This window comes from Lepus europaeus, chromosome 10 (genome assembly GCF_033115175.1).
Source record: "Lepus europaeus isolate LE1 chromosome 10, mLepTim1.pri, whole genome shotgun sequence".
Classification (NCBI taxonomy): domain Eukaryota; kingdom Metazoa; phylum Chordata; class Mammalia; order Lagomorpha; family Leporidae; genus Lepus; species Lepus europaeus.
This window is the reverse complement of record NC_084836.1, coordinates 60,285-121,232: the sequence shown is the minus strand read 5'-3', so window position 1 is coordinate 121,232 and position 60,948 is coordinate 60,285. Positions and strand designations below refer to the sequence as shown.

At 58.6% G+C, this 60,948-nt stretch overlaps 1 protein-coding gene across 1 annotated transcript; it reads left to right on the top strand.

The window, feature by feature from the left end:
- Nucleotides 1–276: 276 nt before the first annotated feature.
- On the top strand, nt 277–56,463 carry SHANK3 (SH3 and multiple ankyrin repeat domains 3). The gene is made up of 22 exons (XM_062202598.1): nt 277–579; nt 876–1,079; nt 1,582–1,653; nt 3,059–3,167; nt 3,243–3,394; nt 3,481–3,648; nt 3,797–3,913; nt 4,310–4,387; nt 5,088–5,154; nt 23,205–23,478; nt 25,692–25,885; nt 26,574–26,687; nt 31,317–31,392; nt 31,616–31,698; nt 32,052–32,176; nt 32,262–32,394; nt 33,278–33,358; nt 38,068–38,091; nt 42,154–42,284; nt 43,051–43,135; nt 46,682–48,941; nt 55,872–56,463. Exons 1-22 carry the CDS (start codon nt 277–279, stop codon nt 56,461–56,463), a joined length of 5,442 nt encoding a protein of 1,813 aa, XP_062058582.1.
- Nucleotides 56,464–60,948: the final 4,485 nt, after the last annotated feature.

Genomic DNA, 60,948 nt, shown 5'->3' with positions numbered 1-60,948 from the left:
TGGCCGCCCGCAGCGGAAGGCGGCGTGGCCCTCGCCGCTCAGCCACTCCCCCCACCCCCCGAACAGCCCCCCGCGGCCCCCGCCCCGGGCCTCGCCCTCCGCCCACGTCCCCCCCGGGACCCCGCAGTGCACCCCCCCGCCCGCCCGGCCCCGAGTCCTCCGGCCCCCGCCTCCGGTGCAGCCCCCTCCCCGCCCCCGCTTCCCTCCCGGCTCAGGCCCCCTCCCCCCGCCGCCCCCGCCCCCGGGGAAGGCAGGCGCCGCGCCGAGCCGGGGCCGATGCAGCTGAGCCGCGCCGCCGCCGCCGCCGCCGCCGCCGCTCCCGCGGAGCCCCCGGAGCCGCTGTCCCCCGCGCCGGCCCCGGCCCCGGCCCCCCCCGGCCCCCTCCCGCGCAGTGCGGTCGGCGGGGCTCCGGCGGGGGGCCAGGGGGGGCCGGGGCGCCGCGCGGAGTCCCCGTGCGCTCCGCTCCCGGCCGCTGCCGGCCCTGGCCCCGGCCCGGGCCCCGGCCCCGGCGCGGGCATGGACGGCCCCGGGGCCAGCGCCGTGGTCGTGCGCATCGGCATCCCGGACCTGCAGCAGACGGTGAGCACCCGCGCAGCCCGCAGCGCCCCAGCACCCAGCCGGGCGCCCCCGGCCCCCCGCTAGGCGCGCCGGACCCCCGGCCCGCGGCTACTCACCCCTCCCCCGCCGCCTCCGCCGGGACCCTCCCCAGCGCCGGGGCGGGGCCCGGGGAAGCCCAGCCCCCGGGGCGGGGCCGCGAAGCGCGGAGCGCGGAGGCGCGGGCTCCGGAGCCCGGCGCTCCCGCGGGGGCCCTGGGGCGCGGGGCCGTGCGGGGCCGTGCGGGGCCGGGCAGCGCTCACGAGTCCGTTGCGCCGCAGAAGTGCCTGCGCCTGGACCCGGCCGCGCCCGTGTGGGCTGCCAAGCAGCGCGTGCTGTGCGCGCTCAACCACAGCCTCCAGGACGCGCTCAACTACGGGCTCTTCCAGCCGCCCTCCCGCGGCCGCGCGGGCAAGTTCCTGGACGAAGAGCGGCTCCTGCGGGATTACCCGCCCAACCTGGACACGCCCCTGCCCTACCTGGAGGTGAGCCGCGGACTCGGGGCCGGGGCAGCGCGCGGGGTGCGACACCCGAGCTCCGTGGCGGGAGCGGGAAGGGCCAGGCGGTGAGCGAGGCGCACGGGAGGGTTAGGGTTGTGGCGGGGCGGGAGCGCCATGTGCGGTGTGCCTGGGCGATGCGTGCAGTGGACAGCGTGCGGAGAGCCGTGGTGCAGTGAGCAGCGTGCAGTGGGTGGTGCTGGCACGTGCACTGAGCAGTGAGCAGTGTGCACCATGCTTCTGGGAGGGGGGCAGCAGTGAGTGGCTGAGGTGTGTGTGGCCTGGGTGACCGTACCTGTGGGCACGTTTGGCCCCTCTGGCGGCTCCCACGACCTGCGCACTGCAGCTGAGCGTGGTGGGTGCAGCCTCTGTGACTGTCCTGTCTACCGTGTGGTCAGCGTGTCTGGGACCATGTGGTCTGCGGCGAGGCTGGGTGAGCGGTGTCTCTGTTGGCTGATGGCCTTCCCTCCGCCGTGTCTCTCCCGAGCAGTTTCGGTACAAGCGGCGAGTTTATGCCCAGAACCTCATTGACGATAAGCAGTTTGCAAAGCTTCACACGAAGGTAAAGAGACGTCGCGGGGGGTGGGGGGGGCTGCAGAGTGGCCACTGCCTCCACCTCCACGTGGGGCTGACCGCAGCCCTAAGCACTGGCTCAGCCTGTCTCCTCTCCTGTCAGGCCCCGTGGGGGGGTAGTGGGGGGTGTCTCACGAGACCGTGGCTGACAGCTGCGGCGAGCCCCTGGGTGAGTGGCAGGAGGAAGGCGGGTGGACACCGGCTATGCGGCAGTTAGGGAGAGGGAGCCCAGCAGGCGGGCACCCTGGCGGAGCGCTCCTGATTGGGTTCTCATTACTTCTCTTTCTGGGGGAGAGAGGGACTGGTTCCCCATTTCACAGGTGAGGAGACTACCTGAGGAGTGAAGTCCTTCTCTCACGACTGCTGTTTGACCCCGGGCACACCTGCAAGGGGCCTTTTCTGCTTGGTGTTCTTTGGGGGCCCCTAGTGTCTCCTCTGAGTGTTGGGGGTTCAGGGTGCATGCTGCAGCCCCTCCTTGTGGACACACAGGGTCTCTGAGACCCCACTAGGCCGTGAGGGCCAGTGGCCATTTGCCTGATGGATACTTCTTTGACGAGGTCCAGAGCCTTGGAGAGAGGACCCCTGTGCCCTATGACCCCATCTGACCCTGGAGCCTTGTGTGTCAGACTTTGCTGCTCCCCTGGGCAGGTGCGGTCAGGGGCCGTGGCTCTGTGGCTGGGGAGAAGCCGTTGCAGAAGCTGGCCCTGGTCATCCTGAGAACCCCCTACCAGATGTCTCCTCAGGGACCAGCTGGGCGTGGTGGTGCTTGCTCTTCAAAGCTCCTTACCACAGCCCTGACTGCCTTGGTGGTGGTGGGGTGTCGCCTCCCACGGCAGTGGTCCCTGTGGCCTCCTCTCCAAGTGTTTCCAGAAGGCCTGGGGCCTTTGGCAGGGACACCTTGTCTTGCGCAGCAGCTGGGTCAAGTGAGCCCATGCTGGGTGGACCTACGCACAGTCTGAGGCATGTTTCGGGGAGCAGGTATCTCAGGTGGGGAGGGGCTCCTGAGGGTGTCCATCTGCTCTGGGGAGAGCTGGCAAGGACGATGGACCCAAGAAAGAGCAGGTGCCGTGGGAGTGAACAGGGTCGGGGCTTTCTAGGTGAGGCAGGTTGAAGCGCTAGGGCAGGGGGCACAGAGCCTGACTGAAGTTGGGGGGAAGCCTCCTGGGCACACAGCTGGAGCTCCGTGCCTGTGGTGAGGGGCCAGCTGGAGTCAGGCTGAGAGGTGTGGGGAATTGGCTTCCAGTGGTGCCTGGGCTGAGGGTGGCACAGGCTGGCCGACGGGTCAGACTGACGGGGTGGGGCAGTGTACACCTTACTGTAGGCTTGCTGGAGGAAGGTGGGTGATGACCAGGTGACTGGCCGTGGTGCGGCTGACTGGGACCCTGGTGTTCTAGGCGAATCTGAAGAAGTTCATGGACTATGTCCAGCTGCACAGTACAGACAAGGTGGCCCGCCTGCTGGACAAGGGGCTGGACCCCAATTTCCATGACCCTGACTCAGGAGGTGAGGAGCTGAGCTGGGAGGGTGGTAGCCTTCTGGTGATGGGGACCCTGATCTCGACCTGCTCTCTGGACCCAGAGTGCCCCCTGAGCCTGGCAGCCCAGCTGGACAACTCCACGGACTTGCTGAAGGTGCTGCGAAATGGCGGTGCCCACCTCGACTTCCGCACCCGCGACGGGCTGACCGCCGTGCACTGTGCCACGCGCCAGCGGAATGCAGGGGCGTTGACGGTCAGTGGGGCAGGGCCCTGCTCTGGGGTGCATGTGGCCTTGGGGGGGGTGGACTTGACACAGATGCTGAGGCGTGTTGCCCGCAGACCCTGCTGGACCTGGGGGCTTCGCCTGACTACAAGGACAGCCGTGGCCTGACTCCCCTGTACCACAGTGCCCTGGGGGGCGGGGATGCTCTCTGCTGTGAGCTGCTTCTCCATGACCACGCTCAGCTGGGGACCACTGATGAGAATGGCTGGCAGGAGATCCACCAGGTAGGCATGGGGTGCGAGTCCCAGGCTCTGTCGGGGTAGGTGTCCTGCTTTCTGTGTGACAGTGGAGGGGGTCCTGGGCTTCATGTGCGGTTGTGGGGTAGGGTGTTCCTGGTCTGTCTGGGGACCTGCAGTACCACCCCTTCCCCAGGCCTGCCGCTTTGGGCACGTACAGCATCTGGAGCACCTGCTGTTCTATGGCGCCAACATGGGAGCCCAGAATGCCTCAGGGAACACAGCCTTGCACATCTGTGCCCTCTACAACCAGGTACGACCTTGCAGGTTGCACCTGCCATATCTGTGCCCACTGTGTGCATCTAGGATGTGGGCACGCTGGCCTGAGGTGTGTGTGTGCCTGTGTACCGGTGTACATCCCAGCCTGGGTGCTGCTCCTCTGTGCGTGCCGTGGGTTGTGGTTGTAGCATGGCCTCGTGGGCCTGGGTGTGCACACACACCCCATGCACACCTGAGTTCAAAACAGCCAGGTGGGAGCTGCCTGTATGCACCTACCTGCCACTCGAGTATTCTGAGCACACAGGTGTGAGTGTGCACGTGTGAGTCCTGTGCCACACACACCCACGTGTGTGTCCCATGAGCATGAGTGCTGCCTCCTGCTGACCCCATCTCTGCAGCCCCCAGCTGTGACCTCCACTGTCCCCAACAGGAGAGCTGTGCTCGTGTCCTCCTTTTCCGGGGCGCTGACAAGGACGTCCGCAATTACAACAGCCAGACAGCCTTCCAGGTGCCCGGGGCATGGGCGGGCGTGGCACTGTGTGGCTCCGCTTTTCTGGACCTTGGTTCTTCCCATGCCCAGGCTTGCCTGGGGAGGAGGTCGGGGTGGTTGCCGGTGCAGTGCCTAGCACGTGGGGAGGTTCCTCTTCACCCTTCCAGGGAGAGAGCCCTGTTAAAGGGGCCTGGATGGGGGTGGGGAGGTGAGAAGACTGGAGAACAGGTGTGGGCCTGACCCCACAGAGGCCTAGTGCAGGTGGTGTTGGTACTGGATGCCCAGGTGGCCTGGAACTTGTGGGGGAGCCGGGAACACTTGTGTAGCAAGGGAGCACCAAGGACTCTGTGTGGGTAGGAGCAGAGGCCTCCCCAGGCCTGTGGCTGCCGTGGCTGTGCGGCTGGGGAGGTGAGAGCCCCAAGGGTCTGGAGCAGGCCGAGAAGTAGCCACTCAGGGCCTGTGGCTGCCGTGGCTGTGCGGCTGGGGAGGTGAGAGCCCCAAGGGTCTGGAGCAGGTCGAGAAGTAGCCACACAGCCAGACTCAGGGATAGGGGGCGGGGGTAGGGCAGGAGTGGTGACCAGTGTCTATCAGTAGTCTGATGTCTGGGAAGCCCCCGGACCCAGAAGACTGGGGCTCGTCCTGGTCGTAGACAGGAAAACGCGTTGAGGAAAGGGGTGCCCTGGCGTGGCTCAGCACCCCCTGCCCGCTGACCCCTCAGGTGGCCATCATCGCGGGGAACTTTGAGCTTGCGGAGGTCATCAAGACGCACAAAGACTCTGACGTTGGTGAGTGTTGCCCACGGGCACCCCTCTGAGTGTGGGTTTGCGTGGGTCCCAGGGTCCGGCAGCCACGTGCCCATGTGGCTAATCTCTTCCTTCAGCTCTCCCGTGTGTCACCGGGGTCAGTTAGTGGCCCCTGCAGGGGTGGAGGTTGTATGCAGGGAAGACCTATGTGGAGTGGACGAAGGTTTTGGGTAGCACTGGGCTTAGGGGTCAGCTGAGGCTGAGTGGGGCTGAAGTTGGGGTCAGGGCCTGTGTTTCCCACTCAGTGCTAGGAATGACCAGCATGGCGCGTGGGGGCAGTGGGTTCTGCTCCGGCTGGGGATGCAGAGAGGCTGTAGGGCCCCTTGCTCCCCAACCTGCTCGTAAAGAACGGTGACTGGGACCGAATGAGGCTGGGAATACGGTGGCAGTGTCCTGAGGACAAGGGGCCTTGAGCTCCTAGTGGCCTGGCCCATGTGACTGGGCAGGTGGAAGGGAGGTACCTCAGCCCCTCCTGGGCCTCTGAGGGGTGTGGTGTCCGTGTTGCCAGGCCGGGCCATCCTGTGTGGGGCGCAGGCTGCAGCAGACACTGCCCCCTCCCACCAGCTGGGCTCCAGGAGTGCTCTCAGTCCCTCCTGTCACCTTGGTGCAGACTCTCCTGGAATGTGGCTTCCCGTTGGGCATGAGGGTTACTTGGCATTGTCCCCATGTTAGGCTTTGGAGATTTTAAGATTTGAAGTGACTGCAGGCAGCAGTGGGCTGGGGTTGGCTTTGGGGTTAGAATCTCGCTTCGTCTCAACACGAGATTGTGGTGAGGACTGGAGCTGAATTTTGGGACTGGAGTTGAGATTAAGGTCAGGTTTGTGTCTAAGGACTCTGGAGAGCTCCCCTGAACAGCCGCTGCCTTGGCCTGGCTGTGAGCCCCTCCCCCCGTGACGCCCTCGTGCCAACAGACTGGCTGAGCAGGTGGATTGGCACAGGGCGGGTCAGAGCTCGGGCGAGAGAGCAGCGGGGAAGTTTGGGGTTTGCATTAGGGCACAGAGGTCGTCTGGGAGATGCCGTAAGCGTCTGGAGCTGGCCGCTGGCCTGGCCGGACCCTGGATGTGGATGTGATCTCTCCTGTCCGTGGGCTGTGGTGCCTCAGTTTCCCCTAGTGAACTGAAGTCCTTCATGACTGTGGCCCCATCTCGCCTCGTCTCCTGTGGCGTTCGATCCCAAGGTAGCCTGGGTGCAGCTGATTACAGGCCGAGCCGGCTGGTGATGAGGCTGAGAGGCAGGAAGACCTGTGCTGTGTGCAGAAATACCGGGGCTCCTGGATTGTCACCCGGCTTCCTGCCCATCCGAGCTCCGGTGTGCTTGCTTGGTGCCTGGGCAGGGGCTGTGAGCTCTGCTGGCCCCACATGCTCAGGCGGCACAGCCAGATTAGGGCGGTACACTCCTGGGATCTGCTATGAACCCCTCATCTCCATGACCCCCCAGTGAATGAGGCTGCCGAGGCCCCAGGAGTCAGAGGCAGAGTTGTCTTTGGGCCTGGGCGAGTCAGGTCTGTGTCCCCTCACTTCTGCTGCACACGGTCATTCCCAGATCTGGCTGAGTCATAGCCCGGGCCTCAGGCCCCTGGATGGGACCTGCACCGCCAGTGGAGCTGGACAGGGGCTCCCTCCTGCTTCAGGGAACCTGCCTGCCTGGCGGGGTCTATTGGTTGGGACTTGTGCTTCTCTTTGGGGACAGGGCTGGGACTTGCCTCTGTGGCCTTGGGCAGCCTGGTGGGTCCACATTCTGTCTTGGGCGCACACCCACGTTCTGCTGGACTCACTGCCCTGTAGTGGGTTTGACAGATGTTCTGGAAATGCCACCCAGAGGCCTGGTCAGTGCAGATTCCGACTCTGCACCGGGTCTGGGTGGGGCCTGGGGCTCTGCATTCTGATGGGCTCCAGGGCAGGTCCTTGGGCCCCACTGCCCACAGGAGGAGTCCACAGCGGGGCTTCGGCCTGCAGCCAGGCCGAGCCTACAGCCTGTTTAGTTTTCTAGTCGAGGTGAGTCATGTAGAACGAGAAATTAATCGTGCTAGTAAATAATTCAGTGACACTTCTTACATTCACTGTGTTGTGCAGCCGACGTGAGGAGTGTTGTTCTCTTAGCCCCTCCCCACACCCTGTTAGCTGCCGGCTTTCTGGCCCCGTGGATTTACCTGCTGCTGACAGTTTTGTTAACAGCGTTGTGTGGTGTGTGCCGTCTCCCCTCCTGTGTCGACCTGTGTGTGTGTGTGCACTTGTTTGCAGCTCTGGGGTAGGTGCCGGGGAGTGGCACTGCAGGGTAACGTGAGAGTTCTGTGTGACTTTGTGAGGAACTTGCGCTCTGACCAGCTATGTATGAGGTTTCATTTTGTTTACATTCTTCCCAATACTTGTTTCCTGTTTATTAATTACAGCCATCCTGGGAGGTGTGAAGGGGCATTTTACTGTATTTTTAAAAAAAGATTTTCTTGGAGATATATATAGCATCCCTCTGCTGGTTCATTCCCCAGATGGCTTCAATAGCCGGGTTTGGGCCAGGCTGAAACCAGGAGCCAGGAACTCTGTCCAGGTCTCCCATGTGGGTGCAGGGGCCCAAGCGTGTAGCCCATCTTCTGCTGGCTCCCCAGGGGCACTAGCAGGAAGCTGGCTTGGAAGCAGAGCAGCTGAGACCCAGACGGGCACTCTGATGTGACTGTGCTGCTGTGCCACAGTGGGCTCCTTACGGTGGGGTTGTACTTTTCTGATGCCTAATGATATTGAGCACGTTCCATGTGCTTGCTTTTATTTATATGTCTTCTTTGGAGAAATGCCAGTCCTTTGCCCATGTACTTTGAAAAGTGTACATATGTTTATTTTAATTTACTGGAGAAGTCTAATCTACTGGAGAGGCATCAAGGGGAAGAGATCTTCCATCCTCCGGTTCCTTCCTCAAATGGCCACATCTAGGGTCGGGCCAGGCTAAAGCCCAGCCAGGTACCTGGAACTCCATCGGGGTCTCCCACTTGGGTGACAGGAGCCCAAGCCCTTGGGCCCTCATCTACTGTATCCCAGGAGGTGTTAGCAGGAAACTGGATCAGAAGTGGAGGTGCTGAGACTCGAACAAACCCTTAATATAGGATGGAGGCGGAGCTGGTGCTGTGGCGTAGCGGGTAAAGCTGCCGTCTGCAGTGCCAGCATCCCATACGGGTGCCAGTTCTTGTCCTGGCTGCTCCACTTCTGATCCAGCTCTCTGCTGTGGCCTGGGAAAGCAGTGGAAGATGGCCCAAGTCCTTGGGCCCCTGCCCCATGTGGGAGACCAGGAAGAAGCTCCTGGCTCCTGGCTTTGGATCGGCATACCTCCGTCCGTTGCAGCCATCTGGGGAGTGAACCAGTGGATGGAAAACCTCTCTCTCTCCGCCTCTCCTTCTCTCTCTCTCTAACTCTTTCAAATAAATAAATAAACCTGAAAGAAAAAAAGAGGATGTGGGCATCTCCAGCAGTGGTCGCACCGCACCTCTCACCCGTATTTTCTGTGTAATCATTTTCTTTGTTTGAGAGGCAGGGGGGAGATAGACAGAAAGGGAGAGGCGGGAGAGAGAGACAGAGTGAGCCCTCATATCCTGGGCCACTCCCCACCTGCCTGCAGTGGCCAGGGCCTGGACCATGCGAGACTGAAGTTGGATCTGCATTGGCAGGAAGCTGGAGTCAAGAGCAGAGCCAGGACTTGAGCCCAGGCGTCCTGGTACGGAACATGGGTATCTTAACCAGGGTCTTAAATTGCCAGGCCCGATGATCTGTACCCTCTTCACCATTTTTTAAAAAAAGATATATTTATTTATTTGAAAGGGGGAGAGAGAGAGAGAGAGAGAGAGAGAGAGAGAGAATCTCGAGATCTTCCATCCACTGGTTCACTCCCCCAAATGGCTGTAATGGCTGGGTCTGGGCCAGGTGGAGCCAGAAGCCTGGAACTGCGTCTCTCCCGCTGCTTTCCCCAGGTGCATTAGCAAGGAGCTGGATCAGAAGTGGAGTAGCCGAGCCTTGAACTGGTGCCTATATGGGATACTGGCATTATAGGTGGCAGCCCCCTCTTTGCCCATATATATTTTTTAAATATTTATTTATTTGAGAGGCAGAGTTACCGAGAGGCAGAGGCAGAGAGAGAGGTCTTCCATTCACTGGTTCACTCCCCAAATGGCTGCAATGGCCAGAGCTGGGCTGATCCAAAGCCAGGAGCCAGGAGCTTCCTGTGTCTCCCATGTGGGTGCAGGGGCCCAAACACCCAGGCCATCCTCTACTGCCTTCCCAGGCCATCAGCAGGGAGCTGGATCGGAAGTATAACAACTGGGACTGGCACCCATATGGGATGCTGGTGCCACAGGTGGAGGCTTAACCTTCTATGCCACAGTGTTGGCCCCCAATTTAAAATTGAGTCGCTTACACTGTTTGTTGTATGTTGTGAGGATTCTTTATATGCTCTGCATGCTAAACAAATCATTAATGATTGTAAATACTCGCGTATTTGCTCAGGTAACTTTTTGCTTTCTGTTCTTTGATGTACAAAAGTTTTTAATTTTTTAAAAATAATTTTTTTTGAAAGGCAGAGCGATTTGGGGGGGGGGCAGAGAGAGAGAGAGAGAGAGATCTATCTTCCATCTGCTAGTTCACTCCCCAAGTGACTGCCACAGGAGCCAGGAGCTCCATCCTAGTCTCCCATGTAGGTGCTGGATTTAAGCACCTGGGCCATCTTTTGCCTTCCCAGGCACATTAGCAGGACGCTGGATTGGAAGGGGAGGAGCTGGAACTGAAGCCGTCGCTCTGATATGGGAGGCCAGCATTGTAAGCAGCGGCCCAAGTGCATTCATTTTGTTGCTTATGCTTTTGACATCTAAGAATTCATTGCCAAATCTAAAGTTATGATAAAAGAATAACTTAATCCTATTTAAATTTTGTTTAAAATTCATTTGAAGGGCAGAGAGAGAGAGAGAAAGTGCTCCCATGTGCTGGTTCACTCCCTAGATGCCCACAGTGGGTCAGACTGGGCCAGGCCAAAGCCAGGAGCCCAGAATGCAACCAGGGTGGCAGGAAGCCTGCTGCGTGAGCCATCGCTGCCGCCTCCTGGGGCCTGCACTGGCCAGGCACTGGAGTCAGGAGTGAGGCTGAGACCCAAATCCTGGCACTCTGGGATGTGAGTGTCCCCAGTAGTGTCCTAATCCGTCGGCCAAACACTTGCCCCCGTAAGTGTAAAACTTGTCTGATCATTCACCCATTCATGAGCTGGATAATGCAAGGCCCCAAAGGGCTCCCAGGCACCCTCTGCTGGGAGGTGCGAGAGAGGGGCTCTGAAGACAAGGGAAACAGTTGTGATTGGCTGGAAGTTAGGTGGTGGCTTCTGATTGGTGCTGTGCTGTCTACGTTGGGCTCTGGTTTGTTCCTATAGGAATTTAAAGTGCCAGAGCCAGTCCAGTCTAATGACCTCCCAAAAGGAATTCTTTTTCTAGCAATTCCCCGCTTTGGGTCTGCCCTTCTTTATGAGATCAACCAGACGCGGGCGTCAGCGGCACCACCGTGGCTGGATTTTCTTGTGGAACTCCTGAGTCCCGGCATCCGGCTTGTGGAAGAAAGATTCCTCTTGTTGTTCATCTCATTTTTGTTGCTCTAATCACAGCGAGACCATCTGGCTCGTCGCTGATGGCTGTGAACACACATTCAAGATCCTTGAGAGAGTGCAGAACAGAGCGGTGCTCCTGCGCTGTCGGGAAGTTGGGCATCAGAGGCAGACACACAGCTGAGCCCCGAGTCCGGAGGGCAGTGCGTCCAGGTGTCTGGACCTGAGCGGGAAGTGTGTTTTTCTGGTCTGCAGCTGTGCTGTGGGCCAGTTGTGGCACACGCCAGGCGTGGAGGCTGTGCGCTGACCATCAGTCCATGCGTCTCCAGTGTGGGTTCAGAGTGGTTCCAGGCCGGACACGGGGGAGAAACCGGAAGCTGGAATTCACGCTGCAGTCCAGTCTACGGTGGACTTGGAAATGGTGTGCAAGGCTGCAGAGTAGTAACAGGTGTACTACCGCTTCCTTCTGAAGCATGACTTTTCTCTCCAGGGCTGTCCCAGTGTCTACCAAAGATAATCCATCATTTCGATTGCCTGGTGAAGTCTCATCAGATCTGCCTGGGACTGATCAGCCACAGAGGCTCTTTCTAAGTTGGTTTTGCTGGAACCTTTTTTTTTTTTTTTTTTTTTTTTGTTAAGATTGATTTACATTTTGAGAGTCAGAATTAGAGAGAGGGAGGGAGAGACAGAGAGAGAGGTGGATCAGTCTTCCTTCCGCTGGTTCACTCCCCAAATGGCTGCAGCAGCCAGGAGTGGACCAGTCCAAAGCCAGGGGCCAGGAGCATCTTCTGGGTCTCCCACGTGGGTGCAGGGGCCCAAGGACTTGGCCATCTTCTGTTTTCCCAGGCGCATTAGCAGAAAGCTCGATTGGAAGTGGAGCAGCTGGACTTGAACCCGTGTCCATATGGGATGCTGGTGCTTCAGACTGAAGCTTAACTCACTGTGCCACAGCATCAGCCCCAGATTTTTAAGATTTATTTTGGGGCCGGCATTGTGGTGTAGCCCATGAGTCGCAGTCAGGAGTGGAGGAGGGGCCTGAAGCTCGGCGCTGCGATGTGGGGTGTGGACATCCCAGTCCACGTCTTAACTGACAGGCCAAGTGCCTGCCCTAGATTCTTTTTTTAAGTGTATTTTCACTTTCAGTTGATACACAGTAATTGTGTATATTTATGGGTTCTGCTGACGTTTCAATACATGTATACAATGTGTAACCATCAGATCAGGGAAGAGAACAGATTCTTATTGAACTTATGCAAATAACTATATTGTCATAAAATAAAAATATCCACAAGTAGCTTTCCAAATTCTACAAGATTAGGCAGAGAGAAAAAGCCAACATTTCAATTTTTATTCAGAAAAGTATATTTTACCAAATTGCTACAAGCTATAGATAGCATAAGAGAAAACGAAAAAAAAAAAAAAAGATTCTTAAGTCTGGAAACTAAAACATTAAAATAAAGAACAAGCAGAATTTCAAGTGAGAAGTTACGGTGTGTGTTGTGGCACAGCAGGTGGAGCTGCCGCTGTCAATGGTGGCGTCCTCTGTCGTAGCGCCCGTGAGAGTGGCTGCTCCGCTCCTGGTCCAGCTTCCTGCTGAGGTGCCTGGTGGCAGTGGGTGAGGGCCGCCCTTCGGTGGGAGTGACCTGGTTGGCTCTCCTGGCTCGCTCTCTGCTCCCTCCATCTGCAGCCATGGCTGTTGCAGCCATTTGGAGGATGGACCAGCAGGTGGATGGTCTCTCCCCACCTCTGTTCCTCCTCTCTCTCTGTCACTCTTTCACACAAACAACAGACAAATGACCCTCGTCTGAGGCTGTCACAGCCAAGCCGTGGGAACAGTCCCCACTGCAGCTGCAGCCTCTTCATCAGGGCTCTGGGGTTCCTCAGGAGCCTGTGTGGCTCCTTGGAGAAGAGAAAAGTTCACACCGTAGTTGATTGCAGGACCAAAGATGGCGATGGTGAAGTTCTGATGAGGGCTCATTCTAATAATTATCCCGCTGACAAGGAAACTTGGTTATTTTTTGTGACATGCAGAATTTTAACATCATAACCAAAATTATGGCTGCTAGCACTGTGCCAGATTTCTAGGAATTTCATATTGCTCTGGAATATCCACAAATGTAACTTAAAGTTTTATATCATTTATTAGTTGACAGTGTTCCCCACGTAATTTAACATATCAAAAAGCCTAGCCAGTTTAATCTTTCTCTTCTGGAGGTTTCAGGGGTCCTTCTGGAATGTCCTAGAGTTAGTTTGGGGTCAGAGAAGCCTGACTCAGAGTTTGGTTTGGGAAGCCTGTGGACGACGTCGAGGGTGTGAGCCCTTGCCCCGGAGCCAGCGCAGTGCCTGGTCACCGGCCTGCTGAGTGAGGACTGCAGAGAGCCACGCGGCTAGGAAGCCTCGGCTCTCAGTGGCGAGGACTCCACTTTCTTAAGGATTAAACCACTGATAACTTACAAACCCTAGGGGCTGGCTCTGTGGCACAGCGGGTTAAAGCCCTGACCTGCAGCTCTGGCTTCCCAAATGGGTGTCAGTTCGTGTCCTGGCTGCGCCTCTTCCAATCCAGCTCCCTGCTAGTGCACTTAGGAAAGCAGTGGAAGATGGTCCAAGCCCTTGAGCCCCTGCACCCACATGGGAGACCAGATGAAGCTCCTGGCTCCTGGCTTCAGATCGGCTCTGCTCTAGCTATTGCAGCCATTTGGGGTTTGAACCAGCAGATGGAAGACCTCTCCCTCTCTCTGTCTCTACCTCTCTCTCTAACTCTGTCTTTCAAATAAATAAAATAAATCTCAAAAAAAAAAAAAAAAAGATACAAGCCTTAGTCTGCTAGGCTGACTGCCTAGAAGGTAAGGGGAATCCTCTTAGAGAGGAAACCAGCTTCTGGCTTCATACCAGGGCAGTTTTGATATTAAGCCCCATTTTATTTTATTTTATGTTTTAGAACAGAATGTGAAGAGGCCAAGACTTCCCTGTGAGGTTCTGCTACTTTTTAAAAAAGGATTTATTTATTTATTTGAAAGAGTTATACGGAAAGAGGAGGAGAGGCAGAGAGAGAGGTCTTCCATCCGATGGTTCACTCCTCAATTGGCTACAACGGCTGGAGCTGTGCTGCTCTGAAGCCAGGAGCCAGGAGCCTCCTCCAAGTCTCCCACATGGGTGCAGGGGCCCAAGGACTTGGGCCATCTTCCAGTGCTTTCCCAGGCCACAGCAGAGAGCTGGATTGGAAGAGGAGCAGCCTGGACTTGAACCAGTGCCTATATGGGATGCTGGCACTGCAGGAGGCGGCTTTACATGCTACGCCACAGCGCCGGCCCTTGGAGTTTTCTTAGAACCTCTTAGTTTGTCCTGTACTCTTCCTCTTTCCCACTGTGAAACAGTCGTTCTGCCAGAGGACAGAAGTTAGGCTTTATTCCCTTAAACTCACCCTCATGGCTTCCTGTATGAGAGATGTCTGGGCTTGGGCGTTCAGCCTACTGGCTAAGATGCCGGTTAGGAGCCCCATGTTGGGGCTGGCATTGTGGTGCAGTGGGTTGGCCTGTGACCTGTAATGCTGGCATCCCATGTGAGCGCTGGTTTCAGTGCTGGCTGCTCCACTTCCAGTCCAGTTCCCTGCTAATGTGCCTGGGAAGCCAGCAAGAGATGAGTGCTCAGGCCCCTGCCATCCACATGGGAGAACTTGGATGGAATTCCTGGCTCTTGGCCATTTGAGGAGTGAACCACTGGATAGAAGATATTCTCTCTCTCTCTCTCTCTCTCTCTCTCTCTCTCTCTCTCTCTCTCTCTTCCTCTCTGTAACTCTAACTTTCAAATAAATAAAATACATCTTTTTTAAAAAGATTGATGCCCACGTCCAATATGAGAGTCCTAGCTCAGGCTCCCGACTGCAGCTTCCTGCTCATGGAGCTCTTGGGGGCCACTGGTGGTGACTCAGGAGGTGGGGCTCCTGCCGTCACCCAGGAGATCTTGGTTGGGTTCTTGGCTCCCAGCCTGGGCTTGGCTCAGCCCAGCCCCAACTGTTGCAGGCACTTGGGGAGTGAACTAGCAGGTGGGAGAGCACACTCTCTCTGTCTCTCAAATAAAGCATGCCTTCCCTCACATACAGAATTACTTAGCCTTATTTCTAGAGGTTTAATTACACACATTAATTAGAATTTTTAGCTCTTATTTACTTTGTAGATAAAACTAATAAGTATTATGAACTGTCTTGTGTCAGTGTTTTGTAGGTAAGTAGCATCTTATAGTGCAGTTTTTTGTGTTTTTCATTAACATACCTAAATATAATCACCTCAGTGCTGTGTAGAACAAGATGCCAAGGTGTATGTAGACTTTAAACTTGGATTCAGCAGTTAATGTTTTAGTGTTTATTTAGAAATGATGCAGATGTTTAATGAGTATCTTTATTTAACGTAGCTTTGAGATTCCAGGGACTGAAAAATCTTTTTGAAGCCATTTTTAAGCAGACCAGCGTGGTAAGACCTCCTGTTTTGAAGCATTAGTTTGTAAATGTTTGGTTCACTCACATTTACTCAGTTTACTTTTTCTTGATAATTATTCTTGGGTCCTTCGTGGAAACAGTCTCTCAGGACCCTAAGCGAGCGGTGGGCGCCTGAGAAGCCGAGGGAGCCGGCAGGGGGCAGACGGGCCCCCCCCCCCCACCCTCGTCTCACCTCAAGTTCTTTCATTTCTGTTGACGAATCTGTCAAGGTTCAGGATGTCACGGAAGCTGAGGAATCGGGAAGTCCTGGGTCATCCGCGGAGCCCCTGTTTCAGGCAGCTCCCGGGTCAGGGTCCTGGAGCAGCAGTGGCCAAGGAGAAACAGGCCCGTGGTAGTCAATACCCGGTTTCAAAAGCCAGCTTTGCTTACATGAGCTTGTGTGAACTTAGGGAAAATGTATTTGTGTCAGTTTCTGTATTTCTGAGATTTTTAGGTATAATTTACATGAATACTCCTTTATCCCCGAGCCAATTTGAATAGGATTTCGTTAAAGGCTTTTTGAATTTTACTTTTTAAATAATTTTAAATGATTTTTTATTTATGTATTTGAGAGACAGAGTCACAGACAGAGAGAGGGAGAGTCAGAGAGAAAGTTCTTCCATCCACTGGTTCATTCCCCAGATGGCCTCAACGGCCGGACCCAGGAGCTCCATCCAGGTCTCCCTTGCAGGTGCAGGGGCCCAAGCACTTAGGCCATCCTCTGCTGCTTTCCCAGGCCATAGCAGAGAGCTGGATTGGAAGAGGAGCGGCCGGGACTAGAAATGGCGCCCATATGCGGTGCCGGCACTGCAGGTGGAGGCTTTACTTGCTATGCCACAGCGCCGGCCTCCCCTTCTTGTTTTTTTAAAATTATAAATAGAAACTTTTATTTATTTTCATTTTTATCTGAGAGAGAGGTCTTCCATCCACTGTTTCATTTACCTACATTACTGCAACAGCCAGGGTTGAGCCAGGCGAAGCTGGAAACCTGGAGCTCCATCCAGGTCTCCCACATGGGTGGCGGGGACCCAAGTGCGTGAGCCGTCTTCCCAGGGTGTGCATCAGCCGGAATTGGAAGGGAAGCTGGTACTCAAACCAGGCATGCCAGCATGGGATGGGGGTGTCCTGTGTGGTATCCTTTTTTTTTGGTATTTGAAACGCAGAGTCATACACACATACACACACATAGAGAGAGCGAGCGAGCACTTCCATTTGCTGGTTTATACCCACAATGGCCACAACAACCCAGGCTGGGCTAGGCTGAAACCAGGAACCTGGAACGCCATTGAGGTCTTCCGTACTGGGGCAGGGGCCCCACTGGGCCGTCGTCTGCTGCCTTTCCAGGTGCAGCAGCAGGGAGCTGGATCAGACACTGAGCAGCTGGGGCTCAAACCGGTACTCATGGGATGTCTGTCTGGCGGTGGCTTAATCTGTGGCACCACAGTGCTGGCCCTCGCCTGTGCCCTGTCTCCTTAAAGAGTTCTGGAAGTTGGGTTAGTAGCACCACCGTGATAGCACATACCTGTAGCACTCCTACAGATGGACATACAGACCCAAGCTGACACACTGTGAGGGAAGAGAGCTGTGGGTGGCTGCAATTGCAAGGCCGTTAATCTGGAAGCTTTTTGTTCTGGGATCAGAATGTTGGAGCCTACGATTTACCTAGCCTGTAGCTGCCCTCTGATCTTTTTTTAATCTGCTAATCCAGATTTTGGCTGAGACTAAGGGTGGTAACTTTTTTTTTTTTTTTTAAGATTTATTTAAGGGCATGCACTGTGGTGCAGTGGGTTAAAGAACCAACCTGCAGTGCTGGCATCCCATATGGGTGCTCGTTCGAGTACCGGGTTCTCCACTTCTGGGTCAGCTCTCTGCTAATGTGCCTGGGAAAGCAGTGGCATTTGGCCCAAGTGCTTGGGCTCTGTACCCACCTGGGAGGCCCAGAAACAACTCCTGAGTCCTTGCTTTGGATTGGTCCACCCATGACTGCTGTGGCCGTCAGGGGAGGGAATCAGCTGATGGAAGATTTCTCTCTCTCTCTGTCTCTCCCTCTCTCTTAACTCTGTCAAAGATTTATTTATTTATTTGAAAGGCAGCGTTAGAAGCAGAGGCAGAGAGAAAGCGAAAGAGAGTCTTCCATTGGCTGGTTCACTCCCCAAATGGCTGCAACAACTGGAGCTGGGCTGGTCTGGAGCCAGGAGCCAGGAGCTTCTTCGAGTTTCCCATGTAGTCCAAGGACTTGGGCCATCTTCCACTGCTTTCCCAGGCCATCAGCAGAGAGCTGGATCAGAAGCAGAGCAGCTAGGATACGAACTGGCGCCTGTATGGAATGCTGGCACCATGGGCGGAGGCTTAGCCTAGCATGGCACAGCACTGGCCCCTTTCTCTGTTTTTTAAAAAATTTATTTATTTGGAAAGAGTTACAGAGAGGGAGAGGTGCACACACACATTTGCGTGTGCACACACACAGATTGATCTTCCATTCATCTGCTGGTTCACTCCCCAGATGACTACAATGCCAAGAGCTGGGCCAGGCAGAAGCCAGGAGCTTCATCTGGGTCTCCCACATGGGAAGTAGGGGTGCAAGCACTTGGGCCATTTTCTACTGCTTTTCCCAGACCATTAACAGGGAGGGGGATCGGAAGTGGAGAGGTGGGACATGAACTGGCACCCATATGGGCTGCTGGCATTGCAGGTGGTAGCTTTCCCTGCTGTGCTACACTGTTAGCCCCTACTTCTCTGTTATGAAAAGATGTTTGCTTATTTATGTGAAAGGCAGAGATTGATTCCACTCACTGGTTTACTCCCCAAGAGCCCACAACAGCCAGGCGTGGGCCAAGCCAAAGCCAGGAGCTAAGAACTCTGGGTCTCTCGCGTGTCACATGGCTCTTGGGCCACCATCTGTCGCCTCTCTGGATGCGCCAGCGGGATGCTGGGCTGCGGGATTTGGTTCAGGCCCTGGTGTAGGATGTGGGGCCTGCTGTGCCACAGACCTCCCCATCCTTTCAGGCCCCTCCCAATCCCACGTGGCTTTGAGGATTGCTTTTCTATCTCTGCTAAGGGACGCTGGAATCTGGGTAGTGATGGGGTTGAATCTGTTGTCACTCTGGGCAGTGTTAGCATGTCAGCATACTGCTTCCCAATTCATGAACATGGGACGTTCTTTTTTAGATCTTTTAGCAGTTTAAAAAAATTTGAGTATACAAATCTTTTTTTTTTTTTTTTTTTTTTTTTGACAGGCAGAGTTAGTGAGAGAGACAGAGAGGAAGGTCTTCCTTTCCGTTGGTTCACCCTCCAAATGGCCACCAAGGCCGGTGTACTGGGGCCGGCAAGCTGTGCCAATCTGAATCCAGGAGCCAGGTGTTTCCTCCTGGTCTCCTATGTGGGTGCAGGGCCCAAGCATTTGGGCCATCCTCCACGGCCTCCTGGGCCACAGCAGAGAGCTGGACTAGAAGAGGAGCAACCGGGACAGAATCCGGCTCCCCAACCGGGACTAGAACCCGGTGTGCTGGTGCCGCAGGCGGAGCATTAGCCAAGTGAGCCGCAGCGCCGGCTGGGTATACAAAACTTACTTCCTCCGTTGAATTCAGTCTTAGATATTTTATTCTTTTGGCTGCTGTTATAAGTGGGATTCTCTTCTTAATTTCCTTTTTGTTTGTTCATTTCTGGCTTATAGAACACAAGTAATTTTTGGGTGTTGCTCTTGAACCCAGCAACTTTATTCCATTTATTTATTGGCTCTGGTAGGTTTTTTGGCGGATTCTTGGGGATTTTCTGTGTCTGGGTCCTTCGCTCTGCAGCTGTAGGGGCAGCTTCACTTCTTCCTTCTCGGTTCGGATGCCTTTTCCTTACGTTCCTTGTCTAATTGCTTGGCTGCAGCTTCCAGCCCAGCGTTGCATCACTGCACTGAACATGGCATGCTTGCCTTGTCCCTGATCTGAGCGGAAGCTGCCCATCTTTTGCCTGTGATGATGGTGTTAGCTGTGGGGTTTTGAAACTGTCTGTTACTCAGCTCCATGTACTACAGGGAACACCTGAGACAGGTTACATAGGAAGTAGAGGCTTCCCAAGCTTGAAGAGTGGGAGGCTCCCGGGCGTGGTGCTGCCATCACGCCATGGCTGAGAGCAGTGGTGGGTGTGTGCTCGTGGGAGCGAGCCATTGCATCTCAAACCAGGAGCAATTCCACCACCTCGAGAACCAAGCCTTTACTCACAGTTGGGGCTTTGGGGACACAAACTATCTTCAGACATAGCAATGGCCTTGTGATGTTGAGGCACTGCCCTTCCAATAATAGTTTTCTGAGTGTTTTTGTCATGAAGCAGTGCTGGATTGTGGCAAATGCTTTCTCTGCGTCAGTAAAAATGCTCATGTAGCATTTCTTCTTTTTTATTTTTAATTTATTTATTTGAGAGGCAGAGTTACAGAGGGAGAGACAGAGAAGGGTCTTCCATCTGCTGGTTCACCGCATAAATGCCACCATGGCCGGAGCTGGGCTGATCAGAAGCCAGGAACCAGGAGCTTCTTCCAGGTCCCCCACATGGGTGCATGGGCCCAAGCACTTGGGCCGTCTTCCACTGCTTTTCCAGCCATAGCAGAGAGCTGCACTGGAAGAGGAGCAGCCGGGACAGGAGCTGGTGCCCATAGTGATGCTGGCGCTGCCGGCGAGGATCACGTGGTTCTCTTCTTTTCTGTTAATGTGATGACACTGGGCTGTGTGTTTCTATGTAACGTCTTTGGCCTTGGTATCAGGGTGATATGGGCATCACAGAAGGAATTCAGAAGTGTGCCTTCCTGTTCTGTTTTTGGAAGGACTTGAGAAGATTTTGTGTTCTTTCAGTGCTTAGGATTCACCGGTGAGGCCACCCTGTGGTTGGCTCTGTTGGGAGTTCTGTGATGACTGATGGATCTGTTTAGATTTTCTGTTTCTTCTGGAGTCAGTTTGGTAATCTGATGGTCTGGTGGAATCCATCCACCTCATGTAGCTCACCTAACGTGTTGACATACGGTTATCCGTGGATTACCTTAGAGCTCTTTTTACTTCTGCAAGACCAGTAGTAATGCCCCAAATGCAGTTTTTAAAAGCGATTTATTTACATGAAAGGCAGAGTTATTGGGGGGGGGAAGGAGAGAGAGAGAGAGGTCTTCCATCTGCTGGTGCACTCCCCAAGTGGCTGCAACAGCTGGGGCTGGGCCTGGCCAAAGCTAAGAGCTGGGAGCTGCTTCTGAGTCTCTTACTTGGGTGCAGGGGCCCAAGCACTTGGGCCACCTTCTGCTGCTTTCCCAGGCGCATTAGCAGGGAGCTGGATCAGAAGTGGAGCATGGGAGACCAGGAGAAGCACCTGGCTCCTGGCTTCGGATCAGCACAGTGCGCCGGCCTCAGTGCGCCGGCCGCAGCGGCCATGGGGGGTGTGAGCCAACGGAAAAGGAAGACCTCTCTCACTGTCCACTCTGCCTGTCAAAAAAAAAAAAAAAAAAAAGTGGAGCAGCTGGGAGGCCAACCAGCCAGCCCTGTGGGATCAGGCACTGCAGCCAGTGGCTTTACCTGAGCCACATGCTGGCTCCCCTCTCTCTCTTTTTAAAAATTACTGAATCTGTCATTTCCTTCCTTCTGCTTGCTTTCATTCTTTTTGGTAATTTGATTAGCTCTTCTTTTTTCTAGTTCCTTAAGATGTATAATTAGGTTATTGATTTGAGAACTTTCCCTATTTTTTAAAAAAATTTGAGATGGAGAGAGATATTCCATCAACTGGTTCACTCCTCAAATGTCCAGAAGCTGGGCGGCAGGGGGCCAACTACGTGGGCCGTCATCCTCTGCTTCCCCAGGTGCATTAGTGATGAGCTGGATTGAAAGTGGAGCGGCTGGGACTCCAGCTGGTGCTCCAGTGTGGGATGCTGGTGTTGCAGGCTGGACCACAATGCCAGCCCTCCAAGTGGCATTTTAACCACACCACCACCTGTCCAATCTGATTTCTCCTTTTTAAAGTAGGGGTTTAAAGCGATATATTTCCTCTAAGTACTGCTTTTGCTGCATCCCATAACGTTCGTTATGCTGTGTTTTTGTTTTCATTTGTCTCAGAGTTCTGCAGTTTTCCTTATGATCTCTTTTTTGACAAATTGGCTGTTTCAAGGTGTGGTGTTTAATTTCTACATATTTGTGAATTTCCCAAATTTCTTTCTTTCTCTTTTCAAGATTTATTTATTTGAAAGAGTTACAAAGAAAGAGAAGGAGAGACAGAGAAATCTTCCATCCACTGGTTCACTTCCCAAATGGCTGCAACAGCCAAAGCCAGGAGCCAGGAGCTCCATCCAAGTCTCCCACGTGGGTGCAGGGGCCCAAGGACTTGGGCCATTTCCACTGCTTCCCCAGGTGCATCAGCGCCCACATGGGGGCCGGCGCTGCAGGCCGTGCTTTAACCCGCTGTGCCACAACACCGGCCCCCCGGGTTCTTGGTGTTACTTTTAGTTTTATTCCATTGGAGAAGACTGGGGAAGATATTTTGTATGTCTTCAGTCTTTTTAAAATTTACTGAAGCTTGTTTTGTGGATGAACATATGGTCTATGCTGGAGAATGTTCCATGTGCACTTGAAAAGAATTCGTAAGTGTATTTTCTGTGGTTGAGCTGAGTGTCTCTGGGGCCCAGTGGTTGATCCCTCTAGAGGTTCTACCCATTACTGAAGGAGGCACACCGACATCTCCACTGCTGCTGGAGACCCACCTGCTTCTCCCCTTAATTGTGCCAGTCCTCTCTTGCTTGGTACGCATGTGAATATGGATGTGTGTAAATATGCACATATGTGTTAATAGCTGTTAATCTTCTAGATGACTTGATCCTTTTATCAATATAGGGAGTATAATGATCTTCTCTATCTTGTTACAGTTTCTATTTTTTTAAAAAAAGATTTATTTATTTGAAAGAGTTACACAGAGAAGAGATGGAGAGACAGAGAGGTCTTCCATCCACTGGTTCACTTCCCAACTGGCCGCAATGGCTGGAGCTGCACCAATCCGAAGCCAGGAGCCAAGCGCTTTCTCCAGGTCTCTCACGTGGGTGCAGGGGCCTAAGTAGAGAGCTGGATGGGAAGTGGAGCAGCTGGGACTCGAACCAGTGCCCATATAGGATGCCGGCACTGCAGATGGCAGCTTTATCCACTACGCCACAGCGCCAGCCCCACAGTTTCTATGTTAAAGTTCGTTTTGTCTGACATTAATATATCCATCTTTCTTTTAGTTATTTGAGATATCTTTTATCTTTCCAGTTTTAATTTATATGTATCTGAATAGAAAGTGATTGTCTTGTAAATAGTATATAGTTGGATCATATTCCTTAACTTACCTTTTTTTTTTTTATAAGATTTATTTATTTGAAAGTCAGAGTTACAGAGAGAAAGGGAGAAACAGAGAGAGATCTTCTATCCTATTGTTGACTCCCCAACTGGCCATAACATCCAGGGCTGGGCTGATCTGAAGCCAGGAGCCAGGAGTTCCATCCAGGTCTCCCATGTGGGTGCAGGGGCCCAAGCACTCGGGCCATCCTCCACTGCTTTCCCAGGGGCATTAGCAGGGAGCTGGGTTGGAAGTGGAGCAGCTGGGACTTGAACTGCCACTCCTGGGATGCAGGCATTTAGGCCATGGCTTAACCCACTGTGCCACGACGCTGGTGCCTGCAGCCTAGAGTACCTCTCATGGCTTCTCTGGCTACAGTTAGCCTCAGTGGTCTGTAGCAGACGGAGCTTGTGGGCAGGCAGCTCTGAGAGCACATCTGGGCATCTTCAAGGCCTCACCTGGCTGAGGGCAGGAGCAGGCTCCTCCCTTGAAGCCAGAGTAGAGGCGGCCCGGCTGCTGCGTGACCCCTCAGTGGTAGGTCCTGTCTGAGGGCAGCCAACCTGTGGCTGAAGCAGTGCCTGGAACACAGGATTTGAGTTTCAAAACCCAGGAGAATTGGGTAGCGGGGAAAAGCGGGTCACCCAACTGGTCGCTCACCGTCCCACCTGTGCCCCTCCAGTGCCGTTCAGGGAGACGCCCAGCTATGCCAAGCGGCGGCGACTGGCCGGCCCCAGTGGCTTGGCGTCCCCTCGGCCACTGCAGCGCTCGGCCAGCGACATCAACCTGAAGGGCGAGGTGCAGCCGGCCGCTTCTCCCGGACCCTCTCTGCGAAGCCTTCCCCACCAGTTGCTGCTCCAGCGGCTGCAGGAGGAGAAAGATCGTGACCGGGATGGTGACCAGGAGAACGACGCCAGCGGCCCCTCGGCAGGCAGGGGCAGCCAGAGCAAGATCAGGTACCAGGGGGCTGGTGGCCCTGGAAAGTGCCAGGACCTGAGCCAGGAGTGGCTGGCCCTGGGAGGCCGGGAGATAAGGCATCTGTGGTGCTTGGCGCTATGCTGTGATGTGCTGTAGCTGGGGGAGAGGAGCTCCCAGGCCTCCCTGTGGGCCTCCACAGTGGGAAAGGAGGAGGTAGGCTGCCCTGTGATCTGCCTTGAGGGCTAGGAGGCTCATTGGGGTGTCCTGGGGGGCTGGTGGCCTGGGGTAAATTGATTGGGGATGGATGGAGGCCCCTCTCTATGAGGTCTCCCAGCCTACAGTGACCCCCAGTCCTGCCTCAATGGACAGCGCTGGCCTCTCCCACCCCCAAAGTTCAGTGATTTGTTTTACTGTTCACCCTGAGTCCCAGAACCCCGAGAACCCTGGGATCCTGAGCGACTCGGTATCCCCAGAACTAGCATAGGTGGTGTGAGCTGTGCAGTGAGGCTGGGGGACCCTGGCTCTTGGGCAGTCTGTGCCTGGGTTCCTCATCAGTGAGGTGCGGCTGCCTGGGCAGGTGATGATCCCCCTCTGGGACCCCGTGGTGTGCAGTACAGGCTGCTAGCTGAGGTGCCCTGTGTCTTGAGGGTATGAGCTGGCATTCTTGCGCCTGGTTGCCCCAGAGCAGACACAGAGGAGGCATTTGGGAGATACGGCAAACAGCACTGGCGGGCTTTCACAGCCCCATCACCCGGTGCCCGCCATTGAGCTGAGCGGCCTGAGCATGTTGTCTCGTGAAACCTGGACAACGCAGGAGGCTGTGCTCAGAGGAGGGGCCTGATGCCTGGGTCAGCTAAGGGGCTTGTCTGGAGTCCCAGAGCTGGGAGTGGGCTTCCCTGGGCGCAGGTGCTCACTGCAGCGGGTGCAGCCCACAGCCCAGTCCTGGTGGTCTTTCTGAGGCCCTGAGGCTGAAAGACCACATTCTGGAAGTTTCTGTCTCAGGCTGCACCTGTCCCTCCTTGCATTCGTTCCCGTGTGTGCAATTGTTGGTCTTTGCAGTGGACGAAAATTAAGATTTGCCCTGTGAGGACAGCAGAATCCTTTATTCTTCTTCCCCAAGAGCGTGTGTGGGTGCCAGGCGTGGTGGGGCTGACATTTGGGGTCCTGAGAACATGGACAGCTGGGGCTGGGTAGGTGGGCTGTGGTCCAGGTGAGGGGGTGTTCTGGTAAGGGGTGCAAGTCTAGCCTTTGGGAAGGTTGGGGCACCAAGGAGAGAAAAGCCGCAGGGCAGGGGTCACCGTGGTCCAGGGTGAGAAGACAGCCTTTGAGCGTGGTGGTCGGGGGCCCCCTGTTGGCGGAGCCCCTGCCCCACTGCTGTCCCTGGTGTGTGCGGCTGACAGTAACTGAATCCCTGGCAGAATGGGCAGCATCAGAGTAGTTCAGTGCTGGCGGCCGCGTGATGAGCGGCCCAGAAGGAAGGCAAGGACCCACCCCTGTGGCTGGGGTGTCCCAGAGGGCCTGGCCTCTCCAGTACTAGGGAGCCTGTGCAGGCTCCGAGCAGAATTGAAGTGGAGGACGCAGACCTTGGGCTGTACCCAGTGGTCTGGGAAAGGTGGTCAGTGGGTGTGGGCGCCAGGGGCAGGTGTCCGGGACCGGAGGACGCAGGCCTGGCAGGGGCTTGGGGTGCCCAGCCCATGGACGTGAGGAGGCCGAGGCCCCAGCCGGGAGGGCTGGGGCCCCGCTCCCGCCGCGCCCCTCCCTGCTCCCTGGCGCCCCAACCCCTACCACCCCTTCGCTGGCCGCCGGCGGCCGCCACCCTCGACCCCTGCGCTGCAGCCCGTGGGGTCCGCGGCGAGGGGCGCGGGTGGCGAGCGAGGGAGCAGGGCCGGCCGCCGCCGCCCGCAGAGGGAGGAGCCGGGCCGCGGAGGAGGCGGGGCGCGCGGAGCGGCCGCGGCATGGAGCGAGCCCGGCGCGCCCGGGAGCGCAGCCCCGCGGCCCCGGAGCCCTGAGCGGGCGCGGCTCGTGCGCTGGCGGGAGCGGGCCGGGCGCGGCGGCGCGGCCCATGGAGCGGCCCCGGGCCGGGCCCCCGGCGGGCGGGCGGGCGGCGGGCGGCGGGCGGCGGGCGCTGCGGCGGCGGCTGCGGTGAGGCCGGCGGCGGGGCCGGGCCGAGCGCCATGGAGGCCCCGGGCGCCGGCTTCGCGTGCCCGCTGCCCCCCGGCATCGCGTCCGTCACCTACGTGTTCGTCTACAGCCCGAGCGGGCCCGGCGGCCCCGGCCCCGCGCCCGGCCCTGGCCCGGCGCCCCCCGCGCCCCCCGCGCCGCCGCCGCGGGGCCCGAAGCGGAAACTTTACAGCGCCGTCCCCGGCCGCAAGTTCATCGCCGTGAAGGCGCACAGCCCGCAGGGCGAGGGCGAGATCCCGCTGCACCGCGGCGAGGCCGTGAAGGGTGAGGGGCGCGGGGGGCGGGGCCGCGCGGGGAGGGGCCGGGGCGGCCGGCCGGGGCGCTCTCTCCTCGGGGGCGACTCGGGGCTGTGCGGAGTGCACCTGCCGCGGGGGACTCCTTGCGTCCCCATGAAGGGCTCCGGCCCGAGCGGCGTCCACCTTGCTGGGGTTCCTCCTCACCTCTGCCCTCTCCCGAGTCACTTCCAGGGCTGCTGGGTTGGAATCCCTGGGCCGGGGGGAGGGGGGAGCCCTGGCCCCTAAGGGAAGAGGGTCTGTGTGCTCTGCGGGTTTCTGTCACTAAGGCTTCCAGGGTCGTGGGACCCTGTGACGTGAGGGTCTCTGTCATCCGTGGGGTGCTCGGCTCCCAGACACCTCTACAGCACCCTGGCCCTGGGCTCCTGGCAGTGGCCCTTGGTTGGCCAGGGAGGTGGGAGCAGGGTGATCAGCTGGTGAGGGCCAGGATGGTGGCCCCTGCCTTCTGCCCCCCCGGAGTGTGTCCATCCGCCTGTCTGTCCCCCACATGCCCATCCCGAGCTCAGCCCATCTGTTCCTTTTTCTCTTCTGTGTGGATCCCAAAATCTTCCCAGGGAGGCAGCCAGGAGGATGTGGGAAGGGAAGGGCAGGGCGGGGGTGGGGGGGCGGGGCGGGGGCCCTGCGCTCCCCTAACTCCTGTCTGGCTTCTGCCCCTCCAGTGCTCAGCATTGGGGAGGGCGGTTTCTGGGAGGGGACCGTGAAGGGCCGCACAGGCTGGTTCCCTGCTGACTGCGTGGAGGAGGTGCAGATGAGACAGTATGATGCCAGGCACGGTGAGTGACCCCACCATGCCCCCAGCAGCCCCCGAAGCGCATGCCCCTGCCAGCTTCCCTCTGGTCTCTCTCTCGGCGCTAAATCCACATGAATATTCACGGAGAAGGAACTAGATGTCAAGTCAAACACACTAAAGTAGACGCAAACTTGCGTGTACCACACAGACACACCATGCACGAACTCATGAACATGTGTGCCTGTGTGCACACTGCCAGACGCCGCCTACGCAGTGGGCATCCATAGGACATACCCACAAGTCACATGCGTGTGGCCACGCCTCTGCCCATGAGACTCCACATGTGACTCCGGCACCGTCCTCACAGAAACACCAGGTGCTTGGAGCGCGAGTCATGCGTAGCTGGCAGACAAGGAAGGAGGTCAGTGTGAGAAAAGAGGCGTTTTTCCAAAATGGACAGATTGTCCAAGTGGGCAGAGCAGGGAGGCCAGGCTCGGCCAAGAGGAAATGAGGCCAGTCGGGCCCCGAGGGGCTGTCGTGGGTGCTCGTGGCCCGGACGGTCTGAGGGCAGCAGGTGAGGGGTGGGCCCTGAGCCAGCAGGGGGACGTGAAGGTGAAGGCCACAGCTCCTGGGGTTGGGGCACAGCTTCCGTGCAGCCCTGCCGACTACCTGGGTTTCCAGGAAGCATACTCCTGTGTCCTGGGATCTGAGGGGCCCACTGTTGGAAACCCCCAGGCCAGAGCTGACCATGTGTGTGTCTTGGCAACAGCCTTCTGGGGCCCTGGGAGGCCCTTTGATCCGTGGTGTAACCTGAGGCCTGGAGAGCCAGTGGGGCAAGGGGTGCTCCTGGACTGAGGGTGGACGGGTCCCGCCCTCTGCACGCCAGGGGCTCAGGCCTGGGGTTGCTGCATCCCCTCCCTGGTTGGAGAATTTGCCAAGGGAGCCCACCAAGTGGCCCCTTGGTGGAGGCCTAGGGAGACAGTTGAGCTGCTGACTCGCTCTTGGATGGTTGGCCCTGCCTGCCCGCGGGGCTCCCCTGGCAGTATGGGACTGGAAGGGATTGGGCCCCTTTCTGGGCTGCGGAGGCAGATGGGGCGAGGTCCAGGGGGGAGAGGATTTTGGTCCCCACTGGACCCGCTGAGGGGGGGCCTGTCACGGTGATGAGAGTTCTGCTCGTGAACTGTGTGCATCCAGGAGCGTTTGGACCTGTCTGATGCTGAGGAGGGAGGGAATCAGGTTTGGGCTGGGGTCAGAATTTGGGAGGAACAAGTGTTAGGTGTTTGCTGTTGGCCAAGCGCAGCTCACAGCCTGCTAGCAGGGACTCAGAGGGCTTCAGAGGGTAGGGGTCCCTGTGCCGCGTCCCCTAGGTGGTCACCTGACTGGGGTGGGAGGAGTATGGCATTCTCGGGCTGCAGGTGCCAGCACCATGTGTTGGAGCAGCCCTGGGCGCTTGCACGGTTTTGCCACTTTTTTGGCTAAGAAGCCATTGACTTGTCCTGGTTGTTGTTAGTACATTTCTAGGGCACCACTTGGCCCTGAGGGGCCGACTCCTTTTGCAATACAGTAGGCAGTTAGCTGTGTGAGGGGTGGCAAGGCTGGAAGGGGAGTCTGAGGCCACTCAGGTGGCCTTGGGGGTCAAGGAGAGGGATGGCACTGCTGCAGGAAGAGACCAGGCAGGCACTGCCTTGCTTTGTAGGTGGTATGGGGTCGGGATCAAGGCCTGGGCAGGCTACAGAGGTTACAGAGAAGGGAGGGTTCAGATGAGCAGGTTGGGGTGACGGAGTGGAAACCTCCAGGCAGTTGCAGAGTTCCTAGACTGGGACAGCAGCTGTGGCCATGTGATTCTGGGGGAGTGAACAGCAGAGCCACCTGGGTGGACAGGAGAATTTCATGGAGGGACTCAGGTGGAGAGGGAGCAGCGTGGCCCCCCGAGACCTCTGTCGCAAGCCTGGTTGGCTGTTCTGAGCAGAAACTCCCATCTGGGGCCCAGAGACCAGGCTCTGCCAGAGGGCAGCCCGGGAGCAGGACCCTGCTTCCAACAGGCCTGGATCCAAAGGAAAAACAATCTGTTCCTGGGACTGGAGTGAGAACAGAGAAGGACTTGAAGACCAAGGCGGGACCACTGTAGCCACAGGTGCAGGGCTGGATCAGGACCTGTGGCCTGATTCCTCACTGAGCAGAGGTGTGGAGCAAGCAGAGAGCTGAGCTGTGAGGGCAGGGGGTGCTGCGTCCTGCGGCCAGCTTATGTAGGGCCCTTGAGGCCCAGCATGACAGGCATGGGACTGCCTCTCCTCCCATCCACCCTTTCTTTACAGGGGGGTACTGCCTGCGGGACTTGTGCTGGGCCGTGTCACTCCAGCTGGCTTCATGTGACGGGCTAGGAAGGCCAGGAAATGCATTTGTATTATATAAGAACAGTTTGGCCAACAGAAAGCATGACGAGAGGCAGGTGAACTGCAAGCTTGCCGGGGTGGGGACCCTTCTGTGGGCAGAGACTGTGAGCATTCCTGGGCTGGCTAGACCTGGAGAGGGCCTGGGGTGTGAGGTCCTTGGGCAGTGGCGAGGCCTGGCCGTGCTGGTCTAGAGAGTGCCAGGGCTGTGGGTGTCGGTGTGTTAGGACCTTAGCGACAGGGGCCCTGGTGTGGGAAGAGAGAAGAGAGTTGCTTGGGAGAATGCCGACTGGTGAAATGACAGGCCTCAGGGCCTGAGGGATCCTCTAAGGGAATTCCCTGCTGTATAAGGAGAGGCCCAGTGGGGGCTGTGAACTCCCGAGGGTCACTCAGGTTAGTGGCAGAGACCTGAAGCTTGGACCTGTGTTGGACATGGACAAGAGCTTCCTTCTGTGCAGCCTGTGTTCCATCTGTACCTGTCTCCTGTCCTTGAGTCCCCACACGTCCCACCCCCGCTTACTCACCCACCAACCCACCAGCCAACCCAGGCCACCCAGGCCCTCCCTAATCCAGGGGTGGGGAACCTTTCTTCTGCCAAGGGCCACTTGGATTCGTATCACATCATTCGTGGGCCATACACGTTGTCAGGTTAAAAATCAGCCTGCTGTAGACTTACTGAATTGCAGGTCGCACCTGCAGTTGGCCTTTACTAGGGTCAGACTGAGTGATTCTGTGGGCCTTCGCGGCCAGCGGGCTGGACGTTCCCCACCCCTACAAATCTGTCGGCCGCCCACCATCTGCTCCTTGACTGCTGCCCTCTCACCCCCCTCTTCCCCTCCTTTCTTTCACCTGCCAGTTGGCCCCTTGTCCTCTGTCTGTGCCTTGCAGTGTGCATCCTCCTGTTGTCCATCACAGATCCTCCTGCCCTGCCAGCCAGCACGCAGAGGGCCTTTCTGCTCCAGGTGCTGTCCCGGGTGCTAAGACTGCAGACAGGGGCCCGTGAGCCTGCGATGAGTGGGAGACAGGCCCCTTCCTGCCCTCACTTCCTGCCCTCACTTCCTGCCCTCTCTTGAGCTCCTTGTGCTGCAGCCCCCAAACTGGCTCTCAGTGCACTCTTGGTGTGGGCCTGGCCCTGACTGTCCCTCTCCGGGGAATGTTTGCCCATAGAGCTGTAGGCTGCTCTCTCCCATCCTGGACCTCTGCGGAGCTGTGGCTTGCCGGGGAGGCCTTCAGACCATCACCCTAGAGCTGTGGACTTTTCCCTGTGTGCTTTTCTCTAAAGCGCTGGCTGTGCTGGACGTGTGTGTTTCAGCTGCCTGTCCCCACTCTCCCTGAATAGATGACAGGGACCTTGCTGTGTCATCAGATCCCAAAGCACACGGCACCCGGTGTACAGTGAGGGCTCTGAAAGTACTTGTTGAAGGAAAAATGGATTTCAGAAACTCCAGCAGGAAAGGAAGGTGGTGCTTAGGGGTGATGGCGCCACCTGGGGGGCCTTTGAGGTCCTGCGAGTGGAGCCTGTGCACCAGGAAGTGGACTCAGACCTGCAGGCTGCTGGGGGAGGGATGCAGGAGGCCAGGGAGACCGAGGACCCGGCAGCAGACTGCAGCTGGCCAGCTCCACAGTGGCCGCGAGGGACTCGGATCAAGGAGACAGATGGGGACAGAACTCTGGGTTGCACTGAGGGCAGGGAAGAGGACACCCAGCTCCCCACTCGGGAACCCTCTGCCCAACTCGGAGGTGAGGTCTGGAGCAAGGGACCCCGTGAGGCTGTTGTGAGGAGGTCACCTGAAGACACCGCCGGTTCCATGCCGGTGCAGGTGAGCACAGCGCAGGTCACTCCGCACAGATGCACACACCTGTGAGTCATGCACACAGACACACGCATGAACACGGGCCTTGCACATGCCTGCGGGCTCACACACACACGCATGAACACGGGCCTTACACATGACGGTGAGCTCGCGACACTTGCTTCCCTTCTTGGCCCTCAGTTTTGGGGCCCACTGATCCTGTGAATGGCTCTGGCTGTGCCTGTCCCCTGTGTCCAGCTGCGTGCACTCCGGAGAGAACTCAGGGTGCTGCGCCCTCCGGCACCCACCCCCTGCATGTTTCCCACAGCATCCCTCTGCACCCAGGACCCCATGGTTTGGGATCCCACTTGCATGTGGGCACAGCCAGGCTAAGGGTGTATGTGGGCAGACTGGTGACCAGCACAGTGGAGAACAGCTCAGGCCAGCTGGACACCAGGACCGGCCATCATCTACTGATACTCCCTTCAGAAACTCGAGAGGACCGGACAAAGCGGCTTTTCCGCCACTACACAGTGGGCTCCTACGACAGCCTCACCTCACACAGGTATGGGCCAGTGGTGCGGAGTTGGCTGGGTCATGTGGGCCCCGGGGACTGGGGTTGGAGGCGGAGTACCCAAAGGAGAGGGAGGCCAGAGCTAGTCCTGGAGGCCAGGGTGTGAAAAGGTCAGAGGAGGTGAGGGGCAAGCCCTGGGTGGCCTGGGCCCGTGGGTCAGCCTGGCTGCTGAGCTCCCTGCGAGGGCTCACCTCACCCCCACTCCCTGTGCCAGCGACTACGTCATTGAGGACAAGGTGGCTGTGCTGCAGAAGCGGGACCACGAGGGCTTTGGCTTTGTGCTCCGCGGGGCCAAAGGTAAGGGCAAGGCCGCACAACCTCTGGGACACGCCCCTTCCCTGTTCCCCTTCCTGCGGTGGGGGGGGCCCTCCCCCGGGGGGGGGGCCCTCCCCCGGCCCCTCCCTCCGTCTGTTTGGGTTTGGCACATCCCCTACAATGCAGCCGTTGCTTCCCTCCCGTGGTTTCGCCCTCCCTGCTGTGGGGGAGGTGGCAGAGTGGGGTCTTTCTGGTGAGAGTGGGTGGGGGTTTCTTGTCCTGCACCTGGGGCCCCCAGTAGTCACCGGCTGCACACACAGAACTGTGGGGAGGTGGCTGTGTGGCAACCGCCCGCCTGAGCCACACTGTGAGGCGCCTTCCCCCCTGCCCTGCAGCGGAGACCCCCATTGAGGAGTTCACGCCCACACCCGCCTTCCCTGCGCTCCAGTACCTCGAGTCCGTGGACGTGGAGGGGGTGGCCTGGAGGGCTGGGCTGCGCACAGGAGACTTCCTCATCGAGGTGAGGCCTGGCTGCAGCGCAGGGCCGTGTGGGGAGCCCCGAGGGGGTGTCCTGCAGCACCCCCACAGCTGCCTGTCTGTCCCAGGTGAACGGGGTGAACGTGGTCAAAGTTGGACACAAGCAGGTGGTGGCTCTGATCCGCCAGGGCGGCAACCGCCTGGTCATGAAAGTCGTGTCGGTGACGCGGAAGCCCGAGGAAGACGCGGCCCGGCGCAGAGGTGAGGGGGGCTTCAGGCCTCTGGGCCTTGGACCTTTGACCTTGTCCCTGCCCGACTTCAGAGCCAGCAGCAGGTGAAGGGCCACTTCTGCTCCTGGGTCCCCTCCCAACCTGCCCCTGGCCTGGGGCCTCTGACCCCTGACCCCGGGTTGCCCCTCCCCAGATCCCCACCCCCTCCTTCCCGGCATCCCACAGCCCCTGGCGTGGCAGAGCCTCCTTCCCGACACCACCGGCAGCTGCCTGGAGGCCGGGGTTGCCATGGCAACTGTGAGGTTGACGCTGTTGCTGCTGCTTATTGTCGGAGGGAAGGGGGAGGCGGCACCTGAGGGAAGAGGAAAAGCGTCTTCTCCCCGCGCCACGACGCGGCACAGCCTGGGCCACGGAGCCTTTGCTGCCTGGCCCAGCCACGCCGGTGGCTTGGCCCGCCACACCCTGGCCCACCAAGGGGCAGTGGTCCCCTGGGCTCAGGGGGCACCCTGGAGCAACGGGAGCCTATTCTGCCGGGAGACCCTCCTCCCAGCCCCCATCCCATGGCCCTGGTGCCCTCTGGCTTGGCCCTTGGAACCTGCAGGGTAGGTGCTCAGACCAGGGCCAGCCAGCACTGTGACCCCCGCTGGTGCCCTTGACCACTGCCGAGGCCCGGCTCTGGGGTCCCGAGAGCCCCCCAGGCCCCAGCTGCCCTGGCCCCAGCACTCCCTGAGCTCCCAGCGCCATGAAGAAGTTTGCATCCAGCCGCAGCCTGAACAAGATCTTGGCACAGTGTGACTCGTCCTCCCGGGAGTACGAGGAGATCCAGGCGGTGGAGCGCAAGTGGCACCTGCACCTGGCCACACCGCGCCGCCTGCTGCTGGACAGGAGGTCCAAGGCCTCCCTCTTCTTTGCAGCCCCGCCGCCCCCTAAGAGGGCTCCCAGCACCACGCTGACCCTGCGCTCCAAGTCCATGACAGCTGAGCTTGAGGAACTTGGTGAGTGCTGGCAGGGGCTGGGGTAGACAGTGCATGGACAGTCCAGGGCAGGGTGGACACAGGCAGTGTGGGTAGCTGGGGGGCCAGGGTGGGGCTGAAGCTGGGCAGAGACATAGGAGAGGAGGGACAGGTGGCCACGGGCAGGTCAGACGTATGGGGTGGGGTGCTGGGGCAGTTGAGTCATTTGGTGCCTGTGGGGTGAGGAGGGGGCTGGCACATGGAAAGGATGCAAGGGCTGAGCGGCTCAGGCCAGGGCTGGAGATGGACAGGGGTGCCCTGGTGTGTGCCCATGTGAGCGTGTGTGTGTAGTGCATCCTCTGGTCCCCTGTCACCACCCTGCCTTTGGTTAGGCACCTTGGGGTCTGGCGTTGTCTGTGTCCCTTTGTGCTCAGTGTACCCTGGCCCCTGCTTGCAGCCTGGTGACCTCACAGGGCCGTGGTGAGCGCCAGGGGCGCTGAGTTTTGATGGGGCATGTTGTTGATGCTTGACAGTGCACGTGGCCATCATCCTTGTTTGTGTGCTGATACACCCAAGCATTGACCACCGTGTGGGGTGCCCAGTCCCCCAGAGCTTGTCCTGGGCGTGTTCCGACACGTGTACCAGTTACGGACTCTGAGCCCAGTCCTCGTGTCAGACTTTGCTGCGGCTCCAGTTACAGAAAGGACCCTGGCTCTAGTCTCAAATCCCTGGAAGCGTCTGGTCCTGGCTCTCAGCTGAGACCCCGTCTCGGCTTCAGTCTTGTTCTGCCGCAGCTGTGGAAGGAGCCCCCGCCCTGGCCCTAGAATTCTGGGACAGGGTCTGCCTCTGCCCTCGCCACAGCTCGGCGGCCCCGTTCCAGCAGGTACTGTTGCCTGCAGTTTGGTTCGTGTGGAGAATGGTGACCAAGATAGAATGGGTGACATGGTCAGGGCTTTCTGTGCCATGAGCATTTTGAATAAAATAAAAATAGGAAGCCACACAGATAATGCAAAGCAAAAGGAGAGGAATCTCCAGGTTTCAAAACTGGAGAAAACAAAGCCAGTGGCGAGTAGAGGAAACTGATGCTTCCACAGTCCACAGTGCAGGGCCCAGGAGCAAAGGGTGCGGGCCAGAGGCCCTTGGAAGGCCAGCGGGTGTAGCCGTGGACATGTGAGAACTGGGAGAGCCAGGACCAAGCCCAAGGCCGGGAACCAGCATCCGAAGAACTGGAAGGCACAGGGGCACATGAGAGAGACAATAAAATGTGTAAATTATTACAGAGCTTACGAGAGCTCACAGAGCTCCTCCTAGAAGAACAGGACAGAATAAGCACATTTGAAAAGGATCCCTAAAGAACTATTGAAACAAAGTATGGTTATAGCTAAAAAAAAAATCCATGTCTGAGATAAACAGTATACCTAACCCAGCTAGAAAAGAAGCAATGAGTTAGAAAACGAACAATTAAGAGACACGGAGGCGGGACCAGCATTGTGGCGGAGCTGGGAAAGCCACATCCCATGTGGGCGCCAGTTTGTATCCTGGCTGCTCCACTTCTGATACAACTCCCTGCTAATGTGCCTGGGAAAGCAGCAGAGGATGGAACAAGTGCTTGGACCCCTGACACCATGTGGGAGAGCAGGGTGAAGCTGCCGGCTTCTGGATTCACCTGGCCCAGCCCCGGCTGTTACTGCCATCCGGGGAGTTAACCAGTGGATGGGAGATCTCCCTCTGTCTCTGTCTCTCCCTCTCTTCCTCTGTAAGGCTGCCTTTCAAATAAATAAATAAATAAATAAATAAATAAATAAATAAATAAATAAATATTTTAAAAAAAGAAATGAGACATGGAGGAGGTAGAACTCAGCACCTACCCAAGAGACTCCCAGAGGAAAGAAAAGGATGGCAGTGTTAGGAAAGTAAGTGGCTAAGAATTTCCTAAAATTGAACAAAGATGTGAGATTCTAGTTTGAAGCAGTGTAAGACCTGAGCGAGAAAATAAAAACAGATCTACTTCTAAATCTGTCTCAGTAAAACTTCAGGGTACCATGGCCAAATAGGAAAACCTTAAAAACTACAAGAGGCTGGTGCCATGGCGCAGTAGGTTAATCCTCCGCCTGCAGCGCCGGCATCCCATATATGTGCCAGTTCTAGTCCCGGCTGCTCTTCTTCCAATCCAGCTCTCTGCTGTGGCTGGGAAAGCAGTAGAAGATGGCCAAGTGCTTGGGCCTCTGCACCCATGTGGGAGACCCAGAAGAAGCTGCTGGTTCCTGGCTTCGGATTGGCACAGCTCCAGCTGTTGCAGCCATTTGGGGAGTGAAACAATGGAAAGAAGACCTTTCTCCCTCTCTCTCTCCCTCTCAATGTAACTCTCTCAAATAAATAAGTAAATAAATCTTTAAAAATTAAATAAAAAACTACGAGAGAAGGCAAGGAATGACAGCTTAAGCTTCTGACATACTTGGATCAGCATTAATAGTGACAGGAGTTGATAGAACAACAGTTTTTAAATTGTTTTAAAAATAAATAACTTGCATTTATGAGGTTCTTAAAATTCAGTTTATCCCTACAACAATCTTTTTTTTTAAAGTTATTTATTTATTTGAAAGGCAGAGAGTTGCAGAGAGGCGGATACAGAGAGAGAGCTCCTCCATCCACTGGTTCACTGCCCAGATGGCCGCAACGGCCAGAGAAGTGTGGGTCTGAAGCCAGGAGCCAGGAGCTTCTTCCAGGTCTACCACGCGGGTGCAGGGGCCCTAGGACTTGGGCCATCTTTCACTGCTATCCCAGGCCATAGCAGAGAGCTGGATTGGAAGAGAAGCAGCCGGGACTTGAACTGGCGCCCATATGGGATATTGGCGTTTCAGGCAGCAGCTTTACCTGCTGTGCCACAGCGCCGGCCCGTTTCAAAATCTTAAGTAGCCAACACTGTGCTCAGGGGTTAAGCTGATTGAGATGCTAGCGTCCTATAACGGAGCATGGGTTCGAGTCCTGGCTGCTGTGCTTCTGATCCAGCTCCCTGCTAATGCACCTGGGAAAGCAGCAGAAGATGGCCCACGATGGACCCCTGGGCCCTTGCCACCCCCGTGGGAGACCGGATGGAGCTTGCCTCCTAGTTTTAGCCTGGCCCAGCCCCAGCTGTTGTAGACATTTGGGGAGTGAACCAGCAGATGGACAATTCTCTCTCTCTTCCTCTCTCTCTCTCTCTCTCTCTCCGCCTTTCTGTTACTCTGCCTTTCAAAAAATAAATCTTTTAAAAAAATTCTTAAGTCAAAATACCTTTCCAGCTAAAATTCTATACCCAGCTAAACCTGCTCACTCAAGATCAAGAAGCCAGCTGACTTCTGGCTCCAGGGTCACAAGGGCCAAAGGTCAGTCTCAGAGAGCTGACCTGTAAACTAACCATTAAGCCAATACCTGTAGGCAGCTGGGTCTGTCTGGACACCAGGCCGAGGCTCTGGCGTTCTCTGCCCCAGGCTGTCACCTGGCACGCTCAGCTGCATGCTTAGAAGGGACCCTCTGTTCTGCACTGAGGGGTCGTTGGCCTCTGTAATTCTGGAACCCTGGAAACCGCCTTTTAAAACAGTAATCGCCTTCTCACTGGGCTTTTCTGTCTGGAAACCGATGAATGGGCGCAGCTCATCTTCCTCTCTGGTTCCATCTGGGCATTTTCTCTGCTATGTAAGCTCAGGACCTCACTCGGCTTTCAGCTTTTCCTTGAACAGACTGGCAGAGGGTGAAGGGGTCACTTGGCACGTAGCCTCTGCCTGCATTTACGGACTGGACTGGCTGTTCATGGTGCTTTGTCCAGAGGAGGGCCAAGGCAGCCAGGAGCTCCGAAAATCTCCCTTTCCTGGGAAGGCAGCTCCTCTGCTGGGCTTCTGACCAGTTCCCTCTGGTTGGAGGAAGCCAGGCCAGTTGCAGGGTTTCCCCAGGTACCCAATCCACAACACGGCATTTGTGCTCCTAAAAGAGCAATAAGACCTTTTGGGTCATCATGGGCATAAACGTGTCCACTCTGCCAGCCACACTGCCAAGCTGGCAGAGCCCTTTGAATCTAGTGCACAAAGATGCTGTGGGCACTGGGAAGGAAGAGAGAGTGAGGTGACCACAGGTGGCCAGCAAGTAGGCTGAGGTAGGGCCTGCAGCAGGAAGGGGATGGAGGGGCGCCTGTCGGGGAATGGTATGAACAAAGCCAGAGAGTGGCCATAGAGGCAGGGCCGGGGCGAGGCAGAGCAGCCCCTCTGTCCGCTCAGCCAGGACCAGGGCGACGGGGGCCCAGGTCAGGGAGGGCCCCTCCTGTTTGTTCCCTTTTCCGGGAGCTATCTAGACTTAGCTGTGACTTCTGGGTCATTGTTTTGTTTGTGCTATGGATGTCATCGTGGTGGTACGCTCAGTGTCCCTGACATTTGTTCTGCCTTTTGTCTGAAACCTGCTTTGCACAGATGCTCAAGGTGCCCCCTTAGTTTTTGGCGGCCTCAGAACTTGGTTTCTGCCCTTTTTGTCTCAACAAGGCTTAGGCTGGACCAAGTGTGTTGTCTGTCTCCACTCGTGTGTATCTGGACGAATGGGTGGGTGGACGTGCAGTGTGGTTATTTCCTCCTGGAGTTTCCATGGGCTGGGTGGGCAGATCTGGGAGGTCCTGGCCCTGGAGAGGTGGGATGGCAGGGAGGGGGCGTGGGAGTGAGTGTGGAGGGGGGCTGGTGCTAGGGGATGAAGCCTGCCTCTTACTGCGTGTTCTGTCTCTTGATTCCAAGCCTCCATTCGGAGAAGAAAAGGGGGTGAGTCATCTGCTTGTGTCCCAGGGCCCCAGCTTTGCCCGACCCCTGACCTGGGGGTGCTGGTGGTGTGTGAGGAGGCTCCGTTCAGGTCAGGGTGGTCTGGGAACCTGGGCTGCAGCCTCCTGCTGGCCCTCCCCCTGGGGATCTGGTAGGGGCACGGAAGAGGGGCCTGGGCATGATGGTGGGACGACCCCAGGGGTGTGATGGGGGTCATAGCCATGGGCCTTGGGGTCAGGTGAGCAGATGTAGCTGGGTAGGCAGGAGCTAGGGAGGGTGTGGTGTCAGGGTACTCAGCCCTGGCCTGCACTGCAACTTCCTTCCAGCCTGTGGGGGCTGCCGAGACCCACTCCCGTGCAGAGCTACAAGCTGGCATCACCCTCAGGGCTGGGACGGAGCACAGTGCTCCCTGCCCGACACCTCCACCTCCACCTTCTCTGTGGGCTGTCGACCCTGCCTCTCCTCTTCAGGACTCACCCTTTATCCTTTGAGGCCCCTCCCTGTGCATTCTGGGTGTTCAGCCTGGCTGCAGGGGACACAGTGTCCAGGCAGGGACAGAGTCACCTGGGCCTAGGCCTGGGCCCTGAGGTCCAAGTCTGGCAAGGTCTTGGGAGCAAAGGGAAGCTCCAGGGGACTTGGTGGCCCTGGGAGTGTGTGCTTGCCCCTTGTCCATGTGCCTGGCACCCACGGGTCCCTCGCTCTGGGTCCACTGGGCCTCCCTCAGGGCGGGGATGCTCACCTGTCCCCAGCCCCACTGGCCTGTGCTGTATTCAGTCTCCACACTCCCTGACCCTCTCAGGTCTTGTGTCACCCCAGGCCCAGGGGAGGGACTTTCCCTGGTGTGTTTTCAGGTCTCCTTCCAGGACCCTTGTCTCTGCCTATTTGTGGAATATTTTGGTTCTGCCCTTCTGCTCATTAGTGGGGTCCCCAGGGTGCTGTGCTGTGGCCTGTGGTGGAGAAAGTGGTGGGCTGCATCTGCCCCTGTGGACCCCTCTTCCTTCTAGGATCTGCCACGTGCCCAGTGGCCCTGCGGAAGGCCAGCAGGAGTGCCTGGCCTTGTTGCAGTGGGCTTTACTTCCTGTTTAAAGTACCCAAGTGATTTATTTAAGAATATATCTTTTTTTTTTTTTTTTTTTATGTCACTCTCGTCAGCTTGTAGTTTGTAAAAAAATTTTATCTCTTCCTTTTGAAGATGATTCTCCCGGCCCTCGTGCCATTACCTTGTGACCCAAAAGAGCTGCTTTGCTGAGCTTCACTGTGGGTCTGGGGCTGGGCTTTCCCACACCGAGAGATGCTCAGGTCGCAGGGCGTGCCGGGAGACACCCGCACGGGCCCACTCCCGTCTTCACGTCTGTGGTTTTCTCACTTGCTGGGGCTGTGATTTGAGGCAATTTATGTCTTTGCCAGCTTCATTTTACTTCCGGGTGAAACGAAGGCAACACTGGGGTCTGAACACAAAACGCTGCGCACCCTGGAAGTCTCCAGGGACTTGGCAGGTGGTGGTGGTGGGATCCTCAGCTTTCAAAAGGAAATTACTCACTTGTTCCAAAAACATGGGAAGACTGTCACGCCCGCAGTCCCTGGTCTGTCACCTGTTGGTGATGGGAGCCACAAGCCCCTCCCCCCACCACACACACACCTGTTCTGGGAGCTCCTGGACTGCTCAGTACACATGCACATACATGCACACAACACACACACATGTGCACACACACACACACGTGTGCACACACACACACCTGTTCTGGGAGCTCCTGGACTGCTCACTACACATACACATACATGCACACCCTCACACAACACACACGTGTGCACACACACACACCTGTTCTGGGAGCTCCTGGACTGCTCAGTACACATACACATACATGCACACCCTCACACAACACACACGTGTGTGCACACACACGCAAACCTGTTCTGGGAGCTCCTGGACTGCTCACTACACATGCACACATACATGCACACTCTCACACAACACACACACGTGCACACACACACACCTGTTCTGGGAGCTCCTGGACTGCTCAGTACACATACACACATACATGCACACCCTCACACAACACACACACACGTGCGCACACACACACACCTGTTCTGGGAGCTCCTGGACTGCTCACTACACATACATACATGCACACAACACACGCACACACACACACCTGTTCTGGGAGCTCCTCGACTGCTCAGTACACATGCACACATACATGCACACCCTCACACAACACACACACACACGTGTGCACACACACACACCTGTTCTGGGGAGCTCCTGGACTGCTCACTACACATGCACACATACTTGCACACTCTCACACAACACACACACTCGTGCACACACACACCTGTTCTGGGAGCTCCTGGACTGCTCAGTACACATACACACATACATGCACACCCTCACACAACACACACACACGTGCGCACACACACACACACCTGTTCTGGGAGCTCCTGGACTGCTCACTACACATACACACATACATGCACACAACACACGCACACACACACACCTGTTCGGGAGCTCCTGGACTGCTCACTACACATGCACACATACATGCACACCCTCACACAACACACACACACGTGTGCACACACACACACCTGTTCTGGGGAGCTCCTGGACTGCTCACTACACATGCACACATACTTGCACACTCTCACACAACACACACACTCGTGCACACACACACCTGTTCTGGGAGCTCCTGGACTGCTCACTACACATACACACATACATGCACACCCTCACACAACACACACACATGTGTGCACACACACACACCTGTTCTGGGAGCTCCTGGACTGCTCAGTACACATGCACACATACATGCACACCCTCACACAACACATACACACGTGCACACACACACACACACTGGACTGCTTGGTGCTGAGGGCAGAGAGTGCTTGCTCTCCTCTTCCAGGGGTCCAAGGTGCTTGGGGAGATGGTGCACGCACGTGAAGCCGTGAGAGTGGATGTGTTCCCAGCTCCTGCACAGAGCCTGCAGGGCTGTGGGCCCTTCTTACGTGCTCATTCTCACTTAGGTCTGCTCTATCAATGAGGTCACTGAGTCAGAGACAGAGGTCAGAACAGAGTGACAGGGTCAGTCGATCTGGATTGGGTGCAGGAGCGTCTCAGCTCAGCAGACTGCTGAGGTCATCAGCAGGTTCTGGCGGGCAGCTGCTGGTTGGAGTGGAAGGGGCAGGAGGCATCTGGGCTGATCACAGAAGCTCCAACAAGCGGTGCCAGGGTGGGGTCGTTGGAGAGAAGGCACAGTGCCCAGAGTCACAGCTCCTGGGGATGGTGGGATGTGGTTGGGCTGGCGTAGCAGCCGGGTGGTCATAGCACAGGTGCTGCCCCCTAGCCCCTACTGCAGGTCCTGAATTGTGGCTGGGATAGAGCTGAGTGGATGCCCCAGGGGCGAGAACCTCTGTCTCCCAGAGCAGGGATGCAATCAGAGCTGTCACTGTCCTTAGGCACTCATGTCACACATTCCCAGGCCATCCTGGTCATCAGAAACATTGCTTTTTAACACTCTGCTCTGACAAACACCTGCAAACAAAGCTTTTCTTTGGTCATTCCTTCTCCTGTGCCTCCTTCAGCGTCAGCCCTACCTGGTCTGAGGCTCCTGACTGCTTTCTCGGGGGCTGGCACTGTCCAGCATGGTCGTTTCCCCTACAGGGGTCGCTTTCCTCCAGGGCAGAGGAAGGTGATTCCTGGCCTGCTGTCCCCTAGGAGTGTCCCCAGCCCCCGTCTGTTGTTGATTGCTCACCATTCTGACATCTGTGTGCGTCAGGGCCGTGATGCTGCCAAGAGTGGCTCACCTCCTCGAGTGAGCACAGAACAGGTCTTTCCCTCATGGTCAGTCAGGGAAGGCTTTGCTTAGGTGGGGTCTGCAGCGTCACCTGAAGGCTGGGGCAGGGGTAGAAGGACTCGGATGGGAGGCAGGCCATGGCCTCCTCCCAGGGGCCCTGCTGCCGTCAGCACTGGGGAGGGGGACTGGGTCTGGAGCGTACAGGCAGTGGTGCTGAAGAGGAACTGTCTCCCTGGCTGCACAGAGAAGCTGGACGAGATCCTGGCGGCAGCCGCGGAGCCGACGCTGAGGCCAGACATCGCGGAGGCTGACTCCCGAGCTGCTACCGTCAAACAGCGGCCCACCAGTCGGAGGATCACCCCTGCCGAGATCAGCGTAAGCAGCTCTGGGGTCGGGCCGGGTGCCAGTGTGGCACATCCCCTCTTCTGAGGTGGGGGCAGGGGTCCACAGTCTCTCTCGGAGGAACATGGGCCCCTTTGCCCCCTGGAGGGCCGCAGTTCAGCACCTGCGGGGTTTTCCCTCCCATTTGCCGGTGCCTCTGGCCTCAGGCAGCTCAGGTCACTCCCATCAGGATGCATCTTTCTTTTTTTGACAGGCAGAATTAGAGAGAGAGAGAGAGAGGCAGAGAGAAAGGTCCTCCCTCTGCCGGTTCACCCCCAAAATGGCTGCCACGCTGGCGCGCTGCGCTGATCCAAAGCCAGGAGCCAGGTGCTTCCTCCTGGTCTCCCATGCGGGTGCAGGGACCCAAGCACTTGGGCCATCCTCCACTGCCTTCCCAGGCCACAGCAGAGAGCTGGACTGGAAGAGGAGCAACCAGGACAGAATCCGGCGCCCCAACCGGGACTAGAACCCGGGATACCGGCGTCACAGGCAGAGGACTAGCCAAGTGAGCCACGGTGCCGGCCCAGGATGCATCTTTGTCCCCTGTCCCCTCCCTCACTCCCTTCACCCAGTGTCTGCACCACTTTACTGTCTGTGTGGCCCCTGCTGCCTGAAGGCAGGGTCTGGGACTGCTTCCTGGGTTCAGGCTCCACGGGCACCAGCACAGTCAGAGGAGAGCGTGGGAGGAGCAGCCTGGGGCTGGGTGGAGAACTGGGGGCTCAGTGCCTTGAAACCTCCGTTTCCTCTGCTTCCCCCACAGTCACTGTTTGAGCGCCAGGGACTCCCGGGCCCAGAGAAGCTGCCGGGTTCTCTGCGGAAGGGGCTTCCACGGACCAAGTCTGTAGGTACGGCCGGGCTCGGGGACTGCAGTGCTGGGGGCACAGGGCTAGGCTGACTGCATTCAGCGGTAGGAGACCCTGCCTCTCCCTGTGGGCACCTGGGGTTTCCCCAAGCCCCGTCTCTGCGGACTGCCCTGTGTCCTCCCCTGCCTGTGCCCAGGTCAGGTTTCAGACTCTAACCCTGTCCCTCCCCCTACGCTTCGTCCTCCCTTCCACGGTCAGTTCTGAAAAACTCCCTACGCTCGCTGCTGTTCCTCAGCTGTCAGGCGAGCTCCCTCTGAACCCAGAGCTGAGTCTCCCAGCAGGGTCACTGCTGGCCTCCGGGACACTTCCCAGTGGACACATGAACAGCCTCCCTCCTCCTGACCTCAGTCGGCCCTCCATCTCTTCGCTCCCTTCTCCATGAAAGTCCTGCTGGGGTTTGGGGATGTCTCCTCGTTTTCTGCTCTCTCCGGTCCCTGCTCTGCTTCATTCCGGCAGAATGGGACCTTCTCAAGGCCACGTCCTCAGTGTGCCTCCTGCAGCTCTGCAGCCCCGGCCGCCGTCGTACCCCACGTGTGGCATCTCCTTTCCCGACCCCAGACGGAGACGCCAACAAACCCCTCTGCAGGCATCCAGTCCCCCTCACCTGCCCACCTCACCAACAGCTTCCTGTCAGAGCGCACGCTGCGTAGCACTCTGGGGGCTGTTCAGTTAGTACTCACAGTAACATGCGGGGTAGCGTCAGGAGTGCTTCTGTCTTGCCCATGAGGGGATGCAAGCAAGCTGACCTTTCCTGAGGCCACGCTCCTGCCAACCACTGCCCAAGCTGTGACCCTTGCCCCCCTCTCCCTGGCTGGAGCTGCCAGGTCTTAGGTCGGCCCAGCTTACCCGGTGGGGGTCAGGATAATGTGTACCACAGGAGGCTGGAGTGTACCTGAGTGTGTGCGGGGCGGGGGTGGTGGTGGTGTTTGATGGTTAAGTAGGAGTTTTGACAGAACAACAGGTCAACTGCTGATAGAGAGCACAGGTACACGGCATGGTCCTTCAGCAACTGCCAAGGATCCTTCCTGGGGGTGGGAAGGTGGGGCCGAAGGTAGTGAGACTGCAGCCACTGTGGAGTCAGGAGGCTGCCCCCCTTTCTCCATCTGAGCCCCACGTGTCCTCCATGGTTTCTTCCTTATCTTCTACCTCACCTGCCTTGGGGATGGGCTCCTCCTCACAAGCCTCGCAGCCCTGTCCAGCAGAGGCCTTGTCGAATTGCATGTGGACCCTGGCTTTCTTCTCTCCGTGGCCTCCTGTCCAGACTGGAGTCTGTCCTGGCTAGGAGCCACTTTGTGCAGCAGGGGGGCCACCCCTCCCACATGGCCCTTTAGGGGCTCCTCACCCCGCCCTGCCCTCCCCTGGCATCTGGGGACCTCTGACCTGGCTCCTCACCTGCTGTTGCCTGCCTGCCGTCATTTCCCACATGGCTTGTCCCTCAGCGCTGCCCAGTCCCAGAACTGACCACTGCAGGTGCAGATCCGCACATCTGCTCTGTAGCCCCAAGCAGAGATGGCCACCTCCTCCTCACTGGTTCCTCCTGTATGCTCCTATGTTTAGTTGCTGTGTGAGCTGACAGGTGCTCGTATTTTTAAAATATTTATAAGTTTCTTTGAAAGGCAGAGAGAGAGACAGATCTTCCATCTAGTGATTCTCTTCCCAAATGGCTGCAACAGCTGGGACTGGGTCAGGCCGGATCCAAGAGCCAGGAACTCCATTCAGGCTGCCCATGTGGGTGGCAGGAGCTCAAGTGCTTGAGCCATCATTCTCTGCCCCCCAGGCACATAGGGAGCCAGCTGGAAGTGGAGTAGCTGGCACTCTGATGTGGGATGCTAATGTCTCAAATGGCGGCTTAACCTGTCATGCAGTGCCTACCCCCGGGTGCTCATCTTGAACCCAGCCAGCCAAGTGTGGGTTGAGTTGTCAGGTTCTGTGGGCTCCTACTGCATGTCCTGGCTGTGTGACCCAAGAGCAAGGAGGTCACCCAGCGCTAAGCTCCCAGCACAGCTCATATGTAGGCTGAGGTCTATGCTTGGTGCCCAGGGAATGCCTAGTGACTGTTCACATTAGGAGAAACAGCTCCTACATCTTGCGAGTGCTCAAGAGGTGCTTTCTGCCATATTTGAGCAGAGAGGGTCTGCCTTGGCCCCAGGGGACCCTGCCACTCCCTCCCCCACAGTGGCACCAGAATGGATTCCCTGTTCCTATGCTGCAGCAATGACTTCTTGCCTGACATAAGAACTTGTTCCCTTCTTCCATCTCTACACGTCACCGCCGCCCTCAGCACCCTCGAGGTGCGCTAGTTTTTCAAGCTAATGCACAGGCTTGTAGGTGTTCAGATATATGGGAAGAAATGCAGTAAGGAGGAGACCAGGGGAAACTGGGCACAGATTCTGTGTCCAGCAGCAGGCGGGAGGCAGACCTAAAAATAATGGTGATGACAATCTCGGCTTCCATCCCAGGACACTGCTACCAGTTCAGCCTTCCACTGTAAATGTTAAGTGACCCTGAGACAGGGGCAGGCAGTCCTCTTAAGAGGGAGAAACTCAAATTTCTAGAGGTTAAGGGAGATCACACCCTGGTAGGGCTAGAATTCAAGCCACGTTGCTGCCCTTGCTGTACCTGCAAGCTGCAGTTTCTGTGCACAGTTTCATCAGCACTGTGGTGGGGAACAGGCAGTCTGCAGGGTGGTGAGTTCACAAAAATGTTGAGCACAGGGAGGCCGGCTGCTCTCCTGCACAGGTGTCCACGTTATGTCCACAGGAACGCGGAAGGCTCTGTCAGGTGCGAGCCGACAGCAGGGTGATGGGGTCCCGAGCACGCGGGTCCTCCCCGCACAGACCCCTAGTGATGTCTAAGCCAGTCAGGCCTGGGCTACGCATGGGAGGGGTCTTGTTCAGCCTGTGCTGGCCCTGAGAGAACTGAGGTTGAGAGTGGTCCCTACCTGGCCTGAGGTCACACAGCCAACAGCGGTAAAACCTGCACTGGGTGCCCGGCTGAACAGTTCCATTGCAATGCATCCTTCTTCCACCCACCCACCACAACATGCCGGCCCTGGGAGGAGCCTCTCCCAGGGGCTCTAACCCACCCCTTGTCTGCACCCATGCTCGGCTGTGGGTCGTGGCCCCGCAGTTGCTACCTCTCTCATTTCTGACTATCCCCCATCTCCCTCGCACCTCTAGCTGCCTCCCAGAGGGCTCTGCTCCATCTTAGGTGGGAAGCCCTGCACAAGCCCCTCCCAGCTCCTCTCCAGTTCTCCCTACGCCTCTTCCCTGGTGTGTCTTCTCAAGGGCGCGCGATTTCCTCAGGTGTGGGCAGTTTGGGGTCTTTCCCAGAGCCGCCTCAGCCGGGCTTCCCTCAACTTCCAGCTGAGCTGAGCCCTGCGCGCAGGAGAGCCTTGCACCCAGCCGTGGCTTGGGCCAGCTCTAACCCTGCCTCCCCCGACCGGCCCTGACCCCGCTCTGAGCCGGCAGAAGCCGGGGCCGGGATTGGAGGGGGCTCAGCCCGGCTCACGGGGACCGTCGTTCGCAGGGGAGGACGAGAAGCTGGCCTCTCTGCTGGAGGGGCGCTTCCCGCGGAGCACGTCCATGCAGGATTCGGTGCGTGAGGGCCGCGGCATCCCGCCCCCACCGCAGACCGCGCCGCCGCCGCCGCCCGCGCCCTACTACCTGGACTCCGGGCCGCCCCCAGCCTTCTCGCCGCCGCCGCCGCCGCCGGGCCGCGCCTACGACACTGTGCGCTCCAGCTTCAAGCCGGGCCTGGAGGCGCGCCTAGGCGCGGGCGCCCCCGGCCTGTACGAGCCCGGCGCGGCCCTGGGCCCGCTGCCCTACCCAGAGCGGCAGAAGCGCGCGCGCTCCATGATCATCCTGCAGGACTCGGCGCCCGAGGCGGGCGACGGCCCCCGGCCCCCGCCCGCGGCCACCCCGCCCGAGCGCCCCAAGCGCCGACCACGGCCTCCGGGCCCCGACAGCCCCTACGCCAACCTGGGCGCCTTCAGCGCCAGCCTCTTCGCGCCGTCCAAACCGCAGCGCCGCAAAAGCCCGCTGGTGAAGCAGCTGCAGGTGGAGGACGCGCAGGAGCGCGCGGCCCTGGCGGTGGGAAGCCCCGGCCCGGGCGGCGGCAGCTTCGCCCGTGAGCCATCCCCGACGCACCGCGGCCCGCGGCCGGGCGCCCTGGACTACGGTGCGGAGGACGGCCTGGGGCTCGCGTTCGGGGGCCCAGGCCCGGGCCCGGGCCCGGGCCCCGGCCCCGCCAAGGACCGGCGGCTGGAGGAGCGGCGCCGTTCCACCGTGTTCCTGTCAGTTGGAGCCGTCGAGGGCAGCGCCCCCAGCGTGGACCTGCCGTCCCTGCAGCCCTCGCGGTCCATCGATGAGCGCCTCCTGGGGCCCGGCGCCACCCCAGGCCGCGACCTGCTGCTCCCTTCCCCGGTCTCTGCTCTGAAGCCATTGGTCAGCGGCCCGAGTCTCAGCCCTGCTGGCTCCACCTTCATCCACCCCCTCACTGGCAAACCCCTGGATCCCAGCTCGCCTCTGGCCCTTGCCCTGGCTGCCCGCGAGAGGGCCCTGGCTTCCCAGGCGCCCTCGAGGTCCCCCACACCGGTGCACAGCCCTGATGCTGACCGCCCTGGACCGCTGTTTGTGGACGTGCAGGCCCGGGACTCGGAGCGGGGGGCCCTGGCCTCCCCAGCCTTCTCCCCGCGGAGTCCAGCCTGGATTCCTGTACCTGCCCGCAGGGAGGCAGAGAAGGCGCCCCGGGAGGAGCGTAAGTCACCCGAAGACAAGAAGTCCCTGATCCTGAGCGTCTTGGATACGTCCTTGCAGCGGCCAGCCGGCCTCATTGTTGTGCACGCCACCAGCAACGGGCAGGAGCCCAGTAGGCTGGGGGCCGAAGAGCAGCGCCCGGGCAGCCCCGAGCGGGCCCCGGCCCCCATGCCAACAGCAGCCGTGGCAGAGCCCCTGCCCAGCCCCCGGGCCCAGCCCCCTGGCAGCACCCCGGTAGACCCTGGGCCAGGCCAGGGCAGCTCAGAGGAGGAGCCAGAGCTGGTGTTTGCTGTCAACCTGCCGCCTGCCCAGCTGTCCTCCAGCGACGAGGAGACCAGAGAGGAGCTGGCCCGCATCGGACTGGTGCCACCCCCAGAGGAGTTTGCCAATGGGATCCTGCTGGCCACTCCACCTCCCGGCCCGGGCCCCTCACCCACCACGGTGCCCAGCCCGGCCTCAGGGAAGCCTAGCAGCGAGCCGCCCCCTGCCCCGGAGTCTGCCGCCGACTCTGGGGTGGAGGAGGCCGACACACGCAGCTCCAGTGACCCCCACCTGGAGACCACAAGCACCATCTCCACGGTGTCCAGCATGTCCACCCTGAGCTCGGAGAGCGGAGAGCTCACCGACACCCACACCTCCTTCGCTGATGGACACACTTTTCTACTCGAGAAGCCACCAGTGCCTCCCAAGCCCAAGCTCAAGTCCCCGCTGGGGAAGGGGCCGGTGACCTTCAGGGACCCGCTGCTGAAGCAGTCCTCGGACAGCGAGCTCATGGCCCAGCAGCACCACGCCGCCTCCGCCGGGCCCGCCCGCCCTCGCTACCTCTTCCAGAGAAGGTCCAAGCTGTGGGGGGACCCCGTGGAGAGCCGGGGGCTCCCTGGGCCTGAAGACGACAAACCAACTGTGATCAGTGAGCTCAGCTCCCGCCTGCAGCAGCTCAACAAAGACACGCGCTCCCTGGGGGAGGAGCCGGTCGGCGGCCTGGGCGGCCTGCTGGACCCTGCCAAGAAGTCGCCTATCGCAGCAGCTCGGTGAGCGGGGCGCTGTGGGGAGGGGCCTGTCCTGTGCCTCCTGTCCTCCCTGTTTTTCCTCCTGTCCACCCACTGGCTCCCCTCCATCCCACTTCCATCCTGTGGTATACCTCCCACTGGCCCTCCACCCTTTGTCTGCCTGGTCCTGCTGAGACAGAGGCCCCTTGGGCTGCTGGCAGCAGCAGGACTGCAGCTCTCTGACCTCTGCTGGTGCACATCAGACCCCCAAGCTGGACATGTGCACTTCCCCGTACTCTCACTGCCTGTGTCCAGCTGCCTGTGCCACTGGGGATTGGTCCATGGTGCACTTGGGAGCTGTCTGGCGTCTCTATGGCTCTGCACACACCCCTGCTCCCCACATACCATACATAGGCCCCGTACCCGCCCCCACATACAGATACACCGCACACCCATATACACACCCCCACATACCCACACACCGCTACACACATACCCACTCATGCACACATACCACACCCCCCACACCTACCCACACACCTCTCACCCCACATACACCCACACACACCTACACGCAATCTCACACCCCCTCACACGCCCCCACATATCCCACACCCCCTGACACACACAACCTCACACACCCCCCACACCTACACATGCATACCTCACCCCCCCACATACCTACACACGCATACCTCACTCCCCCATACACACCCAGACACTCCCATACATACCCCTACACACATATACCCTTACACCCCTACACCCCCACACATACTCACACAGACACACCCACACACACCTGCTGTCCCCCTCTGCTCTGCGTCCTTAAGAGCCTTGGAGTATGCACTGGCTCCTCTTCTCTCAGGGACTGGCCACTTCCTTCCTGTCTTCTTTCCCAGAAACTTCGCTGCTCTCCTTTGAGTCCTTTTAAAAACAGAGTCCTGTTTGTGGTTTGTGCATTACAAAAATACTTGGAGGCTGCACCCCTGCCCTCTCACCGTCTCCCAGCCCCATCCCAGTCCCCCGTCTGTCCTCCCCTCCTCCCTTCTAGCCAGGGTGGGGCTGTGCGGGGAGGTGCTGGCATGGGGAGAGGAGCTGAGCAGAGGCCCACGTGCTGCTGAGGCTGCTGCTGCTCTGTACAAGCGGAAGTTGCTAGAGCCCCTGGGCCGACCCCCTTTCCTTGAGGACTCCTCCCCACTCAGGCCGGCAAGCTGAATGGGTGTTGTAGGGGAGCTGGGCACCCCCTGCCAGCCCTCCTCTCTGCCTTTCCCAAGCTGCACTTGCCTTCCGGGATCCCAGCCCCTGCCCTCCTCCTGGGTTTGGGGAGGGCAGGGATGGGGATGGGGTGCTGCCTCCTGAGTCCTCCTTGCCCTCTGACTCAGAGTTCACAGGGTCAGGAAAGGTTCAGAGGTTAAGGATTTTGCAAGCCTTATTCCAAGGACCTGCCCCTTCCACCTTGTTCCAGCCCAGGTTCAGAGGATTGGTGGGAGTTTGGGGTGCTCAGGAAGGCTCCCTGAGTCGTCCAGGAAGGTGGCCTGCAGCTCCTGTCATCCTGGAGCCTTTCTCTGGGGCCTTCTCCCCTCTTAGCCTCTTCCAACTCCCAGCCAAAGTTGAAAGTTTTTTACTTGTGATGTAGGCGCTTCAGGTCTGCACAGGAAGTGTCCAGTGAGGCTGAGCAGCCTGGGTCCCAGGCCTCTGCAGGACTAGGTCCCAATAATGGACCTCCTGACCCAGCCCCGGCCAGTTCCCTGTCTTCCCTCTGCCTCTCCTCCCTCCAGCAGCCCCTCTTTTCCTCCCTGCCTCTTGATCCCGTGAAGATCAAAGCCATGGAAGTGCATAGCTCAGTGCCTGGCCCCGTGTGATGCCCTCAATAAACATGTGTTCAGTGCATGAAATTGTGAGGCTAAATGCAAGTGCTGTCTCTTGTGATTTGAGCAGGGGACTGGGATGCATTGCAGGAAAGGGTGGACACAGAGATCCAGGTCTCCTGGGTGCTGAGCCCCCTGGTCTGACCCAGGTGAGCCTGTCTTGATGGCTCTGCTTGCTGCCACAGGGTGGCTGGGTGGTCACGGGGCAGGGTCTAGGGAAGTCCTGTGAGCTTCGGGTTCTCCTCTGAGTTCATCTTTCACTGTGACCTTTGGCGATTTGCCTCTGTCAGGTGGAGATTCTTGTGTCCAGTGGCTCTGCTTTTCAGCAGGTCCCTGTGTGTTTTCCGTTCTCAGGTGCGGGCTGAGGAAGGCAAGACGAGCGCCTCCAGCCCTCACGCCCATCTGTTCTGCAGGCCCTGCAGAGGGAGCTCTCAGTAGTCTGTGCTGAATTCCAGCCTCTGGTGTTGGCTTCCCAGGATCCCTGCTTTCCTCTTACTAATCCCTGGGTTATTGGCTGGGCTTGAGCCTTCTGTCCACCTAGGGGCCAGGCCGCCTGGCAAACAGATGAAGGTGAGAAGTGTCCTTAGCACTGATGGCCCGGATTGTAGTCTCAGCAGGTCAATCTCATTTCTGTGGTTCTGGGCAAGCCACTTAGCTTCTGTGACCACCTGTCCCTCTGTGAGGTGGGCAAGGTAATGCTGTCAGGAGCGTGGCCTGCCACGTCACCACCGGAGCTGCACACGGGAGGACCAGGGTCTGTCCTCCTGGCTGTCCCCCAGTTCTCAGCCGCTGGGTGAAGTCTTAGGGTTCTTTTTGGGCACTGAGCATACTTGAGATAGACTGGAGAATGTCATGTCATATTATTTTGTCTTCACAACCGTTCTACTAGATAATATCATCTCCATTTTCCAGACGGTAAAACTGAGGTGGGGGCTTCTGTCTGCCCAAGGCCTGTCCTGGGATCTCTGTCATGACCTCTTCTGAGGACCACACAGATCCCTTCCCCATGCATGTCACACAGCCCTGTGTGTCATGTATGTCACCAGTGGCACCTGCTGGGCCAGCTGCACTCTGTTCCTGCTGCATCTTGGCCTCACACCTGGACAGCATCATAGCCCTTGAGAGTGGCCCCACTGCCCCCGCTGGACCCTCTGTTTCTGGCTACAGGCTGAGCAGGATGCCTGTGGCCATGTCGGTGCCCAGTCCTGTGTCAGGTCTGGCTTCTTGTGTGGCTGACTGGCTTTGGTGTCCACCAGGACTGCTTATACGCTCTTGTCCTACAGCTGAGGTGGCTGGGGTCTGGCACTCATGTCTCACTTAGGGATAAAACTGCTAGTCATCTGTCTCTTAGAAAAATGTCCAAAATGTGAGAAGTTCTGGTGTCCAGGCGTGGCTGTCTCCCTCCATGACCAGTCCTGGCAGAGGCCCTGGGTCACTGACCCTGGCTACCCTCCTCAGCATCACAGTCCTGAGCTGTGTCCCTGATCCCCGTGGGTCTCCCTCTCCTTACCCCTCGACACCGCCGGGAGGGAAATGCCTGTCTCACCGGCCTTCCCCACCGGTGGCTGTATCCAGGCTCCGGTGCTCGTCAGCCATGAGGTGCTCTACGGCCTGAGTTCTTTCTGGACAGGGGAAGCCGCCCTGTGCGACACAGAACCACAGCTCAGTGTCTTGTGGAAAACATGCTGCTCCTTTGCACTGGGACTGTCCTTTGGCCTCTTTTGAAACCTGATCCCAGGAGCCCAGCGCTCTGGTCCTCTGTGCCAGCTCTGCTGAACAGAGCCATTGTCTGCTCAGAGCTACACACCTGTGTTTGAGGCCCACACCTGTCTGAACCACATGTGTCTTCCAGGCCTCGCTTGTGGGTCTGAATCCCACGTTTGGTCTGAGCCCCATGGCAATGCCCAGGTCTGCCTTGGCTCTCAGTTTCACACCTGTCTGACCTGCGTGTCTGCTCTGTGGAAAAGCTCCATGGAGGTGTAGCTTTGGAAACACAGAGTCAGCCCCCTGCTGCGCTGCCTCTCGATGCCTTTGATAAGATTGTGTGGACGAGGCACCTGTGCTGTGGATTTGGGCGGAGTCTGTGCTTTTCCGATCCTACCTGCAGGGGCTTCAGGGCCAGCAGGGCCTGTCCTGAGGACCAGACTGAAGGTGCCATAGGGGCACCCAGGCTTGGGTGTCCGCTCCCCTCGAAGGCCACGTGCAGCTGGCTTTCTGCAGACGTGTTCCCAGGAGGGAGTGGCTGTCAGGGCTGGAGCTGTGAACAGGCGTGGGTGGTGAGGACTAAGGTGCCATCAGCAGAACAGAGGCCCCCAGCAGCTTCTGGAGCACGTCTGGTTTTGTGTTCCCGTAGAGGATTGTTCCTCTTAGTAAGGCTCCCAAATTGCAAAAGGCCACAGGCCTAGACCTTCCCTGGAATGAGCCAGAGTGGCGCTTCTTCCTGCTTGTTGGCACGAGAGGGTCAACAGCGGTGTGCATTCTTGGGAGAGACAGGCCCTGGTACCGTGATCTTCTTCCGGCCGTCTTGTGCTCCTGGCTTTGGGTGAGGAACAGGAGTCGACATGGCTGAAAGGCCCTGGGACTGTGGAGGGTCTGGGTGCAGAAGTGGCTGGAGGTGAGCAGGCGACTCGTGCAGACATTCGGGTTAGTGACTTGGAGGCCATTGAGGAGAAGGGACGGGTCCTGCCTTGCACTAGAGCTCTGGGAGCAATGGCATTGCTGGGCACATCAGCCTACATGAAGGGCGTGGGTGGGACACAGGGCCCAGAAGAAAGTACAGAGAAGCAGAGGAAAATCTTCAGGAAGGGAGACGCTGAATGGGGTGCTTGGAGGGAAGACAGACAGGTCACGGGGCGGGGTGGGGGTCCTGCCGACAGCCTGAGCCACTGCAGGGGACAGGGACCTCACTGGAGACACTGGCCCTGTCCAAGATTCAGATCTTGGTGAAGACCACCCTGACATTTCACTTCACAGCCTGGACTTGGCTGTGGAGGGGGGCTGCTAAGGGTGCCCCCATAGCTCCAGGACACCTGGAAGGTGGTAGGGGTGTGGCCCAGTGGAACCCAGTTCTCAGTTTCTTGCTCCCTGGTATCTCTGGAGCCTGCCTGCCCTCGGCCTGGGTCTCCGCTTACCCCTGCTGAGCAGGAGACCTCCAGTACCAATCAGACAGGCTCTGGGCTCTGACGGCCTCCCTACGTGCTGCCATCACTGTGGTCACGCTTCTGTCACATCTGAGACCCAAGCACACTGAAATCTAAACCTCAGAGTGGGGTCAGAGCAGACATCTGTGCCTCAGGCCCCCAGGCCAGGGTTGCTCTGTGAGGGTCAGGGGTGACAGGTGAGGTGCATATGCCCGGTCTTACTCCTTGCTGGGTGTCCCTGTCTGGTCCCAGAGGCGCAGTTCCCTGAGTCTCCTGGCAGTCACCACCCATGGGCACCCAGCACCCAGCACCACATGGTACCTCCCCCGGCTGCTGCCCCACTTCATCCTGAAGCCCTGGTGACTCCGTGGAGTCCAGATTGGGGTTGGCTCCTGTTCCACCTCAAGTGTTCCTGGAGCCCCTATCCAGTGGGGGCACAGTCTAACTCCTCGGGGAGCTTGAGCAGTTGGGAGGAGGCAGTAGGATAGGCTGAGGAGAGGGCCAGCAGAAGGGGGTGGAAACAAGTCGAGGAGGAGAGACAGCGCAGCTCTGTGGAGAGGGCTCCCATTGCTCGTAGGACACGAGAGCAAAGCCTGCTGCAAGGGAGCCTGTGCTGCTGGGTGATGGGCACTGGGCGTGCCGTGTGGTCAGGCCAGCACACACGTGGGTGGCAACCCAGAGAAGGGATCCTTAGCCCAGTGTGGGCAGGGGAGGGATGGTGACTGGACAGAGGCCAGTCAGATGACAGAGGATGGGGGGGGGGGTGCTGGGTGCTGCTGCGCACTTCGCAGGCAGTGCTGAGGCGGCACGTGAGGTCTGCGCTGCCCAGGCGAGCGCTCTAGAGCACGGGTTCCATGCAGGCCAGTCAGGAGGCTGCACCTATCTGCCAGTCCACTTGCACGTTCGGACATCCTCAACGTGTCCCCTCTCCCCGCAGCTGTCTTCCACAGCAGCTGCACCCAACTCCTCCCTCCACAAGGGGCTGGCCAGGGGCTCCTGCACCTGGCTGCCAGCTGTGTGGCTGTGACTGTGGCCATGTGAGCCTGGCCTGCTAACACTCTCTCTCATTGCTCTCTCCTGCCCATCTGCATGTGGCTGCTCTGTCTAGCTGCGCGGTGGTCCCGAGCGCCGGCTGTGTAAGTGAGCATGCCCATCCCATGCCTCTTGCCGTCCACCGGGTCTCTGCTCTGCATGGCTGAGTGGGTCTTCTGGTCGCTGACAGCCCCGAGGCTTCCCCTGGCCACAGTAAGGGATACGCTTAGGGATGGGAATGGGGGGATATGGGAGTGGGTGTTCTCAGTAATCACCACAGGCAGTCCTGCCATGGCCAGGCTGAAGAGGGGCTAGAGGTCAGGGTCCTGAGAGGAGAGGTGGGAAGTGAGGTGCCATCCAGCCTGTGTGTGTGTGCGCGCACATGCACGTGCTGCCTCGTGTCTGCAACATGGGGGCGCCATCGCTGCCGTGCATGCTGCCCTGTGTGGGGCGGCTGCCTCGCCTGCCCTGCATGTGCTGCTGCTCTGTGTGGGTGTGGGCGCCGCCTGGTGTCTTCGGTGCCGTGGGCCTGTTCAGCCTGGTGCTGCTGCCAGTCTTGCCCGCGACTCAGCCATCCCCCAAGGCTCCGGGCTCCACTCAGCGCTGTGGGCACTGCGGGGTGTTGCCCCAGTCTTGCTGCCTGGAGCACCTGTGTTTGGGGCCCATATCTGAGGCTGGTAGGGAGGGGACAGCCCAGCCCTGTGCCAGGAGAGGCTGTCTTGCCACTGGAGCCTCAGCGGAGGGGGGAGGGCCCCAGTCCTCTCAGAATGCAGTCTAGGGCCCGCCAGAGCCAAGCCCTGGCTCTGACTCTGGCGGCCAAGAGAGGGCTGGGTAATGTGGGATGTTCCCACCAGCCCGCCCTTCTCCCCTCCGCCCATCCCCCTCGCTGCGAGCCCCTCGCCTCGCCCTGAACCCCTCTCCCTCCACAGGCTCTTCAGCAGCCTCGGTGAGCTGAGCTCCATTTCAGCGCAGCGCAGCCCCACGGGCCCGGGCGGCGGGGCCTCCTACGCGGTGCGGCCCAGTGGCCGCTACCCCGTGGCGCGACGCGCCCCGAGCCCAGTGAAGCCCGCGTCGCTGGAGCGGGTGGAGGGGCTGGGGGCGGGCGCGGGGGGCGCGGGGCGGCCCTTCGGCCTCACGCCCCCCACCATCCTCAAGTCGTCCAGCCTCTCCATTCCGCATGAGCCCAAGGAGGTGCGCTTCGTGGTGCGCAGCGTGAGCGCGCGCAGCCGCTCCCCGTCGCCGTCGCCGCTGCCCTCGCCCGCGCCCGGCCCCGGCCCCGGCGCACCCGGCCCGCGCAGGCCCTTCCAGCAGAAGCCAATGCAGCTCTGGAGCAAGTTCGATGTGGGCGACTGGCTGGAGAGCATCCACCTAGGCGAGCACCGCGACCGCTTCGAGGACCACGAGATCGAGGGCGCGCACCTGCCCGCGCTCACCAAGGAAGACTTCGTGGAGCTGGGCGTCACACGCGTGGGCCACCGCATGAACATCGAGCGCGCGCTGCGGCAGCTGGAGGGCAGCTGACGCCGCACCCCCGCTCCCGTCCCAGCCGCGCCCTGCGGGCAGGGCCCTGACCCCTCCCCGGGCCGCGGGCTCGGCCCGCCCCCGCCATGGCGCCGGGCCGGGAATGTTGCATGAATCGTGCTGTTTGCTGTTGCTCGGAGACTTGCCCTGTACATTGCTTAGTGCCCTCCCGGGCCGCCGGGCCGGGCCCAGCGCACAGTCAGGACGGCTCGGACCAGGGAGGCCGGGCGGGAGGGCCGGGGTGCGGTGCTCTGACCGGCGCCTCCTCCGCAGCTCCTGGTGGCCCTTCTCCCAGAGGGGGAACCTAGTCCAGCATGCGAGGCCAGGACACGCCTTGGCGACTCGGGGGGAGGGGGGAGACATTGGGGTTCTCGACGGGGGGCCAGAAAGCCCCCCTGTTTTGCATATTTTAATCCACTCTATATTTGGAACGAGAAAAGGAACAAATATCTCTGTCCGTAACAGTTTCCTCTTCCCCTCGTCCCCTGGCCCTCCCGCCGGTCCCGCTGCAGCTGCCCAGTCTTCCATCTGCGGCCCTCACTGCCACTGCCGCCCCACACGGGGCAGGGGACGCTCCAGCTGGTCTGGGGTTGGCCAGGGTCCTGGTGGCCGGCCCTAGGGCCCCGCTCGCTCGGCCCCTTCCCTCGCTGAGCTGTAGTGAGCCCCATCGACCCTTCAGGTGCTGCTCGGGGGAGGGGCGGCAGGCGGCCAGTCCTGCTGGGCGCCAGCGTGGTCCAGTCCGGTCACAGGTGGCCTGGGAGGCCAGCGCCCTGGGGGTGGGGCAGGGTCCCTAACACTCCACCCCCAGCCATCTTCCTCACAGGGTCTCTCCCCGAGGAGGGGTCCAGCCTCCTCCCACGTTTTTTGGGCAACTACAGCAGAGAAGTCTCCCTGCCTTGGGCCCCACTGTCTCTTGCCCCTGCCCTGTGTGTGCGCGCGTGTGTGCGTGTGCACGTGTGTGTGAAACTGGGTGCGACTGAGCACATGGGAGTCCCCGTGTGTGCCGGGCTTGCGGAGGGGGGCTGTGCAAGTGTGTGCCGGGAGCCGGCGGGGTGGGGGGCGGAGGTGTGTGTGTGCCTGTGACAGCGTCCTGTCTCCTCGTGGAGAGAAGGTCAGAGGCTGTCCTGCCCCGGGTCCTTCCAGAGCCTCACCCAGCCTGAGCTGGGTTAGCTGTTGAACCCTGGCCGCTGGGGGCGGCCCCAGAGACCCCTTGGAGGCAGCTCCGTTCTTTGGGCTTCTGAGGGTATCCCGGGGGACCACTAGAGTCAGGCCACCACGGAGCCCTAGGGAGAGTCAAAGACCCCTGAGGGCGCCCCAGTCCCCCTTACTGTGACTCCTCACAGTCAGCAACGACCTGTGGGGCGGGGGCCCTGGGGCGTTTTTAAACCTAGGGTTTGGAGTCTGGACTCAGCTCCATCCACGTCACTCACAAGTTTCTGTTTATATTTATAGCTTTTTTTAATAAAAGAAAAAAAAAAGAAAACATAAGTTTTCACAGCCCAGGGGCCTGGCACGCCGGTCTGTGCCCGCCTGCCCCGCCCCCGCCCACCGGCCCCATTCCCTGGGCAGAGTCACACCCACACTGTCTCCCGACACACCAGGTCACACACAGCAGTCACCGTAACGACTGCCACATACACACTCGGTCTCACACTCACCTGTGGGTTTTTGGTTCCGTTCAATTTGGGTTTTTAACTTTACAGGGTCAGTTCTGCTTCACCCTCCTTTTGTATGGAGTTCCATCCGGGGGAGTTCGCCCCCTGCTCCAGTCCTGAGGCCTCCTGACCCTGACGTTGTGATACACCCCACAGAGATCTATGTTTCTTATATTATTATTATTGATAATAATTATTATAATATTATTATGTAATAAATTTATAAGAAATGAAGCCGCGTCTCACTCGCCTGCTTGAGGATCCTGGGAGCACAAGTCTGTCCCTCAGGGGAGTCGCAGACCCCATGCCTGGGGCCGCTGTGACTTCCACGGAGCAGACCCTGGCCCTGTGCCGACGCCTGCCTCGAGTCCGCGGGGTCCTCACCCGTGCTTCCCTGGACTCTGCCGCCTGCTCAGCACCTCAGCCAGAACTCTGGCCGTCCCCCGGCACCCCTGGCAGGGCTGCTCCCAGCGTCCAGCTGTTTTATCAGGTCTGCTGCCCTGACCTGTGGCCCTCGCCTACTTCTCCGCCGTCCTGCCTGTGCTGCGGCTGTGGGCAGGCCTCGCGTCTTCCCCTGAGCAGGTTCAGTGGTTTTGTCTCCATCCCTGCCTTCGGCTCACTCACCACAGAGGGAACCTGCAGTGAAGAAGCTGACCGGCCCCGTCTGCACCTGCCTCTCCCTCTCTGCCGTGCAGGTGCTGAAGCCCACCGCAGGCATGGACTCTGTCCCTACTCAAGCCCACTCCTTCCTCTGCCTCCACATCGCCCACACAGCCTCAGAGGCTGCACTCCAGGTCGCTTCGTCCAGGAAGCCCTTCCTGACCCCCAGAGTCTGTCAGGGTTAGCGTCTGTGCTCTCACTGCCCTGGCGGCACCTCAGATTGGAGCAAGGGACGCTTCTTGGCTTGGGTCCTCTCCCTCCCTGCACTGGGCTCTGCAAGGACGTAAGGTTGTCGCTTGTGCTGCCCCAGCCCTGCAGACACTGTCCTTCAAGGGTGGACAAGTGACCATAAGCCGCCACCTGCCCATGATGTGGCAAGGGAGGCATGTCCTGTTGGCACCTGGTGGGGGCGGCTGGGCCACAGGGGAGGCGAACACCTCAGCAAGTGGACAGAGAGGGCGTGCCATCTTGAAGGATGGACAGTGAGTGAGCAGGCACTGGAGACAAGATGGAGTGGAGACCACCAAGGGTTAGTGATGTCTCCTGAGGGGAGGGGCTTACAGAGGGCAGTGGACCAAAGCCGTGCTGTGTCGAGGGAACGATTGTAGGTGCTGGCTCTGAGGTTGTCCTAGACTGGGACTGGAGCCGAGGGGGGCGAGGCCTGGCAAGTGTGGCCTGGGATCTCTCAGCAGGAGGTTCTGCCTCAGAGGTCACTTCAAGGGTGGCCCAGAGGGAGCTACTAAGGCTGGGGATCATGACCCTCAGTCTGTCTAGAAAGTCCCAGAGTCTCATGTCTTCAACATTTTAAAAAATTTTTTCATCTCATTTTCAAGTCATCATACAGAAGGGACTACACAGGAAGTTAGGGAGGGTCCCTGGGAGGAAATGAGTGGGAGGGCAGAGAGACCCCGACTGCGTCTGGCTGAGCACTGCAGTGTGGGGACCAGCGGTCTCCTCTGAGCTGCACCTGGAACCCTGGATCTCTAACCAGGACCCAGCCTGGGGTAGCGGGAAAGGGAAAGTTCAGCTTCCTCCTGAGCAAAGCGCAGGGCCCCTGCCTTCCGTGGAACAGCAGTGCCCAGCTGGCACCAAGGGACCTGGGGGCGGGGCAGAAGATGAAGGCCTTCCAGGTTCAAAGATGCTTCAAGACCTGCACGGCCTGGGCCATGGAGACCGCTAGAGGCGGGGGGAGTGGCAGAGCAGAGCAGAAACCCTGGGCTCCTCCTGCCCACGGCTGCTCCAGCAATCCCTCAGGCCCTCAGAACACTCTGGAACCTGCCCGGGGAGGTCTTCCTGGGGAAAGGGTAGGACTGGATGAGCATGGGGAGTGGAGTAGGGATGGGCGGGGGGCTGGAGGGCATGGGTATCCGGGTGAGACAAAGAGGTGGGAGTGGGGAAGCAGGGGTGTCGGGAGAACAGGGGCATCGAGAAGGGGTAGGCCTGGGGAGATGAGGTGGGGAGCGGTAGGAGCCAAGAGCAGGGAGGAGGAGGGTGGGAACCGCTGGGCATCCCCGTCCTGCTGCCTGTGCTGGGAGCTTCGCCTCAGCCTCAGCCAAGGCCCCAGTGGCCACCAGGACTCCATCCTCTGCCCCCAGAACCTAGCTGTCCTGCACCTTCCTCTCCCTCCCTCACTCTCGGAATGGCGTGGAGGAAGCCAAGCCACTCCCACTCCCTCAAGGTGCTCGTTGACAAACAACCCTGGTTGGCCACATGCCTCACCATCACTTTGGGTGGGGCTTTTCTGGAATCAGAGCAGGTTAGTTCAGCAGGGGTAAGCAATAATCGTCTTCTAGAAGCTACACGTAGAGTCTCCAGAATTTGCTATTGCATACCTCCTAAGGATTTTATTTATTTATTTGAGAGATAGACTTAAAGACAGTGAGAGGGAGAGATAGAAAGAAAGGTCTTCCATCTGCTGGTTCATTCCCCAAATGGCCACAACAGCCAGAGCTGCCCTGATCTGAAGCCAGAAGCCAGATTCTTCCGGGTCTCCTATGCAGGTGCATGGGCCCAAGTGTCTGGACCACCTTCTGCTTTCCCAGGCCATAGCAGAGAGCTGGACTTGAAGAGGAGCAGCAGGGACTAGAACCACTACCCATATGGGATGCTGGCACTGCAGGCAGAGGATAACCTACTGAGCCACAGTGCCGGCCCCCTAAATATTTTTTTA

What these genes read in the sequence shown, in the direction of transcription:
- SHANK3 (XM_062202598.1), top strand. Translation starts at nt 277, where the DNA reads ATGCAGCTGAGCCGCGCCGCCGCCGCCGCCGCCGCCGCCGCTCCCGCG. An exon ending in TCTGTGCCCTCTACAACCAG is followed by an intron (nt 3,914 to 4,309) that starts GTACGACCTTGC and finishes TGTCCCCAACAG; the next exon opens with GAGAGCTGTGCTCGTGTCCT. An exon ending in CCGCGGCGAGGCCGTGAAGG is followed by an intron (nt 25,886 to 26,573) that starts GTGAGGGGCGCG and finishes CTGCCCCTCCAG; the next exon opens with TGCTCAGCATTGGGGAGGGC.